At 34.8% G+C, this 62,970-nt stretch overlaps 2 protein-coding genes, 2 long non-coding RNA genes and 1 pseudogene across 4 annotated transcripts; 3 read left to right on the forward strand and 2 right to left on the reverse strand.

Annotated features, from left to right (window-relative positions):
• Positions 1-7,111: 7,111 nt before the first annotated feature.
• On the reverse strand, positions 7,112-7,645 carry LOC112701147 (uncharacterized). The gene has a single exon (XM_025751945.1). It carries the CDS (start codon positions 7,643-7,645, stop codon positions 7,112-7,114), a length of 534 nt encoding a protein of 177 aa, XP_025607730.1.
• Positions 7,646-37,831: 30,186 nt separating this feature from the next.
• LOC112702508 (uncharacterized) lies at positions 37,832-42,160 on the reverse strand. Its single transcript, XR_003154173.2, has 3 exons — positions 41,993-42,160; positions 38,316-38,467; positions 37,832-38,128 (listed from the first exon to the last, which is right to left on the reverse strand). It is a non-coding gene; the product is annotated as an uncharacterized lncRNA (long non-coding RNA).
• LOC140174529 (pentatricopeptide repeat-containing protein At3g49710-like) lies at positions 38,870-40,490 on the forward strand (annotated as a pseudogene).
• Positions 40,550-42,333, forward strand: LOC112702507 (uncharacterized). Its single transcript, XR_011863687.1, has 2 exons — positions 40,550-40,707; positions 40,909-42,333. It is a non-coding gene; the product is annotated as an uncharacterized lncRNA (long non-coding RNA).
• An 8,859-nt stretch (positions 42,334-51,192) lies between these two features.
• LOC112702509 (AP3-complex subunit beta-A) lies at positions 51,193-59,739 on the forward strand. The gene is made up of 11 exons (XM_025753563.3): positions 51,193-51,665; positions 52,404-52,480; positions 52,835-53,084; positions 53,326-53,940; positions 55,253-55,426; positions 55,540-55,666; positions 56,134-56,243; positions 56,493-56,693; positions 57,152-58,131; positions 58,217-58,486; positions 59,182-59,739. Exons 1-11 carry the CDS (start codon positions 51,450-51,452, stop codon positions 59,543-59,545), a joined length of 3,384 nt encoding a protein of 1,127 aa, XP_025609348.1. The 5' UTR covers positions 51,193-51,449; the 3' UTR covers positions 59,546-59,739.
• Positions 59,740-62,970: the final 3,231 nt, after the last annotated feature.

Consider the following 62,970-nt stretch of genomic DNA (forward strand, 5'->3'; position numbering starts at 1 on the left):
CGTTTGTCGCCTCGTTTCTCGCGCGGATCATTAAATGTTCATTATGGGTTGAAAAAATCCTGTGTGTAAAGACTATTTTGCCCCCAGGCCTTTCGCGCTCCTTGGGTGGCAGTTTTAAACAGTCTTTGCCTTGGTAACTTCTTTTTTCTCTCTTTACACTCTTACTCCTACTTTCTTCCTACTATCTCCTTCCTTCTCACCCAGAAATCCCCAGAGCTTCGCTCTAGTTCCCTCGTGCATTTTCCTATCTTCATTCTCAGTTTTTGCAACTAATTCAGGTAATCTCTGATCCCTTTCCTCTTCCGCTTTGATTCTCTTTTGCATATCTGCTGCGTGTTTTTGCTGCATGTTGTTTGATTTTCGTAGGATAGACATCTTTGTAATGTCAAGCAGAGTGTGTTTAGGGGGTGTACCATTCTGGGATAGGTCTCATTTGTTATTGATTTTCTCCGTGTTTAGTTCGGGTTGTAAGGTAGACTGGTAGACGTAGTTTCTAGGTTTCTTTCATGTTCCCAACCTCATAGACTAACCGAGCGGTGCCCCCACTGTAGGTATGCCTCGTGTGGTCGCTCGGGCTTCCACCTCCGACGCGGGTTACGACCCGTACGCCTGGGTGGTCTCCGACCTCAAGGATTCCCCAAATCAAATAGGTGAGGAGGAGCTCACCGAGTTTTGTCAGGCCAATTACTTGTGTGGGGGCACCGATGAGGAAGCTAACTATGATGCGTACGTCCCTGCTCCTCATGAGCGGCTGTATGAGCTCAACTTCCATGCTCCCCGGGTCCCCGATTGGATTTGGTTCTATAAAGCCATGTTCACTCAAGTGGGGTTCGCATTCCCCTCTCCGCCTTCCAAATGGGACTCTTAAGCCGGATCTCTGTGGCCCCGTCGCAGCTGCATCCGAATAGTTGGGCGTCGATTCGCTGCTTTGAGATGGTATGTGAGTACCTTGAGCTGCCGGTGTCTGTTGACGTCTTCCTTTTCTTCTTCAACCTGACGAACCCTTCCAAGGAAGGAAGAGCGAGGAAGGGGTTTATGTCCTTCCGATCTGCCCAGGGGCGGAGAATTTTTGGTGTGTTCGAGGACTCCTATCACGGGTTCAAGGACAAATACTTCAAGGTTCGCCCGGTCAAAGGTCGTCACCCCTTCTGGTTATCGTTGGAGAAAGAACGACTCATTCCGACCTATTGGAGTTTCGGGGTGGGCTCCAATACTTTCATTAAAGTTACCTATAAGGGGATGTCGGCTGTGGATCGGAAGATAGCCGACGTGCTATGGGCCGTTTTTGGGAGGAACCATGTGAATCCTCACCTCCTTATGGGTAGTCGGGAGGTCGCCCGGGATTATATTCGTGAGTCGTCCGTGTCGTGTTTGTGTTTTGAATGGTTACTTGCTTTGTCTTAGTATGCTGGTTACTAATTTGTTCATTTTTTTATTTGTAGTGGGAATGTTTGCTGAAGTGACTGGTCTCGAGAATCTGTACAAGACTTTCTTGGTGGATGATGGTGAAGAGGCCGGAGATCAATCAGTGGCGCCTCCTGAGGACGAGGGGACGCAGACGGCACCCACGCCTCTCGAGGTGGCGATGGCGGAAAAGGTTCCACTCCACTTGCGTCCCCCATTCTCCAGGAGGTGGCTGTCCCTGGGCACTCGTCTTCCGTTCGTCGGGAGGAGGATGAGGAGTTGAGTGTCATCCCTACTCCCAAGAGACAAAGGTCGCAGTCAAGCCCTGAGGGGGTCCTTACCATTATGGAAAGAAACTTTGATGCCGGGTCGTTCATAGATACCCAACTGCTTCCCGGCACGGAGGAACATTTCTATGGTACCGACCTCTCGGGGCAGGCACGATGGATGTACCGCACCCTTCTTCGCGGTGCGGCCATAGCTCGGAAGTCTGAGTTCGAGCTTTCGGGTATGGCCTCGCTTCGTCGGAAGCTCGAGACCGCCGCCTCAGCCAACAATAAGCTCAAGGCTCAAGTCGAAAGACTTCAAGAGCAGCTGACCGGGGCAAAGAGTAAGCTTGATGCCGCCGAGAAGAAGACTGCGTCGGCCAAAGAGAAGCTGAAGACTGCCGACGCTTCTGTGTCTCGCCTGAGGAGCAAGAAATGACTTTGAAGAGCCAGTTGAGTACCGCACAAGGTCGAGTGGCCGTGTTGGAGAAAGATCGGGACGCAGCCATGGCTGCCGCTAAGACTGCTCAAGATGAGGCCGATACGTTCAGGAGGAAGCATAAAGAAGCTAGAGAGCAAGGCAAGAACGCGATCTTCACGGTCGAAGAGGCTCTCAAGGCTCAAGTGAAGGTTATTGCTCCCGACTTCGACATAACGGCAATCGGTGTCTTCAAGACCATTAAGGACGGGAAGGTTGTCGATATGCCGAATAAGTGATTTATTGTAACTTTTGTAGAACTTGTTCGTACCAGAACTTTTGCGCCCGTTAGTGGGTCGGTTGGTTTGTTTGTACATTTGTTGTTTATTATGTTGGTCTTGTTTCATTGTTTGCTGATTTACTTGCTTTACCGTTACGTTGGTATTTCTTCGAGGTCGAGTTTTCTCTTTGTTATGGCCGTTCGTTATGTCCTTGGCCTAGGGGGCTCCCGGGGTGATCAGTCTCGGGGCCGTGTATCCTCGTGTCTTCTGGTTCGTATGTCGTGGGACTCGTTTGCACAATAGTCGTCCAAAGAAAATAAACACAAAAGATAACAAAAATATGGGCAAGTATAACTTAACCGGTAATCAAGAAAATTTATCAGCATAACAAAGGTATTGTTACAGAGTAAACGACTTAGGAGTAAAACCTTCTTAAGTTATCTGCATTCCATGTTCTCGGGATCTCCTTGCCATTGAGCTTTTCCAGCTTGTAGGCACCCTTGTCGATCACCTCTTTAACTCTGTAGGGACCTTCCCATTTCGCCGCCAGTTTGCCTTCTCCTGGGGTCGGTAAACCGATGTCGTTGCGTCTTAGGACGAGGTCGTTCTGTGCAAATTCTCTTTTGAGTATTTTGGCGTTGTATCGCACGGCCATCCTTTGCTTGAGTGCTATTTCTGACAAGTGGGCCATCTCCCTTGTTTCATCCACAATATCCTTTTCCACCGTTTCCTCTACTCCCGTCAGGAGCAGTCTCGGGCTCGGCTCACTGACTTCCACGGGTATCACCGCGTCTAATCCATATGTTAGTCAGAAAGGTATTTCTCCGGTGGATGACTGCTCGGTTGTTCGGTAGGACCAAAGGACCGAGGCGAGCTCGTCAGCCCAAGCACCTTTTTTATTATCAAGTCGCTTCTTCAGCCCTAGCAGGATGATCTTGTTTGCAGATTCGACTTGGCCATTTGTCTGAGGGTGCTCTACCGAGGAGAATTTTTGTTTTACGCCAAGGCCGGCGAGGAACTCGGTGAACTTTTTGTCGGCGAACTGCGTGCCGTTGTCCGAGACGACGGTTTCTGGTATGCCGAACCGGGTTATCACTTGCCTCCACATGAACTTCCTGCAATTGGAAGAGGATATGGTGGCCAATGGCTCGGCCTCTATCCACTTGGTGAAGTAGTCGATGGCGACTATGAGGTACTTGATCTGCCCTGGACCGATTGGGAAAGGTCCCAACAGGTCGACTCCCCATTGCGAGAATGGTCGGAAGGTCGTTAACAGGCTCAGTTCCGAAGCCGGTGCTTTGTGGAAGTTGGCGTTCTCTTGACACTTCACGCATTTCCTCACATATTCTTTGGAATCTGCCATCATCGTTGGCCAGTAATACCCTGCTCGGATTAGCTTCCTAGCTAGAGCTTTCCCCCTATATGGTGGCCGCAGCATCCCTCGTGGACTTCTCTGAGCACGTAGTCCGTCTGGTCGGGATGTAGGCACTTCAGCAGGGGTTGGCTTAGTCCTTTTTTGAATAACTGACCCTGAATGATAGCGTACTTGGCCGCCTCCCTTCTCAACGCTTTAGCTTGCTTCTCGTCGCTGGGTAGCTTGCCGCTTTCCAAAAAACTGGTGATGGAGTTTGGCCAGGAGGGGCTCAGCCTTGTAAGGTGTAGGGTAACTGCTGGCTCCTTCATCATGCCCTGTATGAGAGATTGGTTGCCTTCTCTCGGTTTCGTGCTGGCCAACTTGGATAGGAGGTCTGCCTGGGTGTTCCTTTCCCTCGGAACGTGTCGAATTGTGACTTCTTTGAATGTCTTACTCAGTTCATTGACCTTTTCCAAATATTTCTGTGGTAGTGAATCTCTGGCCTGATAGCTTCCGTTTACTTGTGAGGTAACGACCTGTGAATCACTGCATACCTCCAACCTCGTAGCTCCGACTTTCTTCGCTAGGGCTAAGCCTCCTAGAAGAGCTTCATATTCTGCTTGATTGTTTGAGATGGAGAACTCGAATTTGATCGACTGCTCATATATGACCCCAGCCGGGCTTTCAAGGATGATCCCGACACCACCGGACGTCTGGTTGGAGGCCCCGTCAACATGGAGCATCCACCGCATGTCCATTTTTCCGGTTGGATCCCCTGTTACTTCTAACAGGAAGTCTGCCAGTGCTTGCGCCTTAATCGCATGCCGAGGTTCGTACCGTATGTCATATTGGGATAGCTCAATGGACCAGGTCATCATCCTTCCTGCTAAATCTGGTTTTTGGAGCACTTGGCGGATACCCTGGTCTGTCATGACGACGATCTGATGGCCTTGGAAATATTGCTTTAATCTTTGAGAAGAAGTTAGGAGCGCCAGAGCTAACTTCTCCAGTTTGCTGTACCATATTTCCGCCCCTTATAGGGCCCTGCTCACGAAATAGACTGGTTGTTGAGCTTTCTCCTCCTCTCGTACCAAGACCGTTGCCAGGGCTTCCCCCGTTATGGCTAGGTACAGGTATAGTGGTTCTCCGACTTTGGGCTTTCCGAGCACCGGGGGTGTCGCCAAGATTTCCTTAAAGTGTCCGAACGCTTCCTCGCACGCAGGAGTCCATTCAAAGGCTATTCCTTTCCTCATTAGATTGAAGAAGGATAGAGCCTTAGCCGTCGACGCTCCGAGGAAACGGGATAACGAGGTGAGGTGACCTGCTAGTCTCTGGACATCTTTGATACAGCCTGGACTCTTCATTTGGAGTATTGCCTGGCATTTCTCGGGATTGGCCTCCACTCCTCTTTGGGTTATCATGAATCCCAGGAATTTCCCGGCCTCCATGGCAAAAGCGCACTTGAGGGGGTTGAGCCTCATGCCGTGTTGTCGGAGAGACGCAAACACGCTTCCTAGGTCGGTCAAGAGGTCGCTAGGCCGCGTGGTCTTTGCGAGGATGTCGTCCACGTAGACTTCCACTGTCTTGCCTATGAGGCTTCCAAATATTTTGTTCATCAACCTTTGGTATGTCGCCCCTGCATTTTTTAGTCCGAATGGCATCACCTTGTAGCAATAGGTCCCTCCGGGTGTTATGAATGCTGTTTTGTCCTCGTCGGGTTGGTGCATCGGTATTTGGTTGTAGCCGGAATAGGCATCCATGAAGCTCAGGTACCGGTACCCCGCCACCGCGTCGACGAGCGCATCTATGTTGGGAAGCGAATAGAAGTTCTTGGGGCATGCTTTGTTGAGGTCGGAATAGTCCACACACATTCTCCATTTGCCACTGTGCTTCTTTACCAGAACTACATTTGACAGCCGGGTTGAGTAGTCTAGTTCTCGTATGAAACCTGCTTCCAGGAGGCTGGCCGTCTGCTTGGCCACCTCCTCCGCTCTTTTCTGGGACATCTTCCTCCTTCTTTGGGCCACTGGACGGGTGTCCGGCTTGACGGCCAGGTGGTGTGACATGACTCTAGGGTCTATGCCCGGCATATCGGCTGGCGTCCAAGCGAACAAATCTCCGTTGGCCCTAATCATCTCTACTAGGGGTTCTTTCAGTTCATGTGGGAGGTTTCTATTAACGAACGTGAACTTCTCTTCTAAGTCACCGACCCTGAACTTTTCCAAGTTCCCCTCTGATTCTGGTCTCGGTTTGTCGTTGATTATGGCGTCTAAGTCCGCAAGGAACACCCCATATGCTTCTTTAGACTTTTTCCTCAAGGAGAGACTGGCGTTGTCGCAAGCAACTGCCGTTTCCAGGTCTCCTCTTATGGATCCTACAGATCTGTCATCAGTGATGAACTTCATGACTAACAGCTTCGTGTTGATTACTGCCTCAACATCGTTAATCGTTTTCCTCCCCAAGATGATGTTGTAGGCAGTGGAGTCCCGTAGGACCACGAACTCGGCCATTATTGACCTCCATCCTTGCCCTTGTCCCACGGAGGTTGGGAGGGAGATTATCCCGTCCGGTTTAATGAAGTGGTCGCCTAGTCCTATGACATCGTGCTGGTGAGTCATGAGGTCGGCGTCCCATAATCCAAGCGCATCGAACACGTTGCGGAACATAATGTTCGAGTCTGCCCCCGTGTCAACAAGGATTCATTTGACGAGGCCGGTTCCTACCCTAGCCGTAATGACCATGGGTGGGTTCTCAAGGATCTCATCGAACCAATGGTCCTCTGGCCCGAATGAAATGGTCGGGGACCTCTTGGAGCTTCGCGCCGGCGAGGAGGAAATGGCTAGAATTTTAGTGTCTTTCTTGTGCGCGGACTTCGACTTTGGCGTTGTGTTCTTGGCGGTCACCACGTTTATTATGGTGAGGCCGTGATCGTTGTCTTCTGGTTCTTGTCGTCATTTCGCTGACCGGGCTTTACCATCTTCATCGTGATCGCGATCTCATCGCCTCGGCTCCCTGATGAGGTGGGAGAATTCGGCCAGTTTGCCGTCCCTGATTGCTTATTCTAGCGCATCCTTCAGGTCGAAGCAGTTATGTGTTTGGTGCCCGTAGCCTTTATGATAGTCACAATAGAGGCCCTTGTTCCCCCTGTATGGTAGACTTCCATGATGGGGATAGTGAGCGGGGTGTAATTGGTCAATTTTCCTACCCGGGGAAATGGCCTGGGTGCCTTGCTCGGACCTCCGTCTCTGGCCTGCTCCTTTTGCCTTTCACCGTTAGCATGTTGCCTAGGTTGATTGTAGGAAGGCTGCCGTTTATTGGCAGCCACGACTCGGCTGACTTCCTCATCATTTATGTATTCCTTGGCTACGGTCTGGATCTCATGCATCGTCTAGACCGGTTTGGTGGTGAGATGTTTCCGAAAATCCTCATTAAGAAGGCCATTCGTCAGACAGAGGCTGGCCACAGAGTCGGTTAGCCCTTCGATTTCTAGGCATTCGTCGTTGAACCGATCTAGATACTTCCTGGTCATCTCGCCGGTGCGCTGGGTCACGCCGAGGAGATTAATTGGGTGTTTTGCCTTTGCAATTCTAGTAGTGAATTGCGCCAAGAAGGCGCGGCTGATGTCCGAGAAGCCGGCCACAGAGCCGTGTGGGAGGCTATTAAACCACCGTATCGTTGGGCTTGCCAGGGTGACTGGAAAAGCATGGCACCTTACCTCGTCTCCCACTCCTTCGAGGTTCATTCGGGCCTCGAAGGCCGTTAGGTGTTCTTGTGGGTCTTGCGTCCCGTCATACCTCATGTCCGTCGGTTTGTCGAAGTGCCTCGGCAACCGAACCTCAAGAATGGAAGGGTGGAATGGGGTGGCGCCCATGATGACAGGTTGCCGTGTTCTCTCGGACCTTCTTTCTCCATTTCCGCACATGACACACGCCCGTTTGCCCCGGGCGTAGATGATTGTATCGTTTGGCCTCCTAGGGCGTCGCCGATCCTCCCGGCTACTTTCCGATTCTGATCTGGATACGAAAGTGCGCCGGGAGCGACTGCTTTGGTTGGAGGTTCTTCCCCGGTTCTTGGGGGATTAGGAGTAGTTAGGGTCGGAAGTCTGCTGATGATGCTCTTGGTCTGCTAGTTGGCGCTCCAGGTTCTGCACCCTGTGGCGCAACTCCTGCATTATCCTGGCGCTGTCACTGCCTGTTCCCCTGAAGGGGCGCCCCTCTTGAGCTCTGGACCGGACCCCGATTCGTCGGGGAGGGGATCTTAACCTCCCACGGGGTGAGGCAACGGAGGCCGCCCCCTCGGGAGCTGCTGCACGCCCGTGGTCCCCTGGACCCGGCACGATCTCCATTCAGCTTGGTTCGATCCCCACAGACGGCGCCAATGTTCGGTAGGTCGGGTACCGAACGGTTCGGACGGGAATCCTGGTCGATAAAATGGGGGGTCTTGCCTAGTCGCGAGCTCCCGGGCAGGCGAGGACGATGTTCCGAGTACTTCGTGCGAGGAGTGGGGGGTGTCACCTGCAAAGACACTCCGACGCTCTAGTCAATAGAGTGTGCAGGTGAAAAAGGGTGAGTGATAGGTCACGTACCTTGGGGGAAGGTTATGTCCCTTCCCATTTATACCGTGTCAGAGGTGGGCTCCGTAAGGACAGGCCCACCTCCTTTGAGGCCTCCCTTGCACAGCTGTAGAGCAGCTGTCATGGACGCGTGTTCGGGACGGTGATAGAGGCGCCCCGCCCCCAACCGTTCGGGTCGGGTGGTGCCTGAGTCGGACCGGCCTATATTTTAGTTTGGGCTAGGTCGTAACAATATTATATATATATATATATATATATATATATATATATATATATCTTTTGTTTCGACTGATAAAAAATTAATCTGTTGAAAATTTTAAATTTTTGACAATTGTATTACTAGAAAAATTACTTTTAGCAATAATTTATTTTATTTTTAGTAGTAATAAAAATAGTCATAAAATTTATCAACAATTAAACATTAATTATCTTATATTTTGTCGCCAAAAAATTTTGACAGTAATTATATAATTGCTAATAAAGACCTTTTTAATAGCTATAAAAATATATAATTATCATTATAACATATAGTAATAACGACAAATTTAAAATTGTTATAAAAAAATAACTTAAATTGTTCTTATATAATAAATCATGCACTATAACAAAATCTTACTTTTATTTCATTAAACGGGTCAACTAGATACAGTGGAGTTAATAATTACTTAATTAGACTTATTTTTTAGAGGGTTAAAGTCAAGAATTATTCAATGACAAATAATGAGATATGAATTTATGATATTGTTGTTAAAGTATAATTTTAAATTTTTTTTATAGAAAAAATAATCAATTAAAATACTAACGAGTATATATATATAATATATATATATATACAATATTAATGATTTTTTATTTTTAAATACTAACGAGTATATACTTTTTTATATTTATATATATTTTTTATATTTTTTTTATTTTTTATATCTAAGATGTATAATGATAGTATAAAAATATAAATATTTGACACATTGTATATTTTAATAAATAAAATATTTAAATAATTTAAAAATAAAAAATCCTAATATTAATTATGAGTTTATTTATCATTGGTGATTGAGCACAAACAAAATTTAGGGCCAATATATAAGACTCCATATTTTAGAAATTTAATAATAAATTATTTATGGTTTATTTTATTTATTTAAAGAGATATTTTTAGAGACTTTTATATTAATTTAATATTTCGATGTTGAATTTAATTTTGAAAATATAAAAAAAATAATTTAATTATTTCTAATTTTTATTTAATTAATAGTTATTTGAATATAATTTATACATTGATGAACAAATAGTACTTTTTTTAAAGATAATTTTATTAGATTAAAATTAATTTTTAATACTATCTTATACTCTAATTATATTATTAATTATCCCCAAAATGAAACCCTAATTTTTCCAATCCCTTCACCACCACACCGCTTCCCATTTCTTCCAAATCCATGAGAGCCAACAAACCCCCTTCCAACATAACATATGCTTCAGAGACTGGGAAATCAGAGAGAAAAGGTGAGAAATCAAAGCCTGAACCAGCGAAGGGGAAGAGAGAGAGGGGAGGAGTCGCTGGCTAAGCTTGTTGCCACACCGTCCAATCCGTACCGCCATCACACCGCGCCACGCCCTGGAGCTCACCGTCGAACCACGCATTGCCGCTATCCCTGCGTCGCCATTGCGTCACCATCAAGAATCAGGTTGCCGAGGAGCAGAAGAGAAAGAGAGATCGATGGAGAAGGGGAAGGAAGCTACGTCCTCGCCACACCTGCATGCTGTTGCCGCTTTTTCGCATCGCCACCGTCGCGTCTTACTGCCATTGAAGGAGCCATCGTCGAGAGGAAGCCCGTCGCCGTCATCTGTGCTCTGTCACCACTGTGCATCGCCGTTCAGGGAAGAGAGAGAAGATGTGTGAATTAGGGATGCACAGGGGAAGAAGAGCGCCACCGTTTGCCACTACTGCTGTTGGAGGTTGCGCCACCGCGCCTCTGGCTGCCGAAACCTCCACCGGATCTGCCGCTAGCTGGCTTAGTTATTTCTTCTTAGTTGCGATAAGCGTTTCCATTCTGAAAACTCCTTTTAGTCACTATTCTGTTAACTTATGCTGAGGTTCTTGCGACGTTAATGCATTAGGGTCGAATCTCGATTGCATGTTGGTGATTTTAAGTTGCTGTTGTGGCTGTGGATATAGTGGAGCTGTGGTTGCGGCTGCCGCTGAGTGTGGGCTGAGAGAAAGTGGTTTCTTTGCGCGTTTGGTTTTGCGAGTTTCAATGAGCTGAGGTAGGGGCCGTTTCTTAAACTTAATTTACTACTAAGAATTGTTTTAAGTCGATATTAATAAGAAAAATATATTTTTTTGATTTTGCAAGTTTTAAGAATTGAATTGAGTTGCCTGGAATGAATGTAAATGCTAGTTTGAATAGTTTATTGATTGATTGAAGATGCTTAGTTGGGTGTTGTACTTGGTTTAAGGTTGTTATGATGATGATCGAATTGTGATTGTTTCTAAATGTTGAGATTGAGTTTCGATGGTGAATTATTTTGATTTGGGTCAGAGGCCAATATTTGGTTATGTTTGAGCCGGAGGCCATGATTAACTGGATTAGAGATAAGTTTTTATTAAAATGTTATCTTACATGGAATTTTTTGTGAGAGATACGAATTTTAAATTTGAATAATAAGTTGATAATCACTATGTTTTGAAAATAGTTTTAATTACAATATCTTTTTACGACAATTCTTAAAAATCCTCTACTGAGAACCCTTTCGAGGATGATGTTCTCACTTCCCTACAGACTTTCTTTTCAGGAAACAGACGAAGACGCTTATGAAGAGTTTTTTTGTTTGTTTAACTTATGCGATATAGATGTATTAGTTTAGCTATTATCATTTTTCCCTCGCCATTAATATTATAATTTTTGTAAGAGGGATAGGAGTTGTATGATTTGTATGTATCTAATATGTATAAGTTACTTGAGTAAGAAGTTTTGCTTATGTATATGCTTGTTTATTTTATTGTAAAAGTATTTTCCAATTTTTCAAATAAAATAGCAACACGGTTTCGAGTCAAAGACTCATATTTTATTATTAAGTACATGAAGTCGTCGTGATACCTCTTGCTATCAGAGTGGCGCAACCAGAAGCGTGACATTCTGATAGTGAGGGTGTTACATTATGGTATCAGAGCAGTTCATTCCTGTTAGAGCCTTGAGAATGGACTGACTATGCTTCATTGCATACTCTGAATGTCTGTCATGCTTTGTGACTTGTTCTGTTAACAAGAGTTTGAGTTTTGTATGCATGACTGTCTGATGATTAAAGTTGTTAGTCTATCATTGCATACTTCCTAGTATTAAGTTTGGCCGGCTTAATACTAGTGATTTATGTATATGGGAACACTAATGGGTTGTCATGGACGAAATAGAACTAATAGATAACGACTGTCGCGAGGTTTGGGAAACGTTAGAGGCTGCATCTCGAGGTTACTTGATTGCGTATCTTGTTCTTTCATGGTTTGCATTGAAATCCTTGTTTCAGATTTTTTTCTTGAAAAATAAATTGATTCTTCTCCAACCCTGTCCTTTGTTCATATGCATTTCCATTGATCTTAACTGCATATGTCTGCTTAGATTCTTTGTTCTTCTACCTTTCTTGAATGTAATTGGTTCTTTTATTTCAAGTCCCACCTCTAATGCATATACTTGCTTGTTTGTGTTCTTCGGTGTTTGCTTGTATCCTTTTGGGTAAGCTCAAAATTAATTTAGTACCACGTGTGATCTTTAGGCACAGCAAGCGAAACATTAATCCTTTAAGATGTTGTTCACGGATGGTTGGAACAGGTCAAGTTTTTAAGTGCGTTGTATCATAGGAAGCTATGAGGTTTTAGTTTTCACACAAAAGAGCTTTGTGAATGTTAGACTTGTTGTAACACCATAATTACCCTAAGCCTTACCTCGCAAGGTTATGACAGTTCTTGTAAGAACCGCAACTAATCAACCAGTTAATTAAGTGATTATATTGTCCGAATTAGATTCCAAAAAGTTAAAGAGAGAATTTGAGGATTTAAAGGTGATTTTTGGACTTAGTATGTCTTTCTGAGTAAGAAAATGTGTTTTCTGCGAAAAACCATAAAAAATTGCAAACTGGCAATTGAACCAGTTGAACCGGTTCAAGTCTGCCCGGTACCGCATGAGAAAAAGTGAAAACCGTCAAAAACCTTAGAAAAATATTAGAAGTTGAAAACCGGCGTTAATTTTAAAGGTTTGGCCCGAAGTTGGGCCAAACGGGTTAAAAACGCTAACGGATTGGACTGGGCCTAAGTTGGGCCCAAACCCAACATATATAAGGTTCATTTAATGAACCCTCAGCTCATAAACACACACACTTCAGATTTGAAAGAGGGAAGGAGAGGAAGAAGAGAACACTTTTCACACCTCTCTTCTCTTGCGAAGAGCTCTACAAAACTCATATAAGAAACTGGTAATGTAAGCTCAAAATTCTCCCAGTTCTTCTCTCAAAAATTTTGGGTGATTAGAGCTTTGGGTTAAATGAGTTTTTTTATTTTGAATGTTTAGGTTCACTTTAATCCTTGCTTAGCATTGGGTTTTGGCTTCCAAAGCTATTGAGAAAGGTAAGAACTCTTGAACCCTTGTGAAATTTTAAGTTTGATAAACCCTAGGTTGAATTATTATGAATTATGTGTGTTATAGCTTGAAGTGGTGAGTATTTGAACTTGTTGGAGCTTATTGGTGATTGTTGGTGGCTTGGATTGTGTTGGAAAGCCTAGCTTGTGCTCAACTTTGGGTTAAGGGCATATAGGAAATCGGTCAAGGTATGGTTTCGGTTTCTTCTATGTAGTATATAATTTTCATGGATACTTAGGCTAGTGGCCCATAGGATAGGTTTGGAATTTATATGTTGTTGATGATTGTTTGGGTTGTTGATGTTGTAAATGTTGGTTGAGATAATGGGGTTGGAATGTGATGTATGATGAACTTGTATGAATGTGTATTTTTGTCATTAATGTGGAGTATGAATGAGTTGATGAGGAAGATTGATGTTGATGAAATGAGAATTTGTGAATGTGTTGGTGGGAAATTTCTTGATATGTTATATATTGATATTCAAGGTTGAGAATGTTGAAATGTAAAGGAAAGAGTAGTAAAAATGGTGCAATATGTCTTAAAGTGTGGATTTTGATGAGGAATGGGGTTTGGAATGGTGCTAGTTGGTTTTGGTTGGTTTAAGTTGTAAAATTGGGAAATTTGATAAATTGTGAAGTTTGGTAAAATTGGGTTTTTGGTGAACTTCGTCTGATCATAATTTTTGCCTCAATTTTCGAAATTGATTGAAATTTGTTTAGAATTAAAGATCTTTGAAAACCCTTTAAATCGATATAAAGTTTGCAAAATTTAAAATTTTGTAGAGGAAGTTATGATCATTCAAAGTTGGTGTTAGAAATCTGAAATTCTACAAAGTTGCAGAATTTTGTGATTTCTGATATGTGCGCACGCACAGCCGTGTGCGCACGCACACCTCTGCAAAAATGTTGGCCTGTGTCCACGTACAGACCTGTGCATCCGCACACACAGAGGAAGGCAATCTGCTTACGGCGCTAGCACAACTTGTGTGCGCACACACCAAGAGAAAATTACAACCTGTGCATATGCACAGACCTGTGCGCACGCACACGTTGGGGAAGCCAGTCTGTTGGGGGCGCTGGCACAGGTTGTGCGGGTGAATAGACCCTGTAAGTTTTGACACATGTGTGTACACACACGATTTAAAACTCTCCAGAGTGTGCGCGCGCACACCCCTGTGCGGACGCACACGCCCTGTTTCTCCAATTTTTCTTTGTTTTTAACTATTCTACCTTTCCAACAAGGTTGTAAGCTTCTCTAACACTATTTTAAGACTTTTGGGCCTAGTTTTGGATATTTAAAACATGGGAAAGAATTTAAGGGTTTCAGATGATATTATTTTGAAAAATTAGAAAACGGAGGATTATGTTTTGTGTGTACTGAGGATGGTTTGATGGTATGTGATGGATGATTGGTATATGGGATTAGAACTGATAAACTGTTGTGTTTGGAATGGAAATGTGAATTGACAGTGGTTGAGATGAGTCGAGGACTCTGAATGAGATGATAGATTCATGTTATGCTGAAAATGCTTCCTGAAAACCACTGATGTATCATTTTTATAATGAGATTATGAGATGCTATGCACCCGGCAGGGACGGCGGTTGGATCCCACCTATCGAGGTAGCGGCGGCGGCGTAAGGACGGTGGTCTAATCCTGCTTACATTGAGATCTGAGGTCTGTGGCAAGAGTATCCCGCTCGCATCCTTTCGGGTCAATAGAGCGTGCAGGCGCAAAACCTTGGACAGTGATTCGAGCACTATATCTCGGGGGTTCCCATTGATGATTTTGAAGGGCGACATCTCTATGGAGATGTGTCGGGTTGGCAGTTGAACCGACAATGTGATATCACAGCCAGTAGGGCAGGCATTCATCATATGCATTTTCTATCTGTTTGTATGCTTTGACTACTTTAAATGGCTTGCCTATTTGTATAACATGCCTAATTGCTATTTGAATTAATTGCCTTATATGCTAATACTTGTGTTTTACTTGCATTGTATACTATTTGTGTTTTCTGCTGGGATTGAGGAGGTTCGGAAGGCGGTGGCGATGGGATCGCATGGAAGATCGGTTGGTGAAGGCTGTAGGACAACGGTGTTTGGTTAGAATAGAAATCCGTTAAGATAGATTACCCAGTTTATTTATGTTAAGGTTTATATTATGCTTAACTGTTTTAGAATGCTTTAAGTTTGAATCTTGTGATAGATATGGAGCTTAGGACTGCCTTTGGTGTTCCGGGGTCTTATATCCTACATCACTGGGCACTGTTACCATACTGAGAACCTCCATTTCTCATACCATATCTCTATTGTGTTTTTCATATGTAGGTCGCAACCCACCTCAGTGAGTTGTCTGGTTGGTGACAGAAGCGGAGGACCCGGATACTTCTTTGAGTCTTTTTGATATATTTTGTATATGTCTCTCACTTTTGTATTTTGCTTTGCCTAGAGGCTTGTATATGAGAGAACAAAATTTGTATAAGCTGTTTTGACTGTCTGATTCTGTTGGTCTGTATATAGCTAGTCGGCTCAAACTCCGCGAGTCGTGACTAGATTCCTATGCTATTATACTATTATTTATTGTTATATTACATCTGTACCTTGTGCCTTAAGCTAGTAACTTTGCTAGTATGTTTTGTGCTTTTCAAATCTTGTTTTTGAGCTATACCCTTCATTAGACTTCTAGATTATATTATTCTTTCTATTTATTATATGTATGAGCTTAGAACTGTCGTAATATTTGATTAACCTCTGCTTTACGATGCGAGGTAAGGCTTAGGCTAATTAGGGTGTTACATTTCTAACGCTCATACGTATAATATAGAAAGAATTAATATATTCTAGAAGCCCGATGAAGAATTAAGCTCAAAAACAGAGTTCAAAAAGCGCAAAACGTACTCACAGAGCTACAGTAAACGAAGCACAAGATATACGTACGAATGTCAAGGTATATGTATATAGATATATCAAAAGATAATAATATAGAGATCTAGCCGTCGCTCGCGGAGTTTAAGCCGGCTAGTTACATACAGACATACAGAGTTTAGACTGTTAAAACAGCTTATACAAACTTCCTCTCAATGTAATCCTCTAGGCAAAAATAAATACAAAAGTGAGAGAGGCTAAACAAAATAAACCAAAAGACTTCCAAAAACATAGCAAGGATCCTCTGCTCTGTCACCATCAAAGCAACTCAACGAGGTGGGTTGCGACCTGCATCTGAAAAACAACAACAGAGTATGGAATGAGAATTGGAGGTTCTCAGTATGGTAACAGTGCCTAGTGATGTAAGATATAAGACTCTAGGATGCCAGAGGCAATCTTAGAACTTCATATCCATCACAAGATTCAACTTAAAGCATAACTAAAACATGAAAACATCACTTAAAACCATAATGATAAAGGGGGTAATCTAACTTAGTGAATTTCTAAACTAACAACTCTCTGTTGTCCCACAGCCTTCACCAACCTATCTTCCATGCGATCCATCGCCATCGCCTTCCGAACCTCCTCAATTCCAGTAGAATACACAATTAATACAATGCAAGTAAAGCATAAGTATAAGCATATATGGCAAGTAATTCAAATAGGCAATTAGAAAAGTTATACAATTAGGCAAGAAATACAAGTCGGCAAAGCAAGCAAATAGATAAAAGATGCTCATGATAAATGCCTGTCCTATCTGGTTGTGATATCACATTTTCGGTTTAACTGCCAACCCGACACATCTCCATGGAGATGTCGCCCTTCGGTCTCATAATGGGAACCCCCGAGATATTGTACCTGGATCACGGTCCAGGATGTCAGTGCCTGCACACTATAGTGATTCCAAAGGGATGTGAGCAGGATACTCTTGCCACGGACCTCACATCTCAATGTAAGCGGGATTAACCACCGTCCTTATGCCGCCGCCACGACCTTGACAGGCGGGATTAACCACCATCCCTGCCAGGCGCATAGCGCCTCAATAATCTCATTAAAATATTTCATCAGTGGTTTGCATAATCATTTTATTCAATACTCGGTAGTTTACCACTTTCACAATCCATTCAGTACTCATTAGTTCACCACTTTCACAATTCATTCCGAACTCATTAGTTCACTACTTTCACAATCCATTATCAATAATCACCAATACCATACGCCGCCTCCTCACTCAACCAAAACTGTCCTCAGTACTCCAGAAACCTAAGCCTCCGTTCTTTAACTTTTTACCAGAAATACCGAATTAAATTCACCTAGGACCTTCTCTATGTTTATAATTTGACATCCAAAAACAAGCCAAAGAGTCTTAGATAAGTGTCACGGAAGTTTACAAGCTTGCCGGGAAGGTGAAACAGTTAAAAACAAGATTTTTATTGAAAAATAAGGCAGTGTGCGTATGCATAGAGTTGTGCGTATGCACGCCCATAGGAATCTTCAAGAAGTGTACGTACGCATAGAGGTGTGTGTATGCACAGGAATTAGAAATCTTCATTATGTTTATATGCACGATGCGTGCGAACGCTCTCAACAGAATGCACCTTCCAGCGTGTGCATACGCACAATGTTGTGTGTGCACACAGCTTACAAAATTCAGTAGGTGGTGTGTGCGTAGAGAGCATGCTAGCGCTCCCAAACAGTAGGAACCCCCCTGTGTGTGCGTGCGCACAAGAGTGTGCGAATGCACGTTTTTAAAAATACACAGGGTGTGCGTGCGCACAAGTTAAAATTTGCCACTAATCAGAGCACGTGCACAGTAGTGTGCACAAACCAGAAATCACAAATTCTGCAACATCACAGAATTCATATTTCTGACACCAACTTTCGATGATCATATCTTTCTCTATAAAATTTAGATTTCTACAAAATTAATACTGTTTTAAAGCTCCTTGAAATATCTTTGATTTGATATAAAATTCATTCCATTTCAAAAATGGTAGCTCAAGATATGATCCGTCAAAGTTCACCAAAATCCATTTTTACCAAGGATCACTAAATTCTCAAATCCTTAAAGTTCATAACCAAAACCAACTTAAAATCACACCAAACTCCAATTTACCTCATAACTTACCCTTTGTGTCACAAATCACCATTTACGCCAATTTTCATTCACATTACATATTCTTCAACCTCAATTATCAATTATTTCACACTATAACATTTCTCAACCAACACAATCATCCATCATCATTATATCACCAAAAATCATCATGATCAATCTTAATCTCAATATTCAACACCATTTTATCAACATCAACATCACAATTCATCAAAACAATCCGAATTCATCAAATCATCATACATCGTCATACAACAACTTCAACAACCAATTTAATCCAATCCTATCCTATAGGTCAATAGCCTAAGTGTCCAGAAATATTATATATTACAGGGTTTAGAGTTTTCTTGCTTTATCCATTGATGATTCAAGTATAATCCAACAAATATCCAATGTTAGATTGCACCTAAACCACCAAAATCATCAAAATCACTCAAAACTCAAACCAATTTTGCACATAAAGGGGACACAGAACACTGGGCACGAATTTGATAAATACATACCTCTTTAGTTGAATAGAATTGAAGAAGACTCCGAGACGAATGCGTGGCCGTAAACGACTCATCAATCGGAGCTCCGAATCAAAAGTTATCTTGGTTTGAAGTTCAACTTAAGTTTATGTTTGTGAGAGAGCTCCTTCCCCCTTCATGCTGAGTGAGTTTCAGCGTGAAAAATGAATGCCAAGAAGGGAGGGGGTGCTGTTTTGTTCAATTGGGTTGAATTGGGTTAGGCCTTGGGCTTAATATGGGTCTGGTCCACTCGGTTCGGTCCGTTCGACTCAATCTTAGGCCAAATTTTTTAAAATTAGTGTCAAAATTCTTGTTTTAATTAGCTCTATCCTATTTTACTATAAAAATCACACTTTTAATTTCTTTTATTATAAATTAATTTATTGATTAATTACTCGCTAATTTTATAGGGTTTATATTGTTTTAGTCGCTGACGTTTGTATTAAGTCTTAACTTTGTCTTTATGTTTGAAACGTTCTTTTTTTTTATCTCAACAGTTTTATTTCATCTTCTTTTAATCGTCTGGTCAAAATTAAAATTTTTCTTTTCAAAAATATCATTTCTTTCATTATGATTTTCTTCTATATAACGAAAAAAATCATAATTGTTCATAGTAGCTATTATAGTGATCTAAGAGAAAAAATGACAGAAAAATAAGAAAAAAAAGAGCTAAAAATAGTGGTGAAAAGGGTATTTTTGGAACAAAAAAATTTTAATTTTGACCAGAAGATTAAAATAAGACGAAATAAAAAGTTTGGGGATAAAAATAAAACGTTACATTAGAAAGTAAAACAATATTTTACTCTTGTTTGGATTATATTTTGTTTTAAATTTAAATACATTTATTTTTAGAGAGTTTGGTTTTGTATTTTAAATATAAGAGAGAGAAAATATGAGACATTAAATTTAAAGATATATTTCTTATATTTATTTAAATAGATTTTAAATTTTGTTGGTTGAATAAAGATTGAATTTTATTACTTACCTAATTGTATTATTTCTGTCTTGCAAAGAAATTTTACTTTCTCTTATGTTCTTGACAAAATAAAAAATAAAAAAATAACTAATCAAATATACTTTTTTTAGAGTGGATTCTCTCAAAAAAATTTTAATTGTTTAGTAAAATGTTATTTAATTTTTATCATTTAATATTTTTTCTCGTATTTTTGCTTGATTCTATTTAAAAAGTATAAGATGATAATTTATACTTTGTTAAATAATTAAAACAAAAAAATTGAGATAATTTATTTTTTTCTTCTATATAAGAGGAAAATTGAAGATATAGAAATGCTAATATATTTTCTAAAAAGAATATTTCTCACTTAAATTTTGTATTATATAATTTTTAACCTCTGGTTTTATCATCATATATTAGTATATGATATTTTGTACGTCGATCTTATTAAAAAGTCAAAGATTAAATGATAATAAATTATCTAAGAGAAATAAATAATACAAAAATGAGAAATACTTATTTGATAATTCAGTATATTTTAGTTATACAAATACTTATATGATAATTTATTTTTGTTCGTATGAAAAATTCTAAAATTTACTCATCTTAGTATCTTTGATGAATTTAATTCTTTATGATTTAATGTTTAGTGTTTAGAGTTTAGAATTTACAATTTGTTATTTTATTCGAATTGTGTTTTGTTTTTAATTTAACTATTTTGATTGTTAACGTTTAGGATTTAATATTTATATTTTGGAATTTAGAGTTTGTTATTTTTGTTTAAAGAGTAAAGTATTGTTTTAGTCGCTAACGCTTATGCTAAGTCTTAATTTTGTCTTTATGTTTGAAACGTTCTATTTTTTTATCTCAACAGTTTTATTTCGTCTTTTTTAATCTTTGGTCAAAATTAAAATTTTTTCTTTTAAAAATATCCATTCTTTCATTATGATTTTCTTCTAAATAACGAGAAAAATCATAATTGTTCATAGTAACTGTCATAGTGATCTAAGAGCAAAAATGACAGAATTACAAAAAAAAGGGCTAAAAATAGAGGTGAAAAGGGTATACTTGGAAGAAAAAAAATTTATTTTGACTAGAAGATTAACATAAGATGAAATAAAATATTTGGGGATAAAAATAAAACTTTATATTAAAAAGTAAAACAGTATTTTACTCTTGTTTGGATTATATTTTGCATTAAATTTAAATACATTTATTTTTAGAGAATTTGGTTTTGTATTTTAAATGTAAGAGAGAGAAAATATGAGACACTAAATTTAAAGATATGTTTCACACATTTATTTAAATGGATTTTAAATTTTGTTGGTTGAATAAAGATTGAATTTTATTACTTACTTAATTGTATTATTTCCGTCTTGCAAAGAAATTTCACTTTCTCTTATATTCTTGTCAAGATAAAAAAAAAATAACTAATCAAATATACTCTTTTTATAGAGTGGATTTTCTCAAATTTTTCCTTAATTATTTAGTAAAATGTCATTAAATTTTTATCATATAGTATTTTTCTCATATAGTTTTTCTTGATTTCATTTAAAAAGTATAAGATGATAATTTACACATTATTGAACAAATAAAAAAATAGTTGAGAGAATCTATTTTTTTCCCTCTATATAAGAGGAAGATTGAAGATATATAAATGTTAATATATTTTCTAAAAGAATATTTTTTACTTAACTTTTGTATTATATAATTTTTAATATTTGATTTTATCACCATATTTTTGTCTCTGATATATGTGTACGAAGTTCTTATTAAAAAGTCAAAGATCAAACAATAATAAATTATCTGAGAGAAATAAATAATAGAAAAAATGAAAAATATTTATTTGATAATTTAGTATATTTTAGTTATTCAAATACTTATTTGATAATTTATTTTTGTTCGTATGAAAAAATCTAGAATTTACTCATCTTATTATCTTTTATGAATTTAATTTTTTTATGATTTAATGTTTAGTGTTTAGAGTTTAGAATTTGTTATTTTATTCAAATTGTGTTTTTTTTCTAATTTGAATATTTTGATTGTTAAATTTTAGGATTTAATATTTATATTTTGGAATTTAGAGTTTGTTATTTTTATTGAGAGAGTAAAGTATTGTTTTAGTCGTTAAAGTTTGTGTTAAGTCTTAATTTTGTCTTTATATTTGAAACGTTCTATTTTTTTATCTTAACAGTTTTATTTCATCTTCTTTTAATTGCCTGGTCAAAATTAAAATTTTTTCTTTTAAAAATATCATTTCTTTCATTATAATTTTTTTATAAATAACGATAAAAATAATCATTATTGATAGTAGCTATTATAGTGATCTAAGAGAAAAAATGACAGAAAAATAAGAAAAAAAAAGAGCTAAAAATAGTAGTAAAAAGGGTACTCTAGGAACAAAAAATTTTTAATTTTGACCAGAAGATTAAACTAATACGAAATAAAATATTTGGGGATAAAAATAGAACGTTACATTAGAAAGTAAAACAATATCTTACTCTTGTTTGGATTATATTTTGTTTTAAATTTAAATATATTTATTTTTAGAGAGTTTGATTTTGTATTTTAAATATAAGAGAGAGAAAATATGAGACATTAAATTTAAAGATATATTTCTTATATTTTTTTAAATAGATTTTAAATTTTGTTGGTTGAATAAAGATTGAATTTTATTACTTATTTAATTGTATTATTTCCGTCTTGCAAAGAAATTTTACTTTCTCTTATGTTCTTGACAAAATAAAAAATAAAAAAATAACTAATCAAATATACTCTTTTTTAGAGTGGATTCTCTAAATTTTTTTAATTGTTTATTAAAATATTATTTAATTTTTATCATTTAATATTTTTTTCTCGTATTTTTGCTTGATTCTATTTAAAAAGTATAAGATGATAATTTACACTTTGTTAAATAATTAAAACAAAAAAGTTGAGATAATCTATTTTTTTTCCTCTATAAGAGGAATATTGAAAATATAGAAATGCTAATATATTTTTTAAAAAGAATATTTTTCACTTAAATTTTGTATTATAGAATTTTTAACGTCTGGTTTTATCATCATATATTAGTATCTGCTATTTTAAGGTCAAAGAAGATGCATGATGAGTAGAGAAAGAGCACGTTGGTACCTATCTACAAGAATAAGGGGGATATACAAAGTTGCGGAAACTATAGAGGGATTAAGCTTATGAGTCATACTATGAAGTTATGGGAAAGGGTGATAGAATGGAGGTTGAGAAAAGAGACACAAGTAACAGAGAATCAATTTGGATTTATGCAAGGAAGATCTACCACTGAAGCGATATACCTATTAAGAAGGATAATGGAGAGGTATCGTAGTAGTAAAAGGGACCTACATATGGTGTTTATTGATTTGGAAAAAGCGTATGATAGGGTACCAAGGGAGGTCTTATGGAAGGTTTTAGAAAAGAGGAGAGTAAGGATCGCATATATTCGGACAATTAAAGACATGTATGATGGGGCCACAACTAGTGTGAAGACTCAAGGTGGTGTGACGAAAGAATTCTCTATTGGTATAAGATTACACCAGGGATCATCCTTAAGCTCATACCTTTTCACATTAGTCCTGGAAGTACTCACAGAGCACATCCAAGAGCCTGTGCCATGGTGCATACTTTTTGCCGATGATATCGTCCTTATGGGAGAGTCAAGGGAAGACCTAAATAAAAAGTTGGAGTTATGGAGAGAAGCTTTAGAAGTGTATGGTCTGCGCATAAGCCGTAGCAAGACGGAATATATGGAATGTAAGTTCAGTCTGAGAAGGGAAAACCCCAATATAGAGGTGAAGATTGGAGAAAACATCCTAGAAAAAGTTAAAAGTTTTAAGTATCTTGGGTGCATCATATAGGATAATGGAGAGATTGAACAAGATGTAAATCATAGGATCCAAGCAGGTTGGTCAAAATGGCGGAGTGCATCTGGTTTTATATGCGACAAAAAAGTGCCTTTAAAACTTAAAGGTAAATTCTATCGCACTGCTATAAGACCGGCTATGCTGTATAGTATGGAGTGTTGGACGGTTAAAGGGGAGCACGAACATAAGCTGAGTGTAGCAGAGATGAAGATGTTGAGATGGATGAGTGGTCATACGCGATTGAATAAAATAAGGAATGAAGATATAAGGGAGAGAGTTGGAGTAGCACCCATTGTGAAAAAAGATCGTTGAATCGCGTCTCAGGTGGTTTGGACATGTGAGAAGAAGACCGATAGAACATCCAGTCAGGATGGTGGATGAGATGGAAGAAGGACAAAGGGCGAAAGGCAGAGGAAGACCTAAGAAGACCATTCATGAGGTGGTCAAACGAGATCTACAAGTAAACGGTCTCTCTGTAGACATGATACATAACAGAGCACAATGGCGTCGTTTGATTCATGTAGCCGACCCCACATAGTGGGACAAGGCTTTGTTGTTGTTGTTTGTTGTTGTTGTATTTTTAGAGAATTTGGTTTTGAATTTTAAATGTAAGAGAGAGAAAATATGAGACACTAAATTTAAAGATATATTTCACACATTTATTTAAATGGATTTTAAATTTTGTTGGTTGAATAAAGATTAAATTTTATTACTTACCTAATTGTATTGTTTCTGTCTTGCAAAGAAATTTCACTTTCTCTTATATTCTTGTCAAAATAAAAAATAAAAAATATCTAATCAAATATAATCTTTTTATAGAGTGGATTCTCTCAATTTTTTTTAATTATTTAGTAAAATGTCATTAAATTTTTATCATATAGTATTTTTTCTCATAGAGTTTTTCTTGATTTCATTTAAAAAGTATAAGATGATAATTTACACATTATTGAAGAAATAAAAAAATAGTTGAGAGAATCTATTTTTTTCCCTCTATATAAGAGGAAGATTGAAGATATAGAAATGTTAATATATTTTCTAAAAGAATATTTCCCACTTAACTTTTGTATTATAAAATTTTTAACATTTGATTTTATCACCATATTTTTGTCTCTGATATATGTGTACGAAATTCTTATTAGAAAGTCAAAGATCAAACAATAATAAATTATCTGAGAGAAATAAATAATAAAAAAAATGAGAAATATTTATTTGATAATTTAGTATATTTTAGTTATTTAAATACTTATTTGATAATTTATTTTTGTTCGTATGAAAAATTCTAGAATTTACTCATCTTATTATCTTTTATGAATTTAATTTTTTATGATTTAATGTTTAGTGTTTAGAATTTAGAATTTGTTATTTTATTCAAATTGCATTTTGTTTTTTGATTTGAATATTTTGATTGTTAAATTTTAGGATTTAATATTTATATTTTGGAATTTAGAGTTTGTTATTTTTGTTGAGAGAGTAAAGTATTGTTTTAGTTGTTAAAGTTTGTGTTAAGTCTTAATTTTGTCTTTATATTTGAAACGTTTTATTTTTTTATCTCAACAATTTAATTTCATCTTCTTTTAATCGTCTGGTCAAAATTAAAATTTTTTCTTTCAAAAATATCATTTCTTTCATTATGATTTTCTTATAAATAACGACAGAAATAATAATTATTCATAGTAGCTATTATACTGATCTAAGACGAAAAATGACAAAAAAATAAGAAAAAAAAAAGCTAAAAATAGTGGTGAAAAGGGTATTCTTGGAACAAAAAAAATTTAATTTTGACCAGAAGATTAAAATAAGACGAAATAAAAAGTTTGGGGATAATAATAAAACGTTACATTAGAAAGTAAAACAATATTTTACTCTTTTTTGGATTATATTTTGTTTTAAATTTAAATACATTTATTTTTAGAGAGTTTGGTTTTGTATTTTAAATATAAGAGAGAGAAAATATGAGACATTAAATTTAAAGATATATTTCTTATATTTATTTAAATAGATTTTAAATTTTGTTGGCTGAATAAAGATTGAATTTTATTATTTATCTAATTGTATTATTTTCGTCTTGCAAAGAAATTTTACTTTCTCTTATGTTCTTGACAAAATAAAAAATAAAAAAATAACTAATCAAATATACTATTTTTTTAGAGTGAATTCTCTCAAATTTTTTTCTTAATTATTTAGTAAAATATTATTTAATTTTTATCATTTAATATTTTTTTCATATTTTTTTATTCTATTTAAAAAGTATAAGATGATAATTTACACTTTATTAAATAATTATAAAATAATTGAGAGAATCTATTTTTTTTTCTCTATATAAGAGGAAGATTGAAGATATAGAAATGCTAATATATTTTTTAAAAGAATATTTCTCACTTAAATTTTGTATTATAGAATTTTTAACCTCTAATTTTATCACCATATATTAGTATCTAATACTTGTGTACGTAAATCTTATTAAAAAGTCAAAAATCAAACGATAATAAATTATCTAAGAAAAACAAATAATAAAAAAATGAAAAATACTTATTTGATCATTTATTTTTGTTCGTATAAAAATTCTAAAATTTACTCATCTTATTATCTTTTATGAATTTAATTCTTTATGATTTAATGTTTAGTGTGTAGAGTTTAGAATTTAAAATTTGTTATTTTATTCAAATTGTGTTTTATTTTTAATTTAAATATTTCGATTGTTAATGTTTAGGATTAAATATTTTTATTTTGGAATTTAGAGTTTGTTATTTTCGTTTAAAGAGTAAAGTATTGTTTTAGTCGCTCACTGTTTGTATTCAGTCTTAATTTTGTCTTTATGTTTGAAACGTTCTATTTTTTTATCTCAACAGTTTTATTTCGTCTTCTTTTAATCCTCTGGTCAAAATTAAAATTTTTTCTTTCAAAAATATCCATTCTTTTATTATGATTTTCTTCTAAATAATGACAAAAATCGTATTTGTTCATAGTAGCTGTCATAGTGATCTAAGAGCAAAAATGACAGAACAATAAGAAAAAAAGAGAGATAAAAATAGAGGTGAAAAGGGTATACTTGGAAGAATTTTTTTTTTAATTTTGACCAGAAAATTAACATAAGATGTAACACCCTCACTATTAGAAGTCACGCTTCCGGCTACGCTACTCTGATAGCAAGAAGTATTACGACTACTTCACATACTAAATACTAAAATAGGAGCCTGTGACTCGACACTGTATAGCTGATTTTTTTGAAAACCGAAAATAAACACTTTAACTTAAGAAAAAATACAAATAGGCATAGATTCATATACAAGACTCCTTACATAATAATTAAATATATTATACATATAAAACATACAATTCCTATCCCTCTTACAAACTTGTAATAATAAAGACGAGAGAAGAAAATAATCTAATTAATACATCAGTATATAAACCAACGCAGTATAACTCTTCTTAATGCTTCTTCATCCGGTTCCTGAAAAGGTAAAGCTGTAGGGGGTGAGAACCTAACCACACGGTCTCACCACTGAGTTTCAAAGTTGTCATAAGAAGATATTTATTAAGAAAACTGTTTTCAGCCTCAGTGATTATCATTGCCTTATGAATTCTGTTTTTAAAACCAATGAGTAATCATTCAAAACCTTTTCGAAGAAAATAATGTTTAATCTTTCAGAAATCCGAAACCTTTTTTCTCTTATAAGAAAATCTCAATCAGAAACCAACCACGCAATCAAGCAACACAAGCAAGACAGACAAGGAAAGCACAAGTAGGAAACAGTTACAGCAAATAGTTCAAGTAGCAGTTAAAAACAGTTTAGTAATTAGGCAAACCAAAACAAGTTCAAACTCAAGCAAAAGCATGCAAATGCATATGATGCATGCCTGTCCTATGGCTGATGAGGCTCATCTGTCGGTTATCCAGCCAACCCAACAAGTCTGAATTGTACTTAGACTGTCCCCCGACGTGCATCCCCAAGAGTCTATGCATAGTTTTTTCTCAAATAATCAATATTACTCAATGGGGGTAACATTCTCGGAAATTTATATAGTGCCCGGTCACACACTTACGTCGTACGGTCAACAGAGTATCGAGTTTCCAACCTAGTACACGTGGTGGCAAGCCACGTCACTTAATCCAGAGAACCTCGTATCTCAGATATTTCAAATTCATAAGCCATGTGAATAATTCAAAGTTCACATCTCAACATTCTCAACATCATAATCATTCATCAATCCAAATCTCATTTCCAAGTTCATTTCAAAGCCATATTTCAAATAAAATCCTCATCATCCTCTTTTTGATTCTGTTCGTTAACAATCTCAATTCCAAAACAAAATTCTTTCTTTGATAGACAAATCAATCTTAAAACGTATAATGCTTAAAAACAAATCTTTTTAATTAATTACTTTAAATAAAACTTTCAATTTTATAAAATTTTGGCAGCATCTCCTCTAAAACTCGAACACTGCCACCCTTTTCGGGTCCCATCTAAACATTTCTCAAACCTTTTCTCAACCATTTTCAAATCTCAAACATTTTCCAGAATTGAACCAGTTCCAATGTCAAATTATTTTCAAATCAACCAATTCTAACAATAAAACTCTTTTTAAAATCGAATCAGCTCAAATATTAAATCATTCATAAAATCAAACCAACTCACAATCAAACCGCTCCCAGAATCAATTTATTTTCATATCTCAAATTATTTCCAAAATCGTTTCATTTATATTACTAAGTAAACTCTAAAAACAAGAAAATCCACCTTTCTTAATAATCAAGTAAATGACATTCCAAACCGGTTTTTATCCATAACCACACACCACTCACGCAATCAAGCACTCAATAATTCAGTCCAACAAACCATCACATCCATAAGACAAATATAATCACAGAAGTAAATCTCTTTGCATCAATATCTATTTATCACAACTCTGTAGTATAAAATATATTTTAAGAAAACCCCTACCTCGACACACGAAATCATAATCCAAACGCGTCAACTGAACTCATTTCTCTCAACCCAAATTTAGCGGCACCTGAAGCCTCTGCTCCGCTTGCTTTCCCAAAAGCAGAAATAGCCTCAAACGCTACATATAAGCTCGGCTTTTGATCTCTAACACATCAATATCGTAAAGACTTTAATACACGTAACAGGACACTAATGCGGAGGTTTTTCGAAACGTAAATACTTACTATAAAAGAACACAGAGCAGCAGCGATTTCAGCACCGGTTAGGCGGCTCCAATGGTGGTGCAGGACAGAAAAACTTGCAGTGACCATGTGATCATACATCCTGACACGGATAATCTCAGCAACCACCCTCACGGTAAAAACCAACTTAATAGACAAAGAAGCTAAAGCAAGCTTAGCGCTTACCACACAGATACAGACTTCAATGGAGGTTCCAGGCGGCAGCGGTGTTGTCCGGCGACAGAGGCACGGCCAGAAGTTTCGGTGGTTCAATGGTAACCTTAATTTTGACATGAAATCATCGGAACTCAACCCTACACTACCAACAACTCAGAACCTGTGACAACTTATATCAGAATACTGATTTCAAAGCTTTTGGAAACAAAAAAATGCTTACCCAAAAAACAGAGGTTCTCGCGGCAGTTTCCGGCGGCCACATCCACGGCGGTGCAGCCCAGAACGTCGACAATGCATAGTGGAACAACGTTTTTCACCTCTATCGCGTCCTTCTCTTCCTCGAGCTCTCTTTCTTTCTCTGGCACTCAAAGACGACAGCGACCGTGGCTTCAACGGCGGCAGGAACGGCGGCGGTCAAAGTTCAGCGACAACAGAGACCAGGCGCGGCGGCTGTAGCTCCTCCCTTTCCCTATTTGAAAAGCTAATTTAATTTCTAAAATTATTTTAAAATATTATTTGTGGTATAAAAATACTAATTGATTCTCAATAAATTACTCCAATTGAAAATATACAGTAATGTGATTAATTTTCTTTATCTTTAACATATAGTATTAAATGATATAAATTGAATTATCTAAAACCAAATCATATAAAATTCTTATTATTTTGTAACTATCAATTTTATAATTTAAATATAGAAAATAATTCAATAATTATAAAATTAGGTAAAATTCTAATTAATTATCAAAACCTGATTAATGAATTGAAATTAATTCATAATAAGATTTATTTGAAAATTCTGGGTCTTACATCAAGACGAAATAAAACGTTTGGGGATAAAAATAGAATGTTACATTAGAAAGTAAAAAGTATTTTACTCTTGTTTGGATTATATTTTATTTTAAATTTAAATACATTTATTTTTAGAGAGTTTGGTTTGTATTTTAAGTGTAAGAAAGAGAAAATATGAGACACTAATTTTAAAGATATGTTTCTTACATTTATTTAAATGGATTTTAAATTTTGTTGGTTGAATAAATATTGAATTTTATTACTTACTTAATTGTAATGTTTCTGTCTTGCAAAGAAATTTTTCTTTCTCTTATGTTCTTGTCAAAATAAAAAAAATAACTGATGAAATACACTCTTCTTTTAGTGTAGATTCTCTCAAATTTTTTTTAATTATTTAGTAAAATGTCATTTAATTTTTATTATTTAATATTTTTTTATATGTTTTTTATTCCATTTAAAAAGTATAAGATGATCATTTACACTTTATTAAACAATTAAAAAATATTGAGAAAATCTATTTTTTTCTCTATATAAGAGGAAGATTGAAAATATAGAAATGTTAATATATTTTCTAAAAGAATATTTCTCACTTAAATTTTGTATTGTAGAATTTTCAACCTATGGTTTTATCACGATATTTTAGTATCTGATATTTGTGTACATAGTTCTTATTAGAAAGTCAAAGATCAAACGATAATAAATTATCTGTAATACCCTACCACACAGAACTTTACACCTAGGATGTAAAATAGAGGTGGCAAGGGACAACGACCTCTAAAAATAAAAATGTATATATATAATATTAAAAATGATACAGTATACAAAGATCCTGGAAGAATAGGTAAAACAAAAATATCAAAAATAAAAGCGCAACGCTCAGGAAACGTGATTACTTGCGTATGAAGAAACTAAGGTTGAAAGGCATAAATAAACAGAAAGTAGGAATAGAGGATCAAGAATACAAAATAACAAGCTCCTAATTCAGTCTGCAAAGTTAAGGTTGGCTGGAGAATATTTATATACACAATATACAGCCCATAGCCCAAAATACATGTTTAAAAGCCCTAGTTCTCCATAAAACCTCTAAGAGGTACCAAAGATAAAGTGTTCATAGACATATAAGGGGAGTCTAATACATATATATATATATATATCAAAATAACAAAAGTAGGGCCTCAAAATGAACCACTTCGTCGTAGAACTCCAGACGCCTAGTGAGGTGTCACTCGACCTGCATCTGAAAAACAACAGCAGAGTATAGGGTGAGAACCAGAGGTTCTCAACATGGTAAAGGTGCCACGCACATAAGATATAAGGTCGTGGAAATGCCAGAGGCAATCCTAGAATGCCGACACTCAGATTACAAGGCTTAAATTACTAAACAGAAACCATAAAAATGTGGTCTTATAAGGATATCTAAGCCTAATTTAAACTTAACCTTAACACTAAGTCTTTCCACCTTTCCTTTGTTCCTCCATCACCGGTGAGTTTGCAAAGATAGACAAACAGATAATTACAAGCACAAGTAGGAGACAAGTAGTGCAAGTAGCAAATATAACAATTAACATAATATAATCAATTAGGCATTCCCAAATAATGCATAGCAAGCAAAACAAACAATATGCACATGATGTATGCCTTTCCTACTGGCCGTGAGCTCAGCGTCAGTTAACTTCCAAAATCCGACACAGCCGGTAGCTAATTCGGATACCGTCTCTCAGCTGCGCATCTCCAGGAGGCACAAGATTGGGGGATTAGTGCCCTACCACCTTCTCATAGAGGCATACACTAGGGGAAAATAAATCGGAGGATTAGTACCCTACCGCCTTCTTCTAGTAAGGCCATGCCATACCGATCGGGGGATTAGTGCCCTACTACCTTGCAGACAGAGGGAGACTGAATTTGAGAGAATATGTCGGGGGATTAGTGCCCTACCACCTTTCTCACATCCCACAAAACAATATCATCATCATGCTCATTCATTCGCAAGTTCAACGTTATAATCTCTTTACATTAATCATAATCGTCGCATAATCATATCATTAAAGTCATGGTACCATATACACTTCAAGTATACACGTTTCCATATATAATTCATCACTTTCTCAGCTTACTTCGCCTCCAAGATACCTCCATTTCCTAGCTTCATCTAATTACTAGGCTTACTACTATGATTTATAACTGCGCACTCAAAAGTAGAAGTTTAGAAGTTTGAAATTAGGTTTAAAACTAAAAAACCAGATTTGTTGAAACAGGGGCCACGCGTACACGTGGACGTGAAAAATCCTTACTCGCGTAGTCGCGTACACGTGAATTCTAACCCGAAAGGGTTGGTCGCGTCGTGAGAAAGTGGTCGTGTACGCAAATCTCAGATCACGCGTACGCGTGGGTCACGCATACGCGTGAGCGTACATTTTTCCAAAAATTTTATTGAGTCTGAAAAAAGCTGCAGAATTTCAAATTTCAAACCCAAACTTCCGACGCGCTAACTTTTTTGTTTTAAATCATTTTCCTTCCGTTTTTCGAACGGCGTAAACTACTTCACGAACCCAATTTTCATATAAAACAAGTTTGAAATCATTCAGGGGTTCAGAAGCCAAGTTATGGCTCGCTGAAGTTTGTCCAAAAACTAATTTTTCACAAAAGACTTCAAATCTCAATTTTCTTGGAACCTAAACTCATATCCATAATTTTATACCTAGATTCGGCACAATATGACATCATAGCACTTCAACACAACACTACATTCTTTACATCACACCACCTTCAACCAAACTTCATATTTACACAATTTCAAACCCCAATTCCTCATTTTGCATCAACAATATTATCAATAACTCACTCAATACATATATAATCATATCATCACATCATCCATCACCAATTCATCAATTAACACACTATCATTAGCATAAGCAGCAACCATCCAACATACACTCAATTCATATCATCATATTTATCACAGGTGCTAAGTATTGAATATTTTCTTACCTTCCAACCTATTCTAGGGTCATCTAGCCTAAGGTTTCATACAACATTATATGTTAAATACGCAAAACCTAAACCATACCTTGACCGATTTCCACGTATTGACCAAGACAAATCACCAAAGCCTCACAAGTCCGAAAAATCACCAAAGCATTGACGCTAATCCTCCACAAGCTTTCCAATGCCCAAAATCAAGTTCCAAAATGTGTATGTACACCTAAATTCATATGACCACACATACATATATCTAAAACTCAATATCCGATAACAAAATTCAAGGAATTGACTTAGGTTAGTGATTCTTACCGTACCCACGGACCAAGTGAACTAAATCCAACAAGTTCTGCAAGCTAATTCGAACCTAGAGAATCAAAATCAACAAATTCTCAACTTGGATTCTCCTAAATTTTGAAAATTAAGGGATAGAGAGGCTGGAGTAATAGAGTGGCTTACCTATGAAATTGTTCTGGTAGATTTGTAGAGCTCGACGCAGTGGTCACGTGACCGTAAACGGTGCGACAATCAAAACTCAAAAGTTACGGCAACTTGAATGGAGGACAAGGGTTTTGTTTTGTTTCCCCTTTCCTTGAATTACTTCAGCTCATTCCTGCTGAATGAGGAGGAAGAAAGGATGTTCCTTAAGTGTGGGTGGTTTCGTGGGTTGGGCCATGGGCCCAATACGGGTCCACTTCAACCGGTTCGGTTTCGGTCCAATTTTGGGTCAAATTCTTTGAAATTAGTGCCAAAATTCTCGTTTTAATGAGCTTTTTCCTATTTTAATATAAAATTCACATTTCTAATTTTTTTATTAAAAATTAATTTGTTGGTTAATTATTCGCTAATTTTGCGGGGTTTACATCCTACCCACATAAATAAGAATTTTGTCCTCAAAATTCAGATTCAGTTACCTGAAAAGAGGTATGAGTAGTGGTCTCATTTCGGATTCAATACTTCTCAGTGTTAATCACTTGCTCTCAACTGCTCACCGTTCCTAATCTTGTCGAGATAATTTCCAAGAAAGCGCAACTTCCCCTTTTCAACTATCTAGGTCTTCACTTCCAACAAAATTATTTGGTTGGGATCGCGCAGTTATAATCTTAGTTTAGATTTCACTAACCTATTCTCTATTGTTTCGGTCATCAATTTGGAACCTAGGATTGATATCAAATTTTTCGGGGTTAGGTCGATACCAAAGTGACTAACGTACCGCGCCGCCTTATAATTTTCAAATGTATAGTCTCGTCATTCATTTTTTTATGGTTAGTTTTTCTCTGATAGGCGAAAATATGAGACATTAAATTTAAACATATATTTCTTATATTTATTTAAATATATTTTAAAATTTTTTTGTTGAATAAAGATTGAATTTTATTACCTACCTAATTGTATTATTTATGTCTTGCAAAGAAATTTCACTTTCTCTTATGTTCTTGTCAAAATAAAAAATAAAAAATAATTAATTAAATATACTCTTTTTTTAGAGTGGATTCTCTCCATTTTTTTCTTAATTATTTAGTAAAATATCATTTAATTTTTATCATTTAATATTTTTCTCATATTTTTTTTTCTTGATTCCATTTAAAAAGTATAAGATGATAATTTACTCTTTATTAAACAATTAAAAAAAAGTTGAGAGAATCTATTTTTTTCCTCTATATAAGAGGAAGATAATGTTAATATATTTTTTAAAAGAATATTTCTCACTTAAATTTTTTATTATAGACTTTTTAACCTCTGATTTTATCACCATATATTAGTATCTGATATTTGTTTAAGTAGATCTTATTAAAAAGTCAAAGATCAAACGATAATAAATTATCTAAGAGAAACAAAGAATGCAAAAATGAGTATTATTTATTTGATAATTTATTTTTGTTTGTATAAAAAATTCTAAAATTTACTCATCTTATTATCTTTTATGAATTTAATTCTTTATGATTTAATTTTTATTGTTTAGAGTTCAGAATTTAAAATTTGTTATTTTATTCAAATTGTGTTTTGTTTTTAATTTAAATATTTCGATTGTTAAGTTTTAGGATTTAATATTTATGTTTTGGAATTTAGAGTTTGTTATTTTTGTTTAAAAAGTAAAGTATTGTTCTAGTTGCTAACGTTTGTGTTAAGTCTTAATTTTGTCTTTATGATTGAAACATTCTATTTTTTTTATCCCATTGGTTTTATTTCATCTTCTTTTAAACCTCTGGTCAAAATAAAAATTCTTCCTTTCAAAAATATCATTTCTTTCATTATGATTTTCTTCTAAAAAACGATAAAAATCATAATTGTTCATAGTAGTTGTTATAGTGATATAAGAGCAAAAATGACAGAACTATAACAAAAAGAGAGAGCTAAAAATAGAGGTGAAAAGGGTATTTTTAGAAGAAAAAATTTTAATTTCGACCAGAAAATTAAAATAAGACGAAATAAAATATTTGGAGATAAAAATAGAACGGTACATTAGAAAATAAAACAGTATTTTACGCTTGTTTGGATTATATTTTGTTTTAAATTTAAATACATTTATTTTTAGAGAGTTTGATTTTGCATTTTAAATGTAAGAGAGAAGAAATATGAGACACTAATTTTTAAAATATGTTTCTTACATTTACTTAAATGAATTTTAAATTTTGTTGGTTGAATAAAGATTGAATTTCATTACTTACATAATTTTAATGTTTTCGTCTTGCAAAGAAATTTCACTTTCTCTTATGTTCTTGTTAAAATAAAAAAATAAAAAAATAAAAAATAACTAATCAAATATACTGTTCTTTTAGAGTGGATTCTCTCAAATTTTTTTCTTAATTGTTAGGAAAATGTTATTTAATTTTATCATTTAATATTTTTTGTCAAATATTTTTTTTCTGATTCCATTTAAAAAGTATAAGATAATAATTTACACTTTATGAAACAATTAAAAAAAATTGAGAGAATCTATTTTTTTGTCTATATAAGAGGAAGCTTGAAGATATAGAAATGTTAATATATTTTCTAAAAGAATATTTCTCACTTAAATTTTGTATTGTAGAATTTTTAACCTCTAATTTTATCACCATATTTTAGTATTTAATATTTGTGTACGTAGTTCTTATTAGAAAGCCAAAGATCAAAAGATAACAAATTATCTGAGAGAAACAAATAATGCAAAAAATGAGAAATACTTATTTGATAATTTAGTATATTTTAGTTATACAAATACTTTTTGATAATTTATTTTTGTTCTTATGAAAAATTCTAAATTTACTCGTCTTATTATCTTTTATGAATTTAATTTTTATGATTTAATGTTTAGTGTTTAGAGTTTAACTAGAATTTAAAATTTATTATTTTATTCAAATTGTGTTTTATTTTTAATTTAAATATTTCGATTGTTAAGTTTTAGGATTTAATATTTATATTTTGGAATTTAGAGTATGTTATTTTTGTTTATAGAGTAAAATATTATTTTAGTCACTAACATTTGTGTTAAGTCTTAATTTTGTCTTTATGTTTGAAACGTTCTATTTTTTTTATCTCAACAGTTTTATTTCGTCTTCTTTTAATCCGTTTGTCAAAATTAAAATTTTTCCTTTCAAAAAGATCATTTCTTTTATTATGATTTTCTTCTAAATAACCACAAAAATCATAATTATTCATAGTAGTTGTTATAGTGATCTAAGAGCAAAAATGACAGAACTATAAAAAAAAAGAGAGCAAAAAATAGAGGTGAAAAGGGTATTCTTGAAAGAAAAGAATTTTAATGTTGACCATAACATTAAAATAAGACGAAATAAAATATTGGGGATAAAAATAGAACGTTATATTAGAAAGTGAAATAGTATTTTACTCTTGTTTGGATTATATCTTTTTTAAATTTAAATATATTTATTTTTAGAGAGTTTTGTTTTGTATTTTAAATGTAAGAGAGAGAAAATATGAGACACTAATTTTTAAAGATATGTTTCTTACATTTATTTAAATGAATTTTAAATTTTATTGGTTGAATAAAGATTGAATTTTATTACTTACCTAATTATATTATTTTCTTCCAAGAAATTTCACTTTCTCTTATATTTTTGTCAAAATAAAAAATAAAAAAATAACTAATCAAATATATTTTTCTTTTAGAGTGGATTCTCTCAAATTTTTTCCTTTAATTGTTTAGTAAAATGTCATTTAATTTTTATCATTTAATATTTTTTCTCATATGTTTTTTTATTCTATTTAAAAAGTATAAAATGATAATTTACACTTTATTAAACAATTAAAAAAAATTTGAGAGAATCTATTTTTTTCCCTCTATATAAGAGGAAGATTGAAGATATAGAAATGTTAATATATTTTCTAAAAAAATATTTTTCACTTAAATTTTGTATTATAGAATTTTTAACCTATGATTTTATTATCATATTTTAGTATCTGATATTTGTGTATGTAGTTTTTACTAAAAAATCAAAGATCAAACGATAATAAATTATCTGAGAGAAACATATAAGGTAAAAAATGAGAAATACTAATTTGATAATTTAGTATATTTTAGTTATTCAAATACTTATTTGATAATTTATTTTTGTTAGTATGAAAAATTCTAAAATTTACTCGTCTTATTATCTTTTATGAATTTAATTTTTTATGATTTAGTGTTTACAATTTAGAATTTAAGATTCGTTATTTTATTCAAATTGTGTTTTGTTTCTAATTTGAATATTTCGATTGTTAAGTTTTAGGATTTAATATTTATATTTTAGAATTTAGAGTTTGTTATTTTTGTTGAAAGAGTAAAGTATTGTTTTAGCCACTAACATTTGTGTTAAGTCTTAATTTTGTCTTTATGTTTAAAATGTTATATTTTTTTATCTCAACACTTTTATTTTATCTTCTTTTAATCGTCTGGTCAAAATTAAATTTTTTTTTTCAAAAATATCATTTCTTTCGTTATGATTTTCTTCTAAATAACAACAAAAATAATAATTGTTCATAGTAGTTATTATAGAGATCTAAGAGAAAAAATAATAGAACAATAAAAAAAAAGAGAGTTAAAAATAGTGATGAAAATGGTATTCTTGGAAGAAAAAAATTTTAATTTTTACCAGAAGATTAAAATAAGACGAAATAAAACGTTTGGGGATAAAAATAGAACGTTGTATTAGAAAGTAAAATAATATTTTACTCTTGTTTTAAATTTAAACACATTTTTTAGAGAGTTTGGTTTTGTATTTTAAATGTAAGATGTAACACTCTACCACACAGAACCTTACGCTCAAGTTGTAAAGGAGAATTGGTGAGGTATTACAACCTCTAAAAATAAAATATATACATAATATAGTTGAAAAATTTTTATATCTTGGAGCCTTTGAAGGAAAGTTTAAAACAAAAGTCGTTACGCTCCCATGGACGATAAACATAAACCGGATAGAGTAAGAGTAAAACGGTAAGGATATATATACATACTAGACGATTTTCAAGGATACAGATAACAAAGCTCTTGACTCAGCTCACGAAGTTTAAACCGGTCAGAACATATATATACATATATACAAATAAACCCAAAAGTAAGCCAAAATAGTAAACTGACAACATGTTTTTTTGAGCCAACCTCTAAAAAGAACAAATATAAAATACAAGGTGGAAAATCTAAATACATATATAAATATAAGTAAAAATACAACCCTGAACCCCAAGAGATCTCCAGAATACAAAGTGGTACTTCTCAACCTGCATATGAAAAATAACAATATTATATGGGATGAGAATCATGGGTTCTCAATATGGTTAAGGTGCCCACATATATAATAAATAAGGTCCCAAGAAAGCCAGAGGCAATCCTAGAACGCCGACACTCAAATTATAAAACCTAAAAGAATAAACTGAACTAGTACCCAAATAACGATATATCTCTAACCTTGTAGTTTACTTCCTGTCTCATTTAACTCTAACTTTTACCACTGATCCAACCAGTCATGGCCTATGGCCCAAATTAACCCAGTTCAGCCTCTGACCCAATTAAACTCAACCCGACCTCTGGCTCATTTCAAATCAAATAAGGATTATCACCTGTCCACCACCAAGGTACTCAAAATAAAAAGACAATCACAAACACAAGCAAATGCAAGACAAACACATTTAAAGAACAGTTACAGTAAATATCACAGTTATCAGTTAAACAAAATTTATCAGATAGACAAACTAAAACAATTATGCATACCCAGACAAAGCAAATAAATGCAACATGATACATGCCTGGCTTATAGGTTGTGAACCCATGGCAATTACTAAACCCTCACACCTTCCAGAACCTTCTCAAAACATGCATATCAGAAAGAAACGGAAATTTATTCTCTCCATTTTTGTTAACACTTGAGAGAATAAAGTGTGAGCTCTCACCTTTAATTCTATAAGTGGAACCAAAATTAAATAAGAGAGAGAACAATGAAGGGTGAGATCCTACACTAAACACCATCCATTTTTTTCTGGAGAGGATCCACTCCCGAAAGAAACCCTTCAGCAAGGAAAGCCCTTCATGCACTCTTCTTCAAATCCCACAGCAACAACAATGATAACATTACCACCTACCTCTCTAACCATTTCACTATTCTCTATTCCAAATGCGGCACCCTCCGCAATGCCCGAAGTGCCTTTGGCCTCACTGAGCACCCTAATGTGTTCTCCTACAATGCCATCATCAATGCCTATGCCAAACACTCCCTTCCCCACATTTCCCGCCAGCTGTTCGACCATATTCCCCAACCAGACCTTGTTTCCTACAACGCCCTTATTAGTGCTTACGCTGAGTGCGGCGACTGTGAGGAGGCACTGAGCTTGCTCAGGGAGGTGGTTGATCAGGCAGCTTCATTGCTTCGTGGTGATGGGTGGGTTTGATTCTTATGCTTCTGTTAACAATGCCATGCTCACGAGTTATAGCAAGGAGGGATTCTTGTGTGAGGCGAAAAGGCTGTTTCATGAGATGGGGCTTGGTGGGAGGGATGAGGTTTCTTGGAACTCGATGATTGTGGTGTGCGGGCAACACCGCAAGGGATCGGAAGCGCTGACACTGTTCTGTGTTCTGTGAGATGGTTAGGATGGGATTGGAGGTTGACATGTTCACTATGGCTAGTGTTTTGATTGCCTTTACTTCCCTCAAGGATTTGGCAAGGGGGGATGCAGTTTCATGCTAAGATGATTAAGAGTGGGTTCGATAGGAATTCTCATGTAGGAAGTGGTTTGATTGACTTGTACTCGAAGTGTGCAGGGGCCAGGGGGCATGTTAGAGTGCAGGAAGGTGTTTGAAGAGATTACTGCACCAGATTTGGTTCTATGGAACACAATGATTTCTGGATATTCCCAGAATGAGGACTTGTCTGAGGATGCCCTCTGTTGTTTTCGCAAGATGCAACGCGGTGGCTTTCGTCCAGATGATTGTAGTTTCGTGTGTGTCGTTAGTGCATGCTCTAATTTATCTCCCTCCGTGGGAAATCAGGTTCATGCATTAACAATCAAATCCGACATCCTTTATAATCATGTTTCGGTCAATAATGCTCTTGTTGCAATGTACTCTAAATGTGGGAATCTTCAGGATGCGAGAAAGATATTTGATACTATGCCAGAACACAACATGGTATCACTGAATTCAATGATAGCAGGTTATGCACAACATGGTCTTGAGGCTGAGTCACTACGGCTTGTTGAACTGATGCTGCAAAAGGATATTGCCCCAAATAACATAACCTTCGTATCTGTTCTTTCTGCATGCGCGCACACAGGGAAAGTTGAGGAAGGTCAGAAATATTTCAATATAATGAAGGAGAAGTTTGGGTTTGAAGGTCAGAAATATTCCAATACTGGTTGTGAAGAACCTAAGAATTTGTGATGATTGCCACAATGCCATAAAAATTATTTCTGCCATTTCTGGTAGGGAAATCATCGTTAGAGACACTCACAGGTTTCATTGCTTTAAAGAAGGACAATGTTCGTGCAGAGATTATTGGTGATAATATTTCAAAGGTGCTAGACTGCTACTTTACTGGGAATTTGAGTTGTGCTACCATGACTTATAGATCTACTAAGCAGCCAAGGCTAAACTGAATGTCTGCAGAGCCTACTTGCAGAATCCTACTAAAGAGTTAGTTTGAACTGATTTCTCTTGTGAATTCAGAGCTATGTAGATCTTGCTAAGTGAGAATCCTGAAGATTTGATGATCATTACATGTTCTATCAGCCCACTTGGGAGTCAATCTAGCTCTGGCTGCAGGAAGCCAATGCATCATAAGACATAACACTGCATGAAACATTATAAGGTTTTGAACTCTTGCTTTGTTATATCAGTTATTGTCTTAAATATTTCACCCCCTTTGTTGTTTCAGATACTGTATGCACCCTACATATAGAGTCTTCAAATACAAATTCTGCCATAAGAATATAAGTTAAAAAAAAAAAACACATTGCCTTGGTTTAACAAATTCATCTTAAAGCTTGGTCACTGAATTTGATAATTTCAGGTTGGACACAAGATGGTCTTGAAGCTGAACTACGACAGCTTCTCAAACTGATGCTGCAAAAGGATAGTCTCTAAAAACAAAACCTTCATATATGTTCATGCATGCTTGATTTCGCTACTTTTGCATGTCTTGTTCCTTTTTGGCATTTCTGTTTGTTTGAGGTGTTTTTCCTTTTTGGAATTGGTCCACAATTTTTATGAGTCAGCACTTTTCCATTTTTTTTAATTAATTTGACAAAGATTAAGATAGCATAGTTAGGACTTGATTATAGCATGAGTTTTAGATTTGATTTATATCTTGTGTTTGATTATAGTTGGGGTTTCATTTTTATTTTCTGTTTCTTTTATTTCTGTTTGATTTTTATTTTTATTTTTAGAAGGGATGGTGATCACTGGTCATCTAAACCTACATAACTTGTGTGTTTTTGTTTGCTGCTGAATTTATATATGTAGTTGCTTTAAATTGCTTGATGAGCTGGGTTACTAATGCCATTTTTTATTGATTGGTATTTTTCTTCCTCTTAAACAAATGTTGTTTTGGTTTATTGTGCATTGGACTCAATCTTTTTGTTATATATTATTGGAGTATTTTGTTTGTTTAATCAGGCTTGTCCAAGTCCTTGTTTAGTTCTAAATGTGGGTGTGCTACAATATTTTGGTTATATATTGTTGGATTATAGTATGAGTTCTGCAAGATCAAGAAAAGTTGTTATTATTATTGTTTTTTACCTTGAGGAAGAATATGAAGATTAATTGGTAGAAAATTGGAAGTAGCAAACAATAGCAACTTGTTTTGTGTGCGAGTCTGATAATTAGGTCCTGTTTGGTTATAATTTAACAGAATGAGAAATAATCAAAATGGAATTCCTACCTAAATCAAATAAAATTCTATTAAACAGGTAAAATTCTATTAAACAGGTAGGAACAGGTAGGAATTCCATTTTGATTATTTCTCATTCTGTTAAATTATAATCAAGCATGCAGAAATCAAACAAGGCGTCGAAGTTCAATTTCATGCAGAGCTGAAAATGCAGAACTAAACAAGGAAAAGGAGAAAAGAGTATATCGATTTGGGGAACCCTTGCCTCCACGATATCCCAGCTCGCATCCGTGCATGGAGAAGACCCGGAGACCTCCGTTGTATCCTCTCAAGTATCCAAAGCCGTTCTTATAGAAGAAGTGTGTTTGAGTATGAGAATCGCGCTTGAGAGAGAGAGGGAAAGAGGAGAGAATTGTGCGAGAGGAAGTGGTTTTAGCACGTGTAACTGAAATTGGTGAGAGTGGGGAGGGGCGCGTGTTATGAGTGAGAGTGGGTTTTTTTTTAGTTTTTGAATTTGTATTTTTAATTTTTTATACGATGACTGAAATTGGTGTATACGCATTCTAAAACTATCAAGTCTAAAAATAAAATGACTATAATTTTGTCCTTCTAGTTTTTATATAAATAGTGGTAATGCACAAGTTTTAAAACGATGTAAAACCTGAAAATAAACTACAATTTATACAAGGGTGACCAATGCATGAATTGCTAGTTTAAAGGGAATTTTCAATGATTTATGAAAATATAGCAATACTCAAGGAGTAACCAAAAATTATGACCAAAATTTAGTGCAGGCTAAAACCATTGAAGAACTAGCTATTAAGTGGTTTTTACAGCATTTTTTTTATGTCACTTTTTTGACACTTGTTCCAAACATATTAATAAGTAATAACAATCAAGTATCAATACTTTTAGCAATAAAAAAATAAATTACGATAAATTTTTAACAACAAAAAAATTTAACTAAGTAATTATTTCAGCAAGATAATAACAAATTTAATGATATCGGAAACAAAATAGGCGCTAGCAGTAGCTGGTTCCTGGGCTCATCGCGTCGTGTTCTTGCTCTGAGGCCTCTCCGTGGCTTCCTTCTCACCAGTCTTACCGGTTTTGTCAATTGTAGTAATTGCTAATTGGTGAGTTCGTGCCTTCCCCTTTTCTTTCTTTTTCCCTTGTTTTTGTCAATTTTATATTTTTGTTGTTGTAAATCATGACTGAACCGTCTTTTGTCGTTGTAAGTTAAATTTATTGCTATATTGAGTTAAATTTATTGTTACTGTTGAATTTAATTTATTGCTAAAAATAATGTTTTAAGCTATATTTTTTGTTGCTAAAAATTATTACTGAATTGAATTTGTTGTAAAGCTAAATTTTTTGTGTTTATTTTTTTACATATTGGTATAATCTTGGTGTAATACTTAATTATTGGATTTTATGGTGTTTTTTAAAATTGTGGAAAATATTATACCAAAATTTTTTAATATACAAAAAAATTAACCAAATTTTTTTTTGCTGAAAATGATCAGTGAGTTAAATTAAAATCATTGTTGTGATAAATTTATTGATGTAAGAATAGATAGTTTTCGTGTAGAGACTCATAGCCTTAGTTTTAGCCTTTAATTGTATTATTCTAATAATAAGAGTTAATTTAATATTGAGTATTGGCTATGTAGACAATATTGGATTATTGGTATAATGGTATTTGATGAATTGATTTGTTAATTAGTTAAATTTGTTGAGATAAAATTTGTTATATGGATGTCCATTTATGAAGGGCGGTGTAGTATTCTCAAGGAAGAATGCTTTTAATAAGCATTTGAAAATTTATCCTATGTACATCTATAAATAGAGGTCCAAACCTCTGAAAGTTATATAACAACAGAACAAAATACTATTCTTCCTTCTTTTTCATACAAATAAATCAATCCTCTTTTATGTTGCAATCAAATACCCTTCTCCTTATATTACTATTACAATTCTTTCTCTTCTTTTATTTTATAAGTATTTTAAATTCTATTTTCTATTACTCTTTACATATAATATTAATAGCAATATTAACCATCTTTATTATATTGAGATAGTATCAAATGCAATTCTCTCTCTCTTTATTTTTAATACTTTTTCTTATCTTTATATATATATACACAATACAACATATAATATTATTATATATATATAAAAATTATTGAGCTAATTATATTAATAATAGAGTCTTCTATTTATACATCTTTATTTTATATATCCTTTATTTTACAACACGTTATCAGCACGAGACTCTGATCAAATTTTTAGGAAGACTCAGGTAATATTTTCATTATGTCGAAGCTCTCTCATCTTGAATTCAATGCTCTTGATATATCTGGAAACAATTATTTATCATGGATACTAGATGCTGAAATCCATCTTGATTCAATGGATCTTGGAGATACCATTAAGGCTGAAAATAATGCATCCCAGAAGGATAAAGCTAAAGCCATGATTTTTCTTCGTCGTCATCTTGACGAAGGATTGAAAAATGAATATCTTACATTAAAAGATCTTGCAGATCTTTGAAAAGACCTTGAAGAAAGGTATAATCATCAGAAAACGGTAATACTTCCTCAAGCCCGATATTAGGGCCGTCAAAATGGGCTAAACCCATCGGGCCAGCCCGTTTACCCGTTTAAATGGGCGGGCTTTGCCCCTAAAATTAAGCCCGTTTAAATTTCGGGCTAAACGGGCTGAGCCCGATTAACCCGAAAAAAATGACGGGTTAAACGGGCTAGCCCGTGGGCTAAACGGGTGGCCCGTTTAATTTTTTTTTCATTTTTTTTTAAAAAAGTAACACTTTTAGCTAATATTTTTCCCGATCCGACCCGAAAATCCGACCCATCAACTAAAAAAATTTTTTTTAAATGGTTTTTGACCTAAAAGTGGTATTTTTTGTCAAAATATTTTTCAAAAAATAAAATAAAATGATAAACGGGCTGGCCCGTTTAACCCATCGGGCTGACTATAAATGGTCCGGGCTAAAAAATTTTGGCCTGCGAATAAAGCGGGCTTAAATGGGCCAGCCCGTTTAACCCATGGGCTTAATGGGCTGGGCCTAAATGGGCCGGGCTAGCCCGTTTGACAGCCCTACCCGATATGAATAGACGCATTTGCGTTTACAAGATTTTAAATCTATAAATGAATATAATTCTGCAATGTTTCGGATCACCTCACGAATGAAATTGTGTGGGGAAAAAATAACTGATCATGATATGTTGGAGAAAATTTTCTCAACCTTCCATGCCTCGAATGTGCTCCTGCAGCAGCAGTATCGAGAAAAAGGGTTTAAAAAATATTCTGAGTTAATTTCTTGCCTTCTTGTTGCTGAACGCAACAATGAGTTGTTATTGAAAAATCATGAAGCGCGCCCAGTTGGCGCCGCCCCATTTCCTGAAGTAAATGCGGCAAATCATTACCCCAGAAGAGGTAAATGGCAAGCTTTTAATAACAAGAAAAATTATGGAAGGAAAAAGAATTATGTTCAAAAGAGAGGATCTCACCAGAAGTGGGATAAAGAAAGGAATATCGGGCAGAATAAATCAACCGAGGAGAAGTGTTTCCGCTGTAGTGGAAAGGGCCATTGGTCACGTACCTGTCGTACCCCAAGGCACCTAGTCGATCTTTACCAGGCATCTTTGAAAAAGAACGACAAAGGAAAGGAAACAAATTTTGTTTCAAATGATGCTGAGAACTCCACCACTCATTATGATGTATCTGATTTCTTTGAGGACCCTGAAGGAAATATTGGTCATCTGATCAATGATGGAATAGTTTAATATGTGGGATTGTGAAGTATATATGTAAATAAATAATGTAAAGAACTTATTGTTAAGTTTTATTTTCTATGTATTTAAGTTTCAAATGTGATGTACATAAATAATGAAATATTAATATGAATTTTAAAATTATTAAATGTGTCAAATTTTAAAATAAAATTTTAGTATATGACATTATTTTATGTACAGTGTTTCTTAGAAAAATAATTCTGATCAAGTATTCAATTTAACTGTGCATACTACTCATTTTATTATTATTTGTTTTTGAAGAATGGCAAGGATATGTAATGAAGATGTATGCCTTGCGGATAGTGCAAGTTCGCACACAATTCTCAAAAGTGATATATATTTTACCCATCTGGTGCCAAAAGAAGAATGTGTTAATACTATTATTGGCTCAGGCAATGTGATTGAAGGCTCCGGAAGAGCTATAATTTTGTTTCATGGAGGAACAAAATTCATAATAAATAATGCACTATTGTCTACCAAGTCTCGTAGAAACTTGTTGAGTTTTAAAGATATTCGCCGAAATGGATATCATATTGAGACTATGAATGAGGGAAATCATGAGTATTTATATATTACAACTCATGATTCAAATAAGAAAGTTATATTAGAAAAATTACCCTCACTTTCATCTGGGTTGTATTATACCAAGATTAGTGCAATTGAATCACATGCCACTGTAAACCAGAAGTTTACTAACCCAAATGAATTCATAACTTGGCACGACCGATTGGGTCATCCGGGAACAACCATGATGAGGAGAATTATTGAAAACTCTCATGGACATTCACTAAAAAACCAGAAGATTCTTAAAACTAGTGAATTTTGTTGTGCTGCATGTTCTCAGGGAAAGCTAATTTTAAAGCCATCACCAGTAAAGATTGGATTTGAGTCCCCTGAATTCCTAGAAAGGATTCAAGGTGATATATGTGGACCTATTCATCCACCATGTGGATCTTTTAGATATTTTATGGTCCTCATAGACGCATCTTCGAGATGGTCACATGTGTGCTTATTATCTTCTCGCAACCTGGCGTTTGCGAGGTTACTGGCTCAAATTATTCGATTAAAAGCACAATTTCCAGAAAACCCAATTAAAGCAATTCGTCTTGATAATGCTGGTGAATTTACTTCCCAAGCTTTTGATGCTTATTGTATGGCTAATGGAATAAGTGTTGAACATCCAGTAGCTTATGTTCACATACAAAATGGGTTAGCAGAATCACTTATTAAACGCCTCCAATTAATTGCTAGACCCTTACTTATGAGAACTAATCTCCCAACCTCGATTTGGGGGCATGCAGTTTTACATGCCGCAGCACTTATTCGTTTGAGGCCAACGAGTTACCATCAGTTCTCTCCTATGCAATTAGCTTTTGGCCAGCAGCCAAATGTTTCCCATTTAAGAATATTTGGGTGTGCGATATATGTTCCCATTGCACCACCTAATCGCACCAAAATGGGACCCCAAAAAAAATTGGGGATATATGTTGGATATGATTCTCCCTCTATAGTGAGGTATCTTGAGTTACAAACTGGTGATGTGTTTAAAGCCCGGTTTGCGGATTGTCATTTTGATGAATCAAAATTTCCAACATTAGGAGGAGAGAATAAGTTTCCTGAAAAGGAACTTAACTGGAATGCATCATCATTGATGCATTTAGATCCTCGATCAGGGCAATGTGAACTGGAAGTTCAAAAGATTATACATTTGCAAAGAATAGCAAATGAATTGCCTGATGCATTTTCTGATACAAAGAGGATAACCAAATCTTATATACCAGCGGAAAATGCCCCAATTCGAATTGATGTCCCAGTAGGACAAGTAGCCACTGAAGCAAATTCACGCCAGAAGCGTGGCAGGGCGGAAAATGCCCCAATTCAAATTGATGTCCCAGCAAGACAAATAGCCACGAAAGCAAATACACGCCAGAAGCGTGGCAGGCCTGTCGGTTCCAAAGATAAAAATCCTCAAAAGAGAAAAGAGGTAAATAATATTCCTGTTGAAAAAGACATAGTAGAGACACCTGCAGTTGTCCAAAATTCTGATATAACGCCAGAAGACGTTCAGGTACCTGAAAATTGTGAAAATGACGAGATCTCGATAAATTATGTCTTTACAGGAGAGAAATGGGACCGAAATAAGACAATTGTCAATGAAAAATTTGCATATAATGTGGCATTAGATATCATGCATGAAAGTAAGGATCTTGAGCCAAGATCAGTTGAAGAATGTCGACGAAGAAATGATTGGCCAAAATGGGAAGCAGCCATGAAGGCTGAATTAGACTCACTTGCAAAACGTGAAGTCTTTGGACCTGTAGTCTGTACACCTGAAGATGTAAAACCTGTTGGATATAAGTGGGTATTTGTGAGAAAACGAAATGAGAAAAATGAAGTTGTGCGCTATAAAGCCCGACTTGTGGCACAAGGTTTTTCACAAAGGCCCGGTATAGATTATGAAGAAACGTATTCCCCTGTAGTGGATGCGATAACTTTGCGTTATTTGGCCAGTTTATCTGCATATCATAAACTGCATATGCATTTAATGGATGTGGTAACAGCCTATTTATACGGCTCATTAGATCGGGATATCTATATGAAAGTCCCTGAAGGACTAAAGATATCTAAACCATCCAATGAATATTCGCAAGGGTTATACTCAGTCAAATTGCAAAGATCTTTATATGGTCTAAAGCAATCTGGACGAATGTGGTATAATTGTCTTACTGAGTATCTGGCCAAAAACGGATTCAAGAATGATGATATCTGCCCATGTGTTTTCATAAAGAAATCTGCATCTGGATTCGTTATAATTGCTGTGTACGTTGATGATTTAAATATCATTGGGACTCCTGAAGAGATTCCAACAATTATAAAAACTCTAAAAGAAGAGTTTGAGATGAAAGATCTTGGAATGACTAAATTTTGTCTCGGCCTGCAGATCGAGCATATAAAAGACGGGATCTTTATTCATCAAACAACATACACAGAAAAGATCTTGAAAAGATTTTATATGGATAAGTCACATCCATTAAGTACACCAATGATCGTAAGATCTTTGGATGTGAAAAATGATCAATTCCGTCCTAAAGAAGAAAATGAAGATATCATTGGTCCTGAAGTACCATATCTTAGTGCCATTGGAGCGCTAATGTATCTTGCTAATAATACGCGACCTGACATATCATTTGCTGTGAATTTACTAGTAAGATATAGTTCCTCTCCAACCAGAAGACATTGGAGTGGAATCAAACAAATTTTTCGATATCTTCATGGAACGGTTGATATGGGATTGTTTTATCCCTATGGATCCAAGTCACAACTAGTTGGCTATGCAGATGCCGGATACTTGTCTGATCCACATAAAGGGAGATCTCAAACAGGATACCTGTTCACATATGGTGGTACAGCTATATCTTGGAGGTCCACGAAACAGACGATTGCTGCAACATCCTCTAATCATGCTGAAATACTGGCGATTCATGAAGCTAGTCGCGAGTGTTTCTGGCTGAGGAGTCTGATTCAATATATTCTATCATCATGTGGACTGATTGATCATAAGATAGCTCCAACTGTCCTGTTTGAAGATAATACAGCATGCATTGCTCAACTTAAGGGTGGATACATCAAAGGTGATAGAACAAAGCATATTTCTCCCAAATTCTTCTTCACTCATGACTTTCAAAATCAAAGGACAATTGATGTCCAACAGATCCGTTCAAGTGACAATCTGGCAGATTTATTTACAAAGTCACTCCCAAAATCCTCCTTTGAAAGATTGGTACATGAGATTGGAATGCACCGATTTCGAGACATTAAATGATGTCGGCAAGAGGGGGAGACTGTACTCTTTTTCCCTTGGTCAGGTTTTTTTTCCCATTGGATTTTTCTTGATAAGGTTTTTAATGAGGCAGTCCCCATCACTAAAGGATATTGTACTCTTTTTCCTTCACTAAGGTTTTTTTCCCACTGGGTTTTTCTTTAGTAAGGTTTTAACGAGGCAATAATCCTAAATGGACATCCAAGGGGGAGTGTTGAGATAAGATTTGTTACGTGGATGCCCATTTATGAAGGGCGGTGTAGTATTCTCAAGGAAGAATGCTTTTAATAAGCATTTGAAAATCTATCCTATGTACATCTATAAATAGAGGTCCAAGCCTCTGAAAGTTATATAACAACAGAACAAAATACTATTCTTCCTTCTTTTTCATACAAATAAATCAATCCTCTTTTATGTTGCAATCAAATACCCTTCTCCTTATATTACTATTACAATTCTTTCTCTTCTTTTATTTTATAAGTATTTTAAATTCTATTTTCTATTACTCTTTACATATAATATTAATAGCAATATTAACCATCTTTATTATATTGAGATAGTATCAAATGCAATTCTCTCTCTTTATTTTTAATACTTTTTCTTATCTTTGTATATATATACACAATACAACATATAATATTATTATATATATATAAAAATTATTAAGCTAATTATATTAATAATAGAGTCTTCTATTTATACATCTTTATTTTATATATCCTTTATTTTATAACAAAATTTATGTTTTTGATTAGTTTGTTAATTATTAATTTATTGATTATGTATATTTTACGCTTTTGTTCATTTAAATAAAAAATATTTTGTATTAGTGATTAATTTATTATTTATATTTGTATTATTAGTTATATAACTTATGTCTACAAGTTAATATTTAATTATTATTAATATATTTATAAAGATATATATTTTAATTTTAATTTTTATTTTTTTAATAATTTTATATTTTTATTTAATTATAATTAGATCAACAAAATGGATTAATAACCCCGCTGATTAAACCAATAATTCGATAACCTAATCATATGATGAGGTCAATTGCGGTTATATTCTAATAACTATGCTAATACTACTGCCTTTAGATTATATATTAAGTATTAACATTACAATTAGCAAAAAATTTTAAAATTTTTATATTGAAATATATAATAAATGCATTACAAGTTAATTTATATTTGTTATAAAATTTTTTTATTTTTTTTGATAGGTAAAGAATTAATTCGTCATGGATCAGAGATTTTTTTTAAAGTTTATCTTTAGCCAATCTTCAATATTTATTTAAGTGAACTAATGAACAAACAATTTTAAAACATTTTTAATATTTAATTTTTGGTGATAAAATATTTAAATTTTGGAAATCATTTATTAACATACAAATATCCATAAAAATATCGATTAAAAAAAGTATCATTTTTGTTCTTAATGTTTGGAATAAATTTTAGTTGTATTTTTTATATTTAAATAGTCAATATTATTCTGCTAACAAATCAGATTATATTTTTTAATTATTCTCACTTAAATGTATTCATTTTCAATTAGATCTTATTTAAATATGTTTAATTTTAATATTATATTATATTTATTATTTATATTTAAACTCAATTATGTCCCTAAAAAATAAATTATATAAATATTATAAAAATTAATTTTATTTTTTAATAAATTATTTTTTAAAGTAGATCATTAATTCTATTCTAGACATTTATTTTCTAGTTTTGAACAAAGATTTTTAAAATTCAAATAAAAATTTATAATGTATAATTAATAACAAAATAACATTAAATTATTTTTACAAATATTAGAAGAGGATTTAAACATTAGGAGACTAGAAATAAAATTTATCCATTTGGAGAGACAAAAGCCATACTTTATTCAACGAAAAAATTATCTCTGCTTCTCTGTCCGTAAAGTGGGGTTTCTGGCGCTGGTCGCTGCAGAGACTCTTCAAATCTCCATATTCAGTTTTCTGCTTTCAGAGTTCAAAACAAAAACAGATCACAAACGGAGTGAGAGATACGAATCCATTCATTAATTCATTCACTCATTCACTCGTTAGCTCGTCAGAAGAAATGTTCCCTCAATTCGGAGCGACGGCGGAATCACTGAGCAAGGCGTCCACGGCGGTGTTCCGGATCGGCACCGATGCTCACCTCTACGACGACCCCGATGACGTCAACATTGCCCCTCTTCTCGAAAGCAAGTTCGACTCTGAGAAAACCGAAGCCCTCAAGCGCTTACTCGCTCTCATCGCTCAAGGCTTCGACGTCTCGAACTTCTTCCCTCAGGTTTCAGATCCATCTCTTCCTAAATACCACCAATTCAATAAGATTTTGTTGACTGTTATTTGGGAGCGGAAATATTCCAGTTTAATTTGCTTGTTTTGGTGATTTCTCTGTAATTTGCATGTGAATGGATTAGAATTATGCCTAAAAATTTTGCATATATTTGGAGCTTGTCACACTCAGTTACATGCATCTCGGTTTGTATGGGAGCAACTATGAGTTTGGTTGAATTTCGTTAAGAGATGTTCTGGTCTATTTTGCTTCTTTATCCACTTGCAAGTGTGCACTCCAAAGTGTTTGCGCGCGAATTAATGTGTAGATTGTTTGCATAGATATTGTGCTTGTTGAACTCAGTTATATCTCTATTTTTATCAGAATAACTAGGGAATTTGATTTGGTTTAGTTGATGATAATTTACGAAGCGAAATTTGTTTTTGGTTGCCTTTCTGTTCACTTGTAAGCGTTGATTTCTCCATCGGTCTCTCTTCATTGTGCACTCAGTTACATCTTGATTTTCATCTTGAACCATAGCAAATTTCATTTATTTTTGGGCCTCAATTAATAAGGAGAAATTTATTTTAGTGTTTTGCTGTTGATTAATTGATTTCTTTGCGTTTTGCTTGGGAAATTATTAGAGTATGCATATATATGATGTGTAGCTTTAGAAAATGATATGCTGCTCATTTACTCTTTCTCACTTTCTGTTCTCCCTCCATTTACTCATTGAACGAAAAATTGCAGGTTGTTAAAAATGTTGCTTCTCAGTCATTGGAAGTGAAGAAGCTCGTGTACTTGTACCTCCTTCATTATGCTGAAAAGTATGTACATGTAATCAGCCTATAACTCTGATGTTTATAGCATATTCGGATGGTCGCTTACCTTTTTGTCATTCTATTTCTTCTCAGGGTTTATTTAGTGAGGGCTGTATTTGTTGTTTTATGTCTTATGAATCGTTTAAATGTAATTATTAGTCTTCTGCACATTTGAAACATGAGTTAGGTGTTAGTTTTCAGGTTGTAATTTGATGATTATACTAGAAAAATGTCCTATTGCCCTCAAGTAGTTATACCCCAGTTTCATGAGCTGTAGTATTATAGATGTTAAATTTTGTTAGATAATGAATTGTTGTTATGAGGCCATCATTCTCTTGCTTTTTCTGTTTCATTCTTTAGGCGTCCAAATGAAGCATTGCTATCAATTAATTGTTTCCAAAAGGACCTGGGGGACACAAATCCATTGGTCCGCGCATGGGCACTTCGTGCCATGGCAGGAATTCGCCTTCATGTAATTGCACCTCTTGTTCTTGTTGCGGTGGGAAAATGTGCTAGAGATCCTTCTGTCTATGTTAGAAAATGTGCAGCTAATGCTCTTCCTAAGCTTCATGATTTGCGGATGGAGGAACATACTTCTGCAATTGAAGAGGTTTGGTTAACATGTGTGCTCCTTGTCACAGTAATTAAGAATTTCCTTCAGTATGACTTAGACGACATACTAAGTCGAAGAAAAATGTCATTCCATGGTTTCTTTGGGTATAGAGTAGACTCTTTTACCCAAGAATCCTTAAAGGATTTTTTTTTTTCTTCCAAGATAGTTGATTTCATCAGTTAATAGTTTTAAGGCCTTACTTGCTGAGTTCATAAATTTTTTACTCAATGTGCTGCAGATTGTTGGAATGTTGTTAAATGACAATTCCCCTGGAGTTGTTGGAGCTGCTGCTTCTGCATTTGCTTCTGTCTGTCCGAACAATTTTTCATTGATTGGAAGAAACTACAAAAAGTTGTGTGAAATCCTTCCTGATGTGGAAGAATGGGGTCAAATAATTCTAATTGGGATCCTTCTGCGGTATGTGATAGCTAGTTATGGGCTTGTCAAAGAATCTATCATGTTTTCTTTGTATGGTAAAGATGATAATTTGGAGGTAGATGAACAAGATTTTATTTTAAAAGAAGATACTGGTTATACCTCTGAGAAGACTTTATCTGAATTAGCAAATATGATCTTGCAATGTTACATTGAAGGACCAGATGAGTACTTATCACGGTCAAGTTCTGCAAATATGGTTCCTCCTAAATTAGATGTATCACAGTTTACATCTTGCAGTAATGATATTGTGAAGATCCTGCTGAAGTGTACATCACCATTGCTATGGAGTAATAACAGCGCAGTTGTTCTTGCAGCTGCTGGTGTACATTGGATAATGGCTTCTAAGGGCGATCTTAAAAGAATTGTTAAACCACTCTTGTTTCTAATGAGATCATCATATGCCTCCAGATATGTGGTACACTACATTTTATGAATTGTCTATTATATCTTTTCTTGGTCTGTTGTTTGCTTGTCTTGTCTGTTTGGCTGTATTTGCTTCTACATTCTCTATTACATTCTACTGCTGATTGCTATTTGATGTATTTTTTATGATTCTTTCTTGGAGAAGCTTGCATTAATTGTAGTGTCTTATGACTTTATACACGATATTGCTTTGACTCTAGTAAATTACTACTTTATGAATAAAAAGAATTATTAGATGATGTTTCTATATAGAGAAAAGATTGAACATCCAAGCATCAGAAGGAAAATAATTTCTTCTATATATTTGACAACTGATATATTTTAAACTAGTTTTAGAGAATGGGCAATGAAAATTTGTGTAGAGGGTCATTGAAGTGATACTAATTACTGACCTTGAAAAGAACTATCTATTGTCTAAGGTTTAACTCCTGTAGTATTCCATACTTTCCTATTATTACATGCCTAAGTAAAAAAGTTAAAATTTTCTATTATATACTATCTTTTGGTTATGCCCAAAATTTCACTTGAACATTTAAACACCATCAGTAGGATAAAAATCAGTGAATGCTAGTGAGACTGGCGCTGCAGATGTTAAGTAGGATAAGGCATACAACATACCTACTGTATCCCTTGGATGTTGGTTCTGATCATATCAGTAATTGGCTTTATCATTCAGTTTTCACATGTTAATGAGTTCTTTACACATCGTGTACTAGCTAGGTTGAAACCATGATCTATACATGGGTGCTGTGGATGGTGAGTTCAAAGATAGAAACTTCCAGGGAGTGGCTAGGAATTGTAACATGTAGGATCATGTTAGTTTCCTTTAAAAATGCATGACTTTTTACATGAATTAAAATATTAACATGTTTTCAAAATTGGATTCACTTCCAGTCATTTTTTGGTCAGTTGTGGTGGTAGTTAACAGAGTATGCATCGATAAACAAGATTTTGCTCAGACATCTAAATGAAAACGTTCTGTTTTGGAATGAATAACAATTGATGGTTGGTTCATTTGATTTTGAGACTAGCATAGATAAAATCACAAATTTCTTTACTTGATGCTATGAGAGGAGCATTCTATTGGTTAAAATATGGCATGGGAGATTTATATGTGCATGAGAGATATTTTTAGAAGATATTTGGGTATAAATTAATTTTTAACACAAACATTTTCTATAGCATTGCATGATCTATGTAGCTAACCCCTTGGGTACTGCATTTCATAGATACTTCTCAATTTATTTCACATTTGAATCTGATATTGTCGTATTAATTATTGTTTGTTCACTGACTTTATGCAGGTATTATGCAATATTCAAGTGTTTGTTAAAGCCATGCCATCTCTCTTTGCTCCACACTATGAAGACTTCTTCGTATGTTCTTCAGATTCCTATCAGATAAAAGCGCTTAAGCTGGAAATACTTTCTTCTGTAGCTGTGGAGTCATCTGTTTCATTTATTCTTAAAGAATTTCAGGTATCTTACATCAAATCAATCGTTTATGGTTGTTCACATTTTATCTTATTGCCACAACACTGCTTTCATGGAATTTGGTGCATAAATTAACACTTCTCTTAGTGTTTTGCTAGGATTATATTAGAGATCCAGATAGGAAATTTGCTGCTGACACAGTTGCTGCCATTGGGTTATGTGCTCAGAAACTCCCAAAAATGGCAACTACATGTGTAGAAGGGTTGTTGACTCTAATTAGACAGGGTATGTGATCTTTTCATTAAGCTTATCTATTGAAGAAAATATCATGCTTCTTATGGAACAGTTGTTTGGCATCTTTGATGAATGTTGGCTGTGTCCTGTAACCCTAGACCAATTTCTATTGGATAGGTTTGGGGTTTGGTAGTAGAAAGAGGCAAAAGTTGTGACACTTTGCAGTGTTTGCCACTATCTGGACTCTTTTGTTGGAGCGTAACACACCTTCAATGACAGATTTTCTAACAAACAAGTCTTATGGGATAGGATTAAACGCCTAACATCTATTTGCTGTAAAACTCATGATCTGTATAGAGGACTTCCCTCTTAGATATGTTGAGAGTTTGGAAAGCTATGCTTTATAGATAAATCTAGTTTTTTGTTTGCTTTTGTATAGAGGGCCCCTTGTCCCCATTTTGTATTATCCTTCTCATCTTAATGAAATTATTTTTTATCTAAAAAAAAACTATTTGCAGAATACTTTTGCGGGGAAATTAGATCCATGGATGGAGAAGATGGTGTGCTAATTCAGGCAATAATATCCATCAAATCAATCATAAAATTAGACCCACCCAGTTATGAGAAGGTAATCCTTTCTTGCTGTCTGACACTTTGATCTGTTGTTCTTGTAATTGGTTTTAGTATATGTATTACATTAAAGTAATGTTCCATAAGACAATATGGAGATATGGGGAACAAACTAACAGGAGAATGGGAGATGGAATTTAATATCTCGTATGTAATATTGCAATTCGCAATATTTAAGTTAGTACTTTCAGTGGTTGGTACTTTGCTTGTATCAAGACTGACCTGTAGTCTTTTCACTTGTTAAAAGGTCATAATTCAATTGGTCCGTAGTTTAGATGCAATCAAGATTCCTTCTGCCCGTGCAATGATTATTTGGCTGGTGGGGGAGTATTGCTCTTTGGGTGAGATAATTCCAAGAATGGTGAGCACAGTACTCAAGTATCTTGCTCGGTGTTTTACTTCAGAAGCACTGGAAACGAAGCTTCAGATTCTTAATACAACTGCAAAGGTATGTCACTGAGTGATTTTTACACTTTCACATACAAAAATTCATTTTTATACATTTTACTTATTGTTTATTATAGTGTTTTACTTCTACTCTTCCCCTTCCCCTCTTTTATCTATTAATTGAATTTAAAGACTTCATTCATTTGTTGACCATATGCATGTGGTGTCATTGATTTGTTCAAAGATAAATATAAACAAAAGCAGACTTGTATGCCATTTATTTATTTATTTATTTTTATGGTTATTTTTTGCTGGGCATATGGAAGGAAAGTTATTTTTTCTGGTTGAATAACTTATTTCTAAGTCTGTTTTAGTAAGTAAAGTATGTGTGTATTATTGGATTTCTACAGGTACAAAGATTCCAGCCTCTTTTGGTTTTGGCACATTTATTTTTTGTTTAGAAGAAAGATTTCTATCCAAAGCAATGAGTTTATGTTTTGGAACGACTTTTGCTTACAGGTCCTGATTTGTAATACTGGAGAAGATATTTCGACCCTGCAAAAAGTTTGGAGCTATGTAATTGAATTGGCTGAGTGCGACATGAATTATGACGTCCGTGATCGATCACGTTTCTTGAAGAAACTTTTCTCATGCAATGTGGATTCACAAAATCATGTTGAAGAACAAAATAGTGAATCACAAAAAAGAGATCAGTCATATGTATTTGCGGAATGCATATTTGGTAGACAGACAACAGCTGTGACTGTGCCAACTGAACCCATCAATGATCGATTTTATCTTCCGGGATCTCTGTCACAGTTAGTATTCCATGCAGCTCCAGGCTATGAGCCTCTCCCCAAACCTTGTAGTCTTCCATACATTGATTTTGATCAGAATGATGGAACTGCTAACAGCGATTCAGATGAAGATGGTGATCCTAGTACATCTGGATCTGTGGATGAGGGAAGTGCTTCAGATTATAGTTCTGAACAGTCGGTTACTGCTTCAAGTGAAGCTGATGGCAGTGATGAAATTGATTCTGGAAATGAAGGCAACAACAATGTTGATCCTTTGATTCAGATTTCAGACACGGGTAATGTATCTGAAGAACAAAATGGTGGGGTTCACTCCAGATTTGGGGACTTGATGTCCACAAAGTCTCTTGAATCTTGGTTGGACGAGCCAGCCAAGTCATCTAAAGAAAATGAAACAAATCAAAGCCGAGCCCGTAGATCTTCAGCCAGAATAACAATTGGAAATATTAGAAGCCGAATTAAACCCAAATACTACACGCTCTTAGATCCAGCAAATGGAAATGGGTTAAAAGTTAATTATTCATTTTCAACTGAGACTTCTAGTGTATCCTCTCATCTTGTCTCCCTAGAAGTATTCTTTGAGAATTGTTCTTCAGAGGCCATGTCTGATATAGTCTTAATAGATGAGAGTTCTAACAGAAGCTCAGATCCTAGTACAAACCAGACGCCATCTACAACAGAAAAGTACGTTTCAACATGCCCTTGGCATCGTTTATTTAGTTCTTTTATAATTAGGCATTTTACAGATTTTTTTGTTTGTTTGTTCCAGTACTATGAAAATCCATACTGAAAATCCAGCTATGGTTTCCATGGAGGACATCCCTTCTTTGGAGCCTGGTCAGACAGAAAACCGCACTCTGCTAGTTCGCTTTCATCACCATCTTTTGCCTCTAAAACTGGCTTTATTTTGCAATGACACAAAATTCCCTGTTAAGTTAAAGCCCGACATTGGGTACTTTGTAAAACCACTTCCAATCAGCATTGAAGCTTTCAGGGATAAGGAATCCCACCTTCCAGGGATGTTTGAATACATAAGGAGGTATGTTAGCGTGTTGTTTGTTTATTTTCCATTGGATACAAATAGTTCAAGACACTCATTCCCATTCCCTGGAATTATGTACCATTTATCTGATCAAATTCCTTTGGTGGTTCTTCATACTTATCATCCCTACTTTATACTCGGAAATTGTTTGATAATGCATAAGACGACTTGTTATTTTCTACACCTCATGTAATGTAATAAAGCATCAGGGTATCCGGGTTTGGATTCTTATGACAACCTATATGCAAGACTAGAGTAAAGCTGACATAGATAAAAATGATGGAAACATAGATTCAAAATTTGAACTTCCAAGAATGGGACACTTTTCATATTCTAAATTTAAATGGAAATCTTGTTTTGAGCTGCTGCTTCCTTTGTATGAAATCATGAAATTCGTTTTTTTATGCCAATAATGACTGGACCTGCTGCTTAATTTTGAATTGTGCTTTTATGTTTTACTGAATTTATTTGTTGGAAACATCACTTTTTAGTTTGATCTTATTTTTCAAGAACCTAGAATGATTATACTTTTCCTGTAAGAGATAATACAGCACATCATAGAATTGCCGTCCTAGTTTTTTACCTTTGTGGGGAAGATATTAGTATTTATTCTTGTACATCGTTCCTTTTGTTATTCCCATTTCATCTGTGGATGTTCTAAATTTGGTTTTTGTGCATTAATTTGCTCCCAGTTGTACCTTCACTGATCACCTTGTAGAGTTGAACAAGGGCAGCAACTCTCTGACAGAGGACAAATTTCTTGTGATCTGTGAAGCCTTGGCACTAAAGATGATGAGCAATGCAAATCTTTCTCTTGTATCTGTAGATATGCCTGTTGCTTCCAACCTTGATGATGCATCTGGTTTGTGCCTGCGTTTCAGCAGTGAGATCTTGAGCAATTCCATGCCATGCTTAATTACAGTCACTGTTGAAGGTAAATGCTCTGATCCATTGACAGTTTCTGTAAAAGTCAATTGTGAAGAGACTGTATTTGGCTTAAATTTCTTAAATAGGGTTGTCAATTTCTTAGCTGAGCCATCTGTTACCCGCTCATAAGTCAAATATCTGATGGGAAATTCACAAATATTGATCTGTGGATAGTACTTAGAGAAACCTGAGGAATATGACTACTCGTGTGGGGTTTTTGTCTTTGGTGAGTTATTTCGCTTTTGGGGATTGGAGTGGTTGTAATTTAACATTGTATTGTTAGTCTTTTACTTTCTACAGAATTTGATGTCTTATTCTTTTTAGTGCTTCCATTGTCTTCCCATAAAGTAACTGGACTGCTGCACTTTAATACATTGCACCATTAAGTTTTGCTAGCGGTAAGTTTTCTGGTTTATGATTGGCTTTGCAAGCAAAGATCAAGCATCTTGCATAACCAGTTCTGCCCAATTGTTATTGACACATACTCTGTACTAAACTGCAATCCTAAAATTCAATGTAAATCATATTTTCGAGTAATTTGGACGTCTCTAATTTAAAGACCCTCTAATGTTAGGTGTTTTATAACAAATGTTCTATTACAAAAAAAAAAAAGAAAAAAATTGTCATCAGAATAATTAAACATGTCATAGTAAAACAATTAAATTTATAATAGACAAATAATCAAATTTGTTTATTTAATTAAAAAATTAAGAGATGTTGAATATGTATTTTTATACATGGTGGTTGATTAGTGCTTAATTTTTGTGTACCCGATGTTATAAGTAAGGCGTAATGGCTAAAACAAACTTAGAAAACTTCCTTAAAATTTACGAGATAAACTCTTGTAATACAAACTTTATGCGAAAATGCGTAGTTGAATAGCGTGTTTTCAAATAATGCCTCTGATTTATTATTATTATTATTATTATAGGGATGAAAAAATGTCTCTTTGATTTTTATCAAGCATTTTATGTTTTTTTTTTCCATTAAAATGTTCCTACTATAGTATTTTTATGTAATATTGTCAGTAATTCACAGAAGTCGTAGCCATCGTTTTACCTAGCAGTGCTTAATCTTAATCTTAAAATGATAATGCTAAAGAGCACTTGAGTAGTTGATGCTCCCAGCAATGCAAACTAATAATAGACATACTAAGAAAAGATATTCTTAGTGTAACTTGTAAAACGTGGATGGTACGCATTGGAAATAATAAATTAATCAAACAATGGATTCATATAAAAATTTGGTGTTTTTTTTTAAATAAAAGTAATTTAATATTTTGATGTAAATTTTTTTTATCTATTAAAAATAAAAGTAATTTAATAAAAATATTTTTATTTATTAATAAAGTTTAGATATAACAATATAAAAATATTTTGTTTATTTATTATTTTAAAAAATTTGTCAAACAAACTAAAATTTTTAGGCTCAAGAATTTTAATATGGGAAGTAAAGTGGTATTTTGGCTAGAAATGGGGGAATATTGTGTTTTACCCAATGGTGGATCTATGTTCAACACGCAGGGCGTGTTGACTGCGACGAGTGTCAGGTGAGATGATGTGGCGCAGGTTGAATGGGACACGGTGGCATCACGTGGGAGCGTGCTAACCTAGCACGTGGGGGCGTGTTGATGACATGGCGGAGCAAGAATTGGCCACGTAGGCATTACGTGGGGGCGTGATGATGACGTGACAGAAGATGAATGGACCACGCAATCACCACGTGGGGGCGTGCTGATGTAGCACGTGGGGGCGTGATGATGACGTGGCGGAGCTTGATTGGTACACCTGAGCATCACGTGGGGGCGTGATGACATGGCACGTGGGGGCGTCCTGACACGTGGCAGGATGTGATTCGCCTGAGGCAATCAAAACGTGGGGGCATGGTGAATGCTACTCTCTATATAAGGCAGTGCTCGGGTTCATTTTCATTCTGAGGAAGTGCGTGAATGTTCTTTGAGTGTGTTTCTGGTATAATGGAGGGTACCGCAAACTTGGTAGTGTATCGTGACAGTGAGATAATACGTAATACTCATGAGGGAGTGGGGTTTGTGTGCCAGAATCCGTTTTTGTTTGTGGTTCCATGCACCATGACGTTTATGGAACTTCAGAATGGTCTCTGTCAAAACATGGAGAACGGTACGTTAATGAGAGTGAGCAAAATTCTGTACCAGAATCCGGTTGTAGTTTTTGGTAGTCTAATACAGTTTGATACCATGCCAATCACTGACGAAGTGACTATGTATAATATATTTCAAATTCATCGGCAGACTCAGATGCGACAGCCACAGATTGAGCTGTATGTTGAGTTTGAAACTGTAGAGGCAGAAGGGATTCAAAATGACTTAGAGGTAGAGGATGATAGAGCTGCAGTGTACGAGGGAATGAATAGTGACAGCGAAGATGACTTCAAAGTCACTTATGAAGCCGGCGACGAAGACGAGGATGGTGATGTGGGAGTTGAGACAGCAGCTGATAATGTAGTGGTTCACCCCTCGATCAATCAACCGATGAATATGCCACCTTTTATGCGTGAGTCTCCGGCCTCCACCTTTCAACTAGAGCAGCTAACAACGGGTGAGATCCTCTTATCATCCCAATCCTAGATACGTGGTAGAATCCAGTGGCACGTAAGTAGTTTTCGACCCTCGAATTCCAACTCCGTTGCAAATCCAGTTTACACACCAACAAATTTTTGTTAGGCTACATCAACAAAATTATATTTGTTATATTACTTATAAATATTCATTTATTAATAAACAAATATTAATAAATAGATTTAATAAATGTGATCACTTCAATTAATAATATTATTTATATATTTATTTATTTTAATATTTTATTTGTTAGAAGTGCACCATAGTTAAAATCATTTTTTTTTCGTGTATCAACATATATTTCTCTAATATTATTAATAACAACGTATATATATATATATATATTTTTTTTTTTTTAATATTTATTTATTTATTATTTTAACAATTATGTATTAAACTTTTGACTATGTTTAACATACATATTTATTTGCAGAATGTATGTTATTTATTTTACTATAGTATTATTTTATATTTTTATCGTAGAGAAATATATTTTTTTAAAAAAATTTAGTATGTCGTATAGAATAGTATAGTATAATATATATTCTATTTTAATATTTTTATAATAGAAAATTAATTTAAAATTAACAAAAAATTATATTTAAACATATTAAATAACAAAAAAATAACAGAAATTAAAATACACAATAAAAATATAATTTACTAACTTACATAGATTGAATGATCCAAATAATTTATAATATGTTCCTCCTGAGCTTTATAATTACGAACCATTTTTTAAAATAAACACTACAAAATAATATTTTTTTTTCCTATTTTTCACCCTTTCTCCTTCACGGTGAAGCAGTAGCAAGCCTTCCGAGGAGCAAACCCTCTTCCCCTACCTCTCACAATCACTTTCTTTCTCATTGTAGTTGAAGGCTTGCTGTTTATATAGAGCAAGAAGGCAATCCGCTGTTTACCGGAGTGAGATTTGTCCCCTGCATGCCAGCAGCTC

This window comes from Arachis hypogaea, chromosome 7 (genome assembly GCF_003086295.3).
Source record: "Arachis hypogaea cultivar Tifrunner chromosome 7, arahy.Tifrunner.gnm2.J5K5, whole genome shotgun sequence".
Lineage (NCBI taxonomy): Eukaryota > Viridiplantae > Streptophyta > Magnoliopsida > Fabales > Fabaceae > Arachis > Arachis hypogaea.

Coding starts and splice junctions, on each gene's coding strand:
- LOC112701147 (XM_025751945.1), bottom strand. CDS start 7,645: ATGTGCGGAAATGGAGAAAGAAGGTCCGAGAGAACACGGCAACCTGTC.
- LOC112702509 (XM_025753563.3), top strand. CDS start 51,450: ATGTTCCCTCAATTCGGAGCGACGGCGGAATCACTGAGCAAGGCGTCC. Junction 53,941..55,252: donor CATATGCCTCCAGATATGTG/GTACACTACATT, acceptor GACTTTATGCAG/GTATTATGCAATATTCAAGT. Junction 55,427..55,539: donor TTATTCTTAAAGAATTTCAG/GTATCTTACATC, acceptor GTGTTTTGCTAG/GATTATATTAGAGATCCAGA.